This window comes from Helianthus annuus, chromosome 6 (genome assembly GCF_002127325.2).
Source record: "Helianthus annuus cultivar XRQ/B chromosome 6, HanXRQr2.0-SUNRISE, whole genome shotgun sequence".
Classification (NCBI taxonomy): domain Eukaryota; kingdom Viridiplantae; phylum Streptophyta; class Magnoliopsida; order Asterales; family Asteraceae; genus Helianthus; species Helianthus annuus.
The window spans coordinates 23746713-23818801 of NC_035438.2; the positions used below are offsets into that span (position 1 = coordinate 23746713).

The window sequence follows — 72089 nt, forward strand, 5'->3', positions numbered from 1 at the left end:
GGCGACCAAATTTTTACAAGTTAGGATTATTGGAGGAAATTTTTAAAGTTGGAATTATTATTGACCAACAGGTGAAACTTAGGATTATTAAAATCCAATAACCCTTTAAAATTATATTATATATTTATAAATATACCCATTTTTTTCTCAGATTATAAACTCATCTCTCCTTCTCTCTCTCAACCCCAACCCCAACACCATCACCTCCACCACACTATCTTCTTCTCTCTACAACCACCAGTCACCACCCACAACCACCGCTGGTTACCACCACCTCTGCCACCTAGTTGCACCACGGGTTACACTACCACTACCCCGTCACTCTACCACACACCACCACCATGGCCGGCCCTGGGGGTGGGCGGGCAGGACCACCGGCCAGGGCCCGATATTTCGAGGGGCACGTTTTTTTATGAAAAAACCCGATATGTATATGTAAAATATTCTTTTTAATAGGATACACCCATACAAACACCAACATAGGCCCCCTTATAAAACTATTCTTATGGTTTAGATTAGTTATTAACCCCTTTGGCATTAGGTTTAGACCTTTAGTGAGCCCTAAGGGCACATTTTTTCGAGCTCGAACAGGGTACACGAATTCTCAGGGCCGGCCCTGACCACCACCACCCCGTCACTCCACCGACGGTCGTGGTATATGTTTGCAATAGATCCAGTGATTGGAATGACGGTAGTGGTGAGAGATGATGGAGAATCACGTTGATTGGCAGGCTGCATCAAGAAATTTGAAGAATTTTTTGGGAAGGGGATACCCTTACTCCCTCATTCTGTCTCTTTTTCTCTCTTTGCCAAACAAACCTTCCAATCTGATATTGCAGGTGTATATATGTTGAAGATTCAAGGGTTTAATGGTGATCTAATAGTGAATCTTCAGCAGGAGTTTGAGGGGTTGTTGTGGGTGATCATTGAGCAAGGTCCGTCGGCCGTTTAGATTGGAGGCGGCGGCGATGAATCGATGTTGGTGGGTGTGATGGTGGTGTGTCACAGGTTAGGTGGTGGATGGTAGTGTAGTGATTGAGTGTCAGACGGTGGAGTGGTTATGGTGACGATGGTGGATAACGGTGGTGTGTGGTCGGAGATGACGATGGTTTGCGGTGGTTAGTTGTTGGTGGTTGCAGGTTTAGGTGGTGGGTGCAATAGTGGTGTAGGTGACGGTGGTAGAGGTGGGTGGCGGATAGGTAGGTGACGGTGGTGGAGGTGGGTGGCGGATAGGTAGGTGACGGTGGTAGAGGTGGTAACCGGTATTGGTTGTGGTGGGGATGGTTGTCACGGTAAAGACTGTATTATATGAGTTAAATGCCATTTTAGTCATAGAGCTCTATATCTATTTAACAAGATTATTTAACAGTTTATTCATATTGATTATAACTTTTTATTTTTGAACGGTAAATTTGGATCAGTGACGGACCATTAGAGTATCATCGTGCCACTAGTGAAACGATTATTTAACAGTTTATTCATATTGATTATAACTTTTTATTTTTGAACGGTAAATTTGGATCACTGACGGACCATTAGAGTATCATCGTGCCACTAGTGAAACGATTATTTAACAGTTTATTCATATTGATTATAACTTTTTATTTTTGAACGGTAAATTTGGATCACTGACGGACCATTAGAGTATCATCGTGCCACTAGTGAAACCACCCGATCATATCTATCTCCACTAGGCAATAATGTCTATACACCAATTCAGGAGGAAACCCAATAAATTTGAGAAAACCCCTTTTGTGGGAATCAAATTCATGACCTAATGGTTATAAATCTTATCCCACTATTAAAATGCCACTAGGCTATAATGCATGGGCTGATTAACCACTTATCCCACTATTATAAATCTTATCCCACTATTAAAAGTTGACTTCGAAAAAGCCTACGACTCTCTTAATTGGAAATTTTTGTTTCGGATGATGGAGAACATGTCGTTTCCGGAGAAGTGGGTTGATTGGATCAAAGGTTGTCTTACGTCAGGGAGGGGCTCGGTCTTAATTAATGGATCGCCAACCAAGGAGTTTAATTTCAAGCGCGGGCTTAGACAAGGGGATCCCCTATCCCTTTTTCTATTCATCATTGCAATGGAAATCGTCAGTATGATAATGAAAAGAGTGTGCAATTTGGGCTTGTTTCGTGGGTGCAATCTCCCCAACAACGGCCCACATATCTCCCATCTATGTTACGCCGACGACGTTATTTTCATCGGGGAATGGTCGGATCAAAATATACTCGTTTTAAATCGCATTCTGAGGTGGCTTAATTTGGTTTCAGGTCTCAAAATTAACCGCGCTAAAAGCAAATTATATGGGGTTGGAGTCAGTGATAACGAAGTGGCCCGGATGGCGAGTTTGATCAAATGCGAGGTCGGCTCGTTTCCTTTCATATATTTAGGTATCCCTATCGGTGCTAATATGAAAAGGGCGACGTTCTGGAAGCCGATTCTTGATAAATTCACTACCAAACTGTCCAGATGGAAAGCGAAATTTCTCTCCTTTTCCGGTCGTTTGACGTTAGCTAAGTCGGTCCTTGGCAGCCTCCCGACTTATTATTTGTCCCTCTTCGCCGCCCCCAAGTGCATCATCAACAGGCTTGAGAAGATAAGGAGGGATTTTGTGTGGGGTAAGTCCACTTCGGGACACAAGCTTAGATGGCTTCGCTGGAAATTCCTTTTGAAGGCTAAAAAGAAGGGTGGCATGGGTCTGGGGGGAATTTCGGGTTTCAATCTCGCGATGTTGTCCAAGTGGTGGTGGCGCTTCAAAGAAAACCCTCATCAACTATGGGCTGAAGTGGTTCGGGCTATTCACAGCGGACGTTCAGCAGGTTCTGATCCTCCTTTTATTCCGCTGAAAAAAACAGTCCCTGGAATCTGGAAGGATATATCCTCGGTGGAGGCGACTTTAGCCAAAGCTGGGATACCTCTAAAAGAGAAGCTCATAAAAGTGGGTCAGCGGTGGATATGGCATAACGACCCGTTCGGGTCGTTTTCCGTCAAAGCGGTGCGGCAAGAGATTGAAGACGGCTTGCTAGCGGACGAGCCAATCGACGAAGTTTTTAGTTGGAATAGCTGGGCTCCCCCGAAAGCTAATCATCTGCTTTGGAGGGCCTTAATCGATAAAATTGCGGCGAAAAAGGCCTTGGTGCATAGAGGTATTAATTTATCCGATACCCTGTGTCCTAGATGCGGTATTTCGGAAGAAGATACAGATCATATTTTCGTTGGTTGCCTGTGGTCCCAATGTGTTTGGTGGAATATTTTGACATGGGTTCGGATTTCTTTTCCGATGAATATAACTAGCCTGAAAGATTTCGTTGAGTTCGTAAAGCAATGCCCCGGGGGTGCAAGGTGGAAAAAAATCGTGTATATGATCGTTATCGGCACTGTTTGGAGGCTATGGATCGCCAGAAACAACATGGCGTTTGAAGGCAAATTTACCCCGGTCTCGGTGGTCACGGATCTAATTAAAGAAGATACGTTTCTTTGGCTCAAAAATAGATCGAAGCTTCGGCCGTCAAACTGGGAGAGGTGGAGATCTTTTGACACCGTTGACTTGATGTAATCAGTGTTCCGGTTTCGTTTCTGTTTTCGTTTTTGTTTTTTGTATTGTCCGTTTGTTTTCAGCTGCTTGCTGGCTCTTTATATTTATATATAAAGCGATTTTGCCGTTCAAAAAAAAAAGTGGTTAATGTTGGTTTTAACAATAGTGGTGAGTCTAGAACATGTGATTGGTCAGGTTGAGTGACGATATAAATGGGTTTGCGTCAAAATGAAGTTTTGAGCAAATAAGCTTAACTTGAAATTTGTAAACAATAGATATTGTTACATACTAGCATAATTTCATATTTTTGTTTTAATTTTGTAAACAACACATGCTATCACATAACTAGTAGAAAACAAGTTTATTTTTAAATAGTCTCCCAATAATAACACAAAAGGAAAAAAAATAGCAACACATAAAAATTACAAAACAAATGTGAACATACGTATAGATTTAAACTCAACACAATATATTTTTCATACTAGCACATTTCAACTACATAACTAGCACAATTATAAAACACTTTTTTGTAACTTTTTTAAAAGTCACTTTTATAAATAAAAAAAGTATAACAATATTATACTCATATTAAAGATAAAAAAATACTTGATTTTATCGTATCATTTTTTTTAAATAATGAAGTATATAAAAGTTATTTGAGTTTAAAAAAAATATCCATAGATCTTGTTATATAATATATTTATTGTTAATTTCATCTAATCAATCTTAGCCCTTCAACAGAGCCGTCCCTGTAGGCTTCTAAATCTAGGCAACGGCCTAGGGCCTCCAAAAAATAGGGCCTTTAAATATTTTAAAAGTCTTTATATAGCATGTGTATTATGCATTGAACCCAAATAAATAACCGATTTTTAAATAAAAGAGCTTAATTCCAACTCCAACCAATTTGCAATTCGTATTTAATTTAGGTCGCCATCTTTATTTTCACTAACTGTAACATCGCACTTGCCCATTTTGCTCAATTGTGTTGTCGATTGAGGAAAAATTAGAAGTGAAATTAATGGTGTCGCAAGGATAATCTAGGTTGTTTAACGGCTATTTTTTATAGTGATCTCTATATATTGCGATTCACTTAATCACTGTTCTCCCTAAGTTCCTAATTGATACTTTGAATCTTTGACTTTTGATATTGTGCTTGCGACTGAGATTTAGAAGGAAAAAAACAGAACCGATATTTTCTTTATACCCATTCAAAGGGCCTCACCTCTGTAGTTTGGTTAGGGCCTCCAAAAATGTTGGAACGGCTCTGCCCTTCAATCTATCAATAATCAAAATTTGTTCTTAGACCATAGGTCATGGTAAAGGAAGACCCTTGGGAATTATCCGCTATATGGCGGTCCAGTCAGCAATGGGGCATTATGGGGCGTTTTTCTAAAATGGTTGTAGTGGGATGTGGGCATTGTGGGGGCATTATGTTAAAAAGGGTGTAAAGAATTAAATAAAAAAAACCATAAAAAAAGGTATTGGCCAAACAAAAAGGTTACCTGTGATTGGCCAACAAAATCTTCATCCGACGTTTAATTTAGCACGCCCCAACCCAACTTTTGAAGAAAAACGGCCCCGGGGGCGGTGCGCGGGCGTTTTTGAGGCAATTCACGCCAAAATAGTGCCCCACTACGGATGATCTTATTGTTTTTAGATAACATAAGGTTTGTATCGGATCTTAACTCATCTATATTATATCTGGAAATGTATCTGGGTTGGCATCTCTAACTTAGGTTTAGTTTTTCAGTTGGAAATGTATCTAGGTTTTATTTAGAAGCCTAACTACAGCCTACAAAGACAATGCATCATGGTTTAGTTCAAGTTAAAGAAGACTACATCACAGATCAAGTCAAGAAGTTATCATAGAAGATTGTATTCCATAGATTGAAATATATATGTTGAATGAGTTAACTGTCATTTTCGTCCCTGTGGTTTGGTCACTTTGGCCATTTCAGTCCATTTTTCAAAAATGCGCCATTTTCCTCCCCGACGTTCTGGAAAGGTGCCATTTAAGTCCAAAAATCATAACCCAGTTAAGTCGGTTTGTTAATAAGGACTGATTGTGTAAATTTGTAACAATAAAGGACCATTTAAGTAAAATGTATAAATATTAATATAATTATAAAATATAATATATATATATATATATATAATGTATACATATATATATACAGATCAGACGAGAGAGGGAGAGGGTGAACCGGAGCCGGAACCGGAGCTCCAGTGGTCACCACCGCCGCCGCCGGAACCACCACCATCAACGTCATCATCGTCATCAGACGAGAGAGGGAGAAAGTCGGAGAGAGAGAGAGAGATAACGACGAGAGAGAGAGAGAGAAGGAGGCGGGAGAGAGAACCGGCGACGGTGGGGGTGTCGTTTTTCCGGTGAGTTGCAGGCGGCGGCAGTGGTGATGAAGGTCTGATGATGATGAAGATGAAGATCGCGATGATGATGATGAAGGTCGATGATGAAGGTCCGGTGAGTTGCAGGCGGCGGCGGCGGTGGTGAGTATGCAGGTAAGGTGAGAATGCAGGTCTGATGATGATGATGAAGATCGCGATGATGATGATGAAGGTCGATGATGATGATAACAGATGATGACGATGATGACGTTGATGGTGGTGGTTCCGGCGGCGGCGGTGGTGACCACCGGAGCTTCGGTTCCGGCTCCGGTTCACCCTTTCCCTCTCTCGTCTGATCTGTATATATATATATGTATACATTATATATATATATTATATATTTTATAATTATATTAATATTTATACATTTTACTTAAATGGTCCTTTATGTTACAAATTTACACAATCAGTCCTTATTTACAAACCGACTTAACTGGGTTATGATTTTTGGACTGAAATGGCACCTTTCCAGAACATCGGGGAGGAAAATGGCGCATTTTTGAAAAATGGACTGAAATGGCCAAAGTGACCAAACCACAGGGACGAAAATGGCAGTTAACTCATGTTGAATTGAGTGGGGAGCTTATACACACCACACTCTTTTTCCCTTGACTATTTTTTCCCACTAAGTTTTCTTAGTAAGGTTCTTAATGAGACAATATTATTATCATTTTATTTTTCTAGGTCTCGAAATTACCAATTTAATATCATCTTGAAGTATGATGTTACTAGTATATTACGAGGATTAATATGTATGACGGGGAGTGTTATAAAATGGTTTAGTTACATACAATTTACAGATCATTAAGCTCACATTTACTCATTATAATTATTGTTAATAGTTTACTACTACATATTTCTCAATTTTTTTATCACTAGGTTCAATTTCACATCTTCCACTGTGTCAGGACTCATTTGTTTGCTATTCAATTTCGAGTCAGTGTCCTCGTTAACCTCAAATCGCCTTGTGTTCTCTCTTGGATATTGATGGTCAATAACTATATTCGATTTCTACTTGGGCTATGATCGTCATATGTTAAAAATTTTGAAAAAACGAGCTCTTCAGGGATTGAATATGACCATCCAGCTAACATATAGTTTTCAACTCATTCATTTATATTTATTCAGATTAGAGTTGAATCAGATTTGGATTCTGATTCGCAGCGGTGATTTGCCTCCTTAAAAAGCTTTCTTCATCAGTTGCAAATTTTGTGTTTGGATCAGCAGCAAAATTCAAGCATTAGTTGCAAGAAATGTGCATCAGTAACAAAATGTTATTATTAGCTTGAAAATATAAGCACCTCTGCACCAAGTTGTTGAAGATGGGCATGGGACGACAAACAAGCAGGAACAAAATATGTATGAAGATATAAACATGGTTGGTCAATGTTGTACCTTAGAGAAGCCATTGATCAAATGCTCTGTCTGAATATTTCATGACCAGAAAAACCTTAATAAAACAAAATTTAGTTTAAACAAGTACATTGATTAACCACATATTCTCTTAGCAGCATGAACCATCCAGTTATATAGAGACATTCAACAACAAATGAGATCGCTGCGTTCTAGTTTCTCCTCCGTTTATCAGGTGGGGTCCCACCACCCTTCCTTTTCCTGTTACTAGACTTAGGTGACCTTGACCTATACTCATCATCCATCATTCCCACTTCCCCTTCTTCCACAGGCTCAAAATCTTGACTGCGCGACGGCTGCCCCTTAACCGAAGACTGGTATTGACCGTCTTCCAGATCATTATCCATCTGACTTGACGATTTTGACCAATGATGTTTTCTATCTTGTTTGCTTTTCTCTGATTCAGCAGCCAACTCTATACCATCTTCTAATTCTCTCTCAATTAAATCATCTTCATCCATGACATCTGTTTTTCGGGTCACATCACCTACACGGGCCTTCCTTCTTTTCTCAAGGGCCGCTTTAACTTTATCTTTGTCAAGTTTTTTAAAAGCATCTTGAGGTGACTTTCCCTGGTATTTCTCCTTTGCTAATTCTACGGGTTCCCTTCTTTCTCGTGTTTCCTCATAATGTCCTTCAGGTCCGTTACCCTCTTCCGGGCCGTAATGTTGTTGTTGACTTTCATTCACTTCAACGTCTCCTTTTACGTTCTGGCCCGATTGATCAGGAGGAGGCCTTGATGAGGTACCGGGCCTGGAATTACTGTTGTTTGGGCCATCTTCGTCGGCTGTATGAGATCTGGTGGGCCCCTTTTGAGTAGCCCCGCCACCTGTACTGCTGTCGACAACTTCGCTAGTTTGAGAAGGTGCCACTCTGTTTTGCTCGTACAGTTCTAACATTTGATTACTGACCTCTGCAAAATGAAAATATATTTATTACCTAAGAATATGATACAAACAAATCATAGGGAAAAAAAAAAGAGTAAAATGCCATTTTCGTCCCTGAGGTTTGGTTAGTTTTGCGACTTTCGTCTAAAGGTTTGTTTTTTCGCATCTGGGTCTAAAAGGTTTGAAATCTTGCCATTTTTATCCGGCTTGTTAACTCCATCGATTTTTCTCTGTTTAGTTAGGGGTATTTATGTCTTTTTTGCTAACTTAAAGGGCAATTTGGTCTTTTTCACTTTATGTAAAGACCGAATTGTCCTTTAGGTTAACAAAAAGATGGAAACACCGCTGACTTAACGGAGAAAAATGGACAGAGTTGATGAGCCGGATGAAAATGGCAAGATTTCAAACTTTTTGGATCCAGATGCGGAAAAACAAAACCTTTGGACAAAAGTCGCAAAACCGGCCAAACCTCGGAGACAAAAATGGCATTTTACTCGAAAAAAATTAAGACAGACCCTCTAATTGGCGTGGGGTAACATCGAACTCCTGCCACCAAACTTTTTCACCGTCTGACGGCAGTTTAACTTTGAGGAACTTGGCGGCAAGGAAAATAGCACCGGCGGCGATGTGGTGGGGTTTAAATTGCAAGCAGAGAGATGTCCGAAGCCTGCATGCCTCTTTTGCATGTCAAAATGGTACGACAGGCTGGCATTTACATAGAGAAACCACAAATTAAGAAATACAGCAGCGTACCCATCGTTGACAAAATTCCAAGCAACTTGAGCAAGGGCATTTTGAGCAACTTTGAACTTCTTTATTGCTTCTACTAGTGGTTTATATGGATGATGCACGTTAAAGTCAAAACCGAGAGTTGCAAGAACAACTCGCTCCCCGAGTAATATTAATTCCTTTTGTTGTTCATACACCTCCTGCAACACAAAACATATACATATAAATACGTACAAACTTTGAGGACCTAAGTAACAAGTGACTTTTAGTAGAACTGATGATACCTTCTGTTTGATTCTTTGTATAGCATCGGGATCCTTTTTGTTATTAATTTCATAGGAAACAAGGATAACGTCTTTTAAAGGGCGAGGAGTTTCTTCAACCTTGCCTGCAAGAAACATGCAGACAGTTGCAATTGTCTGCAATTCAAACATGTTAAGACTGTTCGTCGATGATTAATATATTATCCCAAAATAGCATGCCATTTGACAATTATATTATCAATTTCAATTTCACAGCAGAGACAATTATATTATATTATATTATATTATATTTATTATTCGAAGGTTATATTCCAGTCTTGTCAATGATTGAATGTTAAACTAACTTTTGGTTAGCATGATTGTTTTCTTTACTTTTAAACACACAAGACAAAACCAACTGCATTCAATAACGTAAATGCAAAAAAATATATATATACAAAGTTAAATGAAGCACAACTCACCCTCCGGTCATTTTTTGCAAGTGACTGACGGAGAAAAAACCGGTGGCAAAAGATTATAGCTGTAGCAATGGTTACCTGGGGCCTGGATAACAAAATTTCCAACAAAAACCATGTATTACATATCAAACCAAAATGTAGACCAACCATTTTCAGTAAAGAAGCACAAGTTTATATAGATTACTAATATAAATTGAACATCAAGAACATTTGCCACCTATATTCTATTCACACACCGGCCTCTTTCACTGCAGTTAGTGACAGAATATCAGGATGCTAAGGCTCTTTAATATATGGTGTTATTGTTAATCTAAGTGTTAACTTAAACTTTCCGGTTTCTCAATAATACTTGCTCTAACGTAAATTATCTGAGTCCATCTTCTACTCCAAGCCTCCCAATTTTTCTTTTTTTTAATCCGCCCTCCCTAGTCCTTATTCCTTAATAAACTCTTATATCAATAATACTTACTTCTAACTAACCTAAATTATCTGACAGCTACAAAGTACAAACTCTTATATCAAACAAGTTAAAAAAATAAAAGGCAATAGGGTCGTAAAAAAGAGTGATAAAAGTATACTATATAACTTGGTTAGTTGGTTCAAAAAAGCGTGAAACAATTCGAGGCGGTTATATCCCAAGAGCCGACGCAGAAAGCACGTGCATCACGACATCACGTACCCAAGGCACGTACAACCAAATAAGTTTTATTTACAGCCGGAAGTTGCGTCTCGTCTCTCTCATTCGGTTATACAAATCATCCTTTTTATCAAGTAAACCTCTTCATAATTTCTTCATTCGGCATCCTTTGGTTGCTTTTATATAGAAGCCTCCTACATACCCTATTTTTTACCGATTTTGACCCAGACGTACATGAGGCGCTGCCTCAAGCCACTAAGAGGTTTTCCAGCTCACCATGTGCCTCAGGCTTGCCTTTTCAAAACCAAGCTATATAAAAGAACTTCAATATGTGTAGGAATCCAATCTTCTTAACAGACACTCTTATCGCTATAGAAAAGTATAAAACAAATGACCAAAGCACAACCAACCATTTATTTTCATTCTTTGGGGTCCATGTGTTAATTGTACACTACGACGAGAAATAAAATGTGCATACATCCCAAAAAAATAGAGAAATGGTATAAACAGATAGAACCACAAATGCCTTTATAAATTATAACCAAAACTACAAAGAAGATGTTCTCTTCACATCACATAATTTTTACCAAATCAACGTTTTATAAAAAAAGAAAACATACGTAGTCCAATCAAATGCAATCTCTAAAGATGATTTAAATCTAGTTGTGTCGCATCAAAAAATTCAATGCTAAAGCTTAAACTTAAACCCTATTGCGTTTTTTATTGGTTAAACACATCATAAAACAGATGATATGCATTGTTATTTTCAGCTACACATCCAAGTTTCATACATATAAGAAAGTAACAAGAATAATAATCATAACTTGAGGGGGGAAACAAGGAATAAAGAAACGTACACTTTGAGCCTCATACCGAGATCTTGCAAAAATGTGCAATAAGATTTGCGTAGATAAGTTTCCTTCTTTAAATCAATGCCATCTGGTCTAGATGGTGAATTTTCTTCAATTTCTTTGCGTGAAAAATACCACCGACCACCATGTTCTTCCAATTTATCATCAGAATGCCTATATGGACCCCCTTCATGCATTCCAAAATGCATTGGATCACTTGACAACAAAGCAGTCATTGGCGGTTTCTGCACTCTACAAAACTTCAAAGAATGAAGATAGAGTTCCCCTACTTCACAAAATGCTTTGAACTAGCATGTACTACCTGCATTGTATGTGTACTAACAAATTTGAGTAGGCAAAAAGAGATACAAAATACATTTTTTTAAATAAAGATTCTCCCAAGTTTAGGGTATAATTTAGCATTAGTGTGGCAATGGACAATGGTGCAAGCAAATACAAATACAGATTACTCTTACGTTGCATATTAGTGTTTAGGGAAAATTTCTATATTTTTAGAATGCTAGATTCATCATCCAAGTTTAGGGTATAATTTAGCATTACTGATATCGGGAAAATCGATAATATATCGATCAATTTGGCTGATAACATCGGTACCGATAGTTGACACCGATATTTTACATGGAATCTGATCACCAATATATCACCAACATATCACAGATATGTCACCTATATTAACTGCATAGCTGTAAGATCAGCCATGAGGAACACCCTGCTTGCAACCTATCTATGCTTGCAAGTTGCAACACAAGAAACAATGCATTTCTGACTCAAAAAGTCAAAAGTAGAATTTATGAAGTCAAGCCTGCTCATGGTCAAGAGGATCTACAGACCACGAATAAAACCAAAAGGCCAATGGACTTTGTAAGCATTGCCACAAGAAAGAAACCACAACTCTTATCTTTGTCTTCTTACCACACACATACATATATATACACATACATAAAGGGAGCTAAGCAGTTAATGCGGAAAAATATCGGTTATCGGTCAAGGACCGATATTTGAGATATCGTTTATCGCGGTGATATATCGGTGAGATATCGGTAACTTCTAATATAGTGCATAAATATATATATACATATAGAACCTATATAAATTTATATATATAATGTTAAGTTTATACTTTTTATGCATAGATTTGTAAGTTTAAGGACTAAATGTAAACTAGTGAAGATAGAGGGGTTAAATATTTATATACACAAACTAACAATATGCTTTTATGTAAAAAAAATACAAGTTTACAGGACTAATTATAAACTATAGAAAGATAGAGGGGTTAAATACTGAAATACTTAAAACTTATTTAACCCTAAAATAACACACGCATCATCATCAGCAGCAGCCGCTACTTCTCCTTCTTCTGTTCTCAGCCGCCACCGGTTTCCAGCAGAAATTCCGGCAGAGGCGTCGGAATTGGCCGCCGGAGGTCGCTATACGGTCGATATGTGGTCGATAAGTGCCAACAGGTATGTTTCTTCTTCTGTTTTCAGCCGCCGGAGGTCGCTATACGGTCGGAATTGGGCCCAGACGAGATATCGGCGAGACAACTGATATGGTTTTCACAAAATATCGGCGATATATCGGTGTTGACCGCCGATATTATCGTTGACCGATATTTGACCGAGATACGAAACCGATATTCTGGGCTAGGTCCGATAACCGATATACCGGTGATATAGCACCGATATATCGGCCGAGTTAACTGCATAGAAAGGGAGTATTGCTACGTGAATTGATATGTGTAAAACTATGTATATTCGTATATTACAAAGTTATTAAAAGCGCTAGGCGCACTCAAGGCGCATAGGCCTCGCCTGGGGCCTAGATGCAAGACGCAAAAAAGCGAGTGCCTGGAAAAAAAGCGCACTTAAATGAAAAAAAATAAGAAAATATATCATGTGTTAGAATAATACTATTCTTCAAATAAAATAAACAAAAGCTATTATATAACGTTTGATATCATCTAATTAGTACCAAAAGTTCTGAAATAGTGAAGATTCAAATGCAATTCCAAAACTTGAAAGTTCTAAAGACTAAAGTTCTAAACTGGATCAAAAATCTGGATAAAAGTTGCTTCAATCGGCATCGTGGAAGCTTATATTGTGAAGAATATCAATATTTTTGCATTAAATTATAAAAGAAAAAGAATATTTTGGTATTTAGTGTGTCTGGAGAGTTGAAGCGGGCGCCTAGGAACTAGAACCGCAATCAATGGGCCTCGCCTGGAAAATGCACCTAGGCTCATGAAGCAAGGGTTTTTAATAACTATGGTATATTATAAGCATATGCATATGTGTAGGTTCACTATAAAGCTCCGATCTACACATATGTAGAAAACTTGTTAGTTGTTACAGCTTACAAGTGACCAAAAGATAAGCGAGTGGATGATATTTATTTAACGAATCGAGAAATCATTTAATATTTTACATTGACACATATTTCATAATAAGTAAATGATTTAGATTGGTTCTCGTGAGTTCTCGCTTTATTACGTAGTTTTGAAGAGAACCATTATATATATGCATCCAAGTCTCTTTTGCAAATCACTAAACAGATGACAACCATTTCATATGCAAAATAACAACAAAATCGTACGACCAGGGAAATCACAAGATAGCCTCTCACTCCCCCTCTTGAAATAATGACTAATCACAACATACAGATTGCATATGATTCATTTTTACTAATAACAAGATAATCAAATTCAGCTTCATAACAAAAGTAAATCGCCTCCAGCATGTACCAATTAATTCAGTTTATGGAAGACTTAAAAAGTGACCTGAATTCAATCCGGGCACCACCAAGAAAGAACCTGACTGACCTTGTGCGCTGCTGGATCACTTACGTTGGACCACCATCTAAACAGGCCTCTCATCACTCATGTGAGATTTATTTCTTTACCTCTCATGTGATGGGCCTGAGGCGATCTAAGGGCCATTGAGGAGTTGCCCAGATTCAACCTCTATGAAAAAACGTTAATCGGGGTGAAGCCCCAAATTCTCTCACAATTATGTTACTTCAAACTACTAATGTAAAGCAGAATAAAAATATATTATATATATAACCATAATCACCTATAATGCAACTCTAAACTTCAACGGTTGAAAACCGATACGTACTTTAACATTTCAAAAAACCAACCTACACTAATGATTATGTCTGATGCTCAATCAGCCTAATCTCTTCCAGATTGACCTCAATAAAGAACTATAGCTATCATCCATTTACAAATAATTCATTCAAACCCTATAATCCCTACTTATTTTCCTATCACTTAACTCAAAATAGCAACCGGGAACCAAACCCTAATTCTCTAATTCGAGTGCAAAATTAACGTTTTCAAGTAAGAAAGAAATTAATCAGCTTCGTAACATAAAATTCATCATATTATGAGTCATGACATTGAAATTAATAATCAAGATCACATAAATTAATCGATTTTCATGTGCCCTAATCGTAACCGTGCTAATTAAGGAAAAGATATTATTTTTACGGCATAATAACAGGGCAGGCAGGAATAATAAAAGCAAAAGGGAAGAGATAAAGCGAGTATGAAGACATATTACCGGCGTTTAGTAGAGGAACTCCGAGCAAGATTGCGGTGTTGATTAGCGTTTAACGTTGTTGTTTGCGTTCGTATGTTCTAGAGACGATGAGAGAGAGTGAAATCGTGTTTTCAAGTAAGACTTACTTGGAGATTTCTTTTTTATTTTTTGTTTTTACAAAGAAACAAAAGAACATTGTGGATGGATGTAGGTCGGTGCTAATGATATTTTTGGTTTCTTATGTGATTTTATGCTTTTATTATAAAGTTAAATGTGATTTTAGTCTCTGTTTGGGTCATTTTAACAGTTTAGTTCATATGTTTTATTTTTTTATCTGTAGATCTAAAAAGGTTTCACCGTTGTCATTTTAATCCACTAAGTTAACTTCATTCATTTTTTATATTAGTAAGAAGAGCAATTCAATCATTTTTTATAGCTGAATTGCCCTTCTAATTAACAGAATTATATATAAAATGACTGAATTGTCCTTCTCGTTAATAGAAAAATGAATAAAGTTAACCCAGTGGACTAAAATGACAACGGTGAACCTTTTTGGACCCATAGGTGAAAAATGAAAAATTTGGACTAAACTGCCAAAAGGACCCAAACCACATGGACTAAAATGACATTTAACTCTTTATTATATTATAACGGGTTAGGTTGGTATCGGGTTAAATATGTCTAGCTAGATGAAAGATACTTGTTTATTTTCTTATGAGTTAAATGTCATTTTAATCTATGTGGTTTGGGCTATTTTGACAGCTTGGTCTAAATATTTCATTTTTCGTCTATAGATTCAAAAAGGTTTTACCGTTGTCATTTAGTCCACTGGATTAACTTCATCCATTTTTTCTGTTAACGAGAATGCCAATTTATATGACCGAATTACCCTTCTAGTTAATAGAATTACATATGAAATGATCGAATTACCCTTCTCGTTAACAGAAAAATGGTTGAAGTTGACCCAGTGGATTAAAATGGCAACGGTGAAACATTTTTAGACCCACATACGAAAAATGAAACATTTAGACTAAACCGACAAAATGGTCCAAACCACAGGGACTAATGTCACACCCCGATATTTCCACATATTACCAGTGGGTCCGGTGGGGAGTATCGTGACGTAGTTGATATCATCATGGTCAAACATACACAGAATAGCACAGCGGAAGTCTTGGAATATAAAATATTATTACAAACTCAAATGTCTGAAAATATCAAAGTATTTATTATAGACGAGCCTGTAATATCAAATCCACAGGTGGATCTTTACATAATGCATAAAATGAAGTTTAGCAGACTTTATGACATCTTTAAGGATTTGCAAAATCCTCTTTTTCGACACCGAGCAACTCCCAGCCTATTACGAGTAGTACCTGCCACTTAGTCTTTTGAAAATACGTCAGTTTTCACTGGTAAATACAATTAACTGACTCTTTTGAAAAGAGTTTATGAAAATTGATTTAAGTGCACATGGCACAAACCATTTATAACTTGGGACAATTATTTAAGATAATCTTGTATACAGATTTACATGTTTGTCATACTATTGGGGACGGTTTGGAAGCCGGTCATGATTAACCGACTCACCACTTATAGAACCCACAAAGGAGTTATTCCCAACGTGTGGGTTAATTAGCATTTGCATCTGTCAGGTGTATGCCTACACCCCGTGCATATGTCGTGGCTATTTTCAAATGAAATGAGCCGAGGATATCCAGGACACGGTCGTATTAACCCCCAATGTTTATGTTATCAAACAAGATAGATTAAAACGGGTTATGTAAATTTATTAATCACAATCCGATTAAATGATTTCATACCCGACCAAGCGGTATTATTATAATACCGCATCCCAAACCCGTATAAGGGAAAATAAGTTAAGAGTATTTGCCTGAGCTAATACTTGATTCACAACAAAATAACTCAGTCGTATCCAATCTATCTAAATGCAGGTAGCTTTTACCGGGTGGCTCTAGTCTGGAGTGATGGTAATATATAACCAATTCGGAATGCTAACGGTCTTATTTAAGTCGTAGACTTAGACCGGCTAGCTTAAAGTATCTAAAGCGATATGATACGCTAGATTAAGCGATGACCGGAATAGAATGTAATTTAGACCCAACAAGTACGAAGACTTGTATAATATGGGTAAACTAAACACATTTTGGAATTTGAAGATTTAATGATAAGGTTAAACCCGTTTCGGTTTTTTTTTATGTAAACTAGTTACATAAATCGATCCGAACACATAATTGCATAACAGGTAACCAAATGAATTATATACAGGTCACAAATGTTATTATGCTTAGGATATGTTAATACATCAGTAGGATGTTAACATATATGCCCAAAAAGTATTTAAAACCAATTTAAGTCCCGTAGGGGCATTTTGGTCATTTTAATGATTATAAAAGAGATTTTATAATAAACTGAGGTTCTGGTCTTTGGTAACCAGTAAAAATATTTATTTTATCACATTACATCAGTAAGATATCATACATATGTGAGGTTTACCATTTATGGCCAAACTATGCCCCGAAAGGGTAATTTGGTCATTTCACATATGCTTTTAAGGACATTTTTGGAAGTCTGAGTTCATGACTTATACTTACTGTAATAATATTAAAATTTATTTAAAAATTCAGTAGGTAACAAGTCTTAGGTGTTAAATATGGTTTTAAACCATACTATGCACCTAATTAGCGTAAAAGTCGCTAATTGACGATAATTAAGATGTTTATGTAAAATCTGAGATTTTGATCAGTTTTAAATGCTCAAAATAATTTATCTAATGTATGAAATCAGTAGGAAAAGGTTTGGCATTCAAATCATTTGTTAATCTCATTTTATGCATGAAAAGGGTATTATCGTCATTTACCGAATTACACAAGAACTTTATGATTTAATCATATTATAATCTGACCAAAAATCCTAAAAATCCTTAAAAATAATATCTTAACAGTAGGTAATGAGTTTTGGTTCAAAATCCAAGTTTAAACATGCCTTATGCAAGATATCGCAATTTAATTAATAAAAAGCTTCTATTTACGATATCGAGCAGAACTTCTGTTTGAGACCAAGAACTGATGTCAAATTTTCGGGACAAGCTTATATATCAGTAGCAAAGATTTTTGTCCTCTCACATTTCTAATAATCTTAATTATATGTCAAAAGGGCAATTATGGCATTTATAAGCATAATAACAAACAAGAGCATATAATTCAAACTACTAAGGACCAAGCAATATAACTCCAGGGGGTTGTACTACTATATAATGTGGTCCTAATGGAAGCTTAAAACTTGGAAGAATTAAGCTCAATCGGTTCAGAACTAAAAGTCAAAGCAAAAGTCAAGCTTTTGCGACTTTCGGTTATGAACCGACCTTAGACTGATAATTGTTGGGTTAGACATGTTTAAGCATGTTCTAATATTAATTACCAAGTTATTAGAAGGCTAAAATATAATTTATAATCTTTGTTTTATTAGTTTAAATCATTAGTAAAGTTTCTGTCCAGTTTGACTTTTTGACTTATTAGTTTGACCCGACAATTAACTACTCAAAAGAAATAATTAGGAGGTGCCCTTTTAAGAGTTAACCACCTACCTTAATATGGTCACATAACCACTTTTATTTCGGTCAGTGGCTAGACCATTTGTGATTAAACCGAAAGTCAAAGTCTATTTACGATATCTTTGACTTTTCGGTTTTTAAGCTAATAAACTGAACTAAGCAAGGACTAAAACACTTACATAAGGTCCTAGCTATCTTTTCTACACTTCTTGATCCTCTTCTAAGGCTGGCTATCTCCAGAAGTGAGTATTAGAGTTGTTGCAACCAAATAAGCACTTGAACAATTAGACTTAGGAGTCTTTGTATACTTGGATAGCATGCAAGGAGATCCAAGGAGGTGTTTTTGGAAGCTTTAAGATCACCCCAGGTGTCCTAGTAGTATTACAAGTCTGTTAAACAGCCCCTAGTATCGATTGGAAAGAGTTAAAGTCGGTTTGGAGCTGAAACTTGCAGTTGGCATGATTTTTTTGCGCTGGGCACTTTTACGCGGGCCGCGTAAGACTCAGAAGGAGTCTACGCGGGCCACGACGACCTTCTGTTCAGGTGAAACATGTTTTAACTTTGACAGTTTCAGTCTCTGGTTCTTATAAACTTTATACACCTTCATTTTTGGCATATAAGGCCCTTGTAGTTAGTTTGTAGTGGTTCAAGGGAGTATAACCAAACTCCGTTAGGCCCGGTTTCGTTAAAAGATCTCCATAAACACAAGTTTCTTATTATTGGCACTTTTAACCCAAAGTCTTGAAAACTTGCTTAACGATCTCGAAACCACGTGAAATTTATATCACTTATTCTTGAGAGCATATTTGAATATTTCGAAGCCTCGGGTTCGTTAAAAGGTCACTCAGAGGTAAGAATTAACATGTTGACACGTTTAACCCTTGTAGTTTATAATCTTTCGATTATTTTCATAAACAACTTCTTATATCCAATTAATCACTCGTTTAAGAATATATTCTTTGTGTGTGGTCATTCAGAGACACAAGTTTGGCATGTTGACACTTTTAGTCCCTTCGCATACATATTTTCACCGTTTCTCAACTTTAGTCCTTCAAACTCAATCTTTCACACGTTTAGAGTTTAGGACACGTGTCTTTACATAATTGGAGGGGTGAGGGTTTCATTTCCCTTATAGGAGACAAGGTTGAAGAAGGTACACCGGAGAAAGGTGATGAAGTTGTGATTTTTTATTTTATTTATCTTTAGATAAAGGGTAAATGGTATCTTCATTCCAATTTAACAAATATTTTAACATAAGATAATGGAAAACAAATGTGCTACAAATCGGCAAATAATAAGGACTAGACTTGTAATTTCGCGAAAACTAGGGCCAAAGATTTGATACGACTTTAGCAAATGATCATTTATATAACTACTAGGTTAGTAACCCGTGTATTACACGGACGGATTGAACAATAAAAATGAAAAAAAAATCATAAAGTTGTAACATAGGTTGAATGTTTAAAACTTGGTATAATTTGTAATTTTTTAATATGTTTTTTTTTCTTTTTTTTTTTGGCAAAGGTCATATAAGAGTGGGCTATTGATTAAGATTTTGAAACATAAAGCACAAAACTTGCAAAGTTTTGCGCTAAAGAACATCGTCTGTAAAATTGTGTAAATATAAAGGACAAAACTTGTAATTTACTCTTTTTTTTTTCTAATGACAATTAAAGACAAATTTTAATGGTCTAAAAAATTGAATGACTATATAAATGAACGTAAACGAACAAACTTAATAAAACTTAAACTAACAAACATTAGTGAACATAAAATATGAACTTAAATATACCAACATAAACGATTTAAATGAACGAACATTCACAAGCATAAACAACCGTATAAAATCGATGACATCAGCTCATACATTCTACATGACACCCGTATGACCATACAAGTCGTATGACATAGCTCAACATAGTGTGTTAGTGGTGTTGTTCTAGTTGTCGTTTATAATAACTAAAGGATGAAATACGAATTAATTAATAATAAAATAAGAAATATACTCACCAACACATTTCACCACAACCCATATAGACATGACGGGTAGTCCAGTTTGGGTATGTTTTTTACGTTCCACTTTACAACCCGGGCAGTTCTCAAAAGCAATTCGTTTACTTGAATTTGGGAATAAAGAATTGGAGAAGGCTTCGAGCTTCATTCAATAATAGAGCCAATAATATAGCAAGAGTAAACTACAACAAAGTACACGAATATTGTTACATTTTTTTTAATACAACTTATATCCTTATTTAGAGACCATTAGAAATCGGAAATAAAAAAGAAACATGGTCATTATCCAACATAAATACATAATTCGTTGTAATGAATGATTAGATGAACACACAACATTTAGGTGTTGAAACTTGAAAAAAAAATGAAGGGCTGGGGGAGAACACAATAAAATCAATTTCAAACTGAATCTATGCTATTAATCCGGATGATTCTTCTATGAAGATGAAAGTGATTTTGATTATGCATGAACGTGAAAATAGCAACTTAATAGGAGTGATAGGATATAATTTAGTTATTTATTTAGCTTATATAATTGTTTGAAATTTTAAATAACTCTATAAACTCTAAAATTCATTCCCTCCAAAAAGCTAGAAAGTTAAGGGTGCCATGTGGCAACCTAAAATCCTCATTTATTAGATAGGATAGATTCATGTGGAAAGCAACACACAGATTTTTTAACTATAAAAATAATTCGAGTAATTTATTTACATTGTTGTTTTGTTTTCTACATCGGCAATGCACCCTAATCCCCATCGATATTCAATTTATCTTAACATTTCTTCTTATTGGTTTATATACTCATCATCATCCCACCAGTGATCGATAACAGGATGGTATGAAGAAATCAAAGAAATTGGATTTGTTAGTTCTTCATAGACTTCTCTCTTTAGCCTTTAGTATATGTTCATAAATGGGTGTGCACCTCAACTCAGGCCGGCCTCCCACTCTCTTGTCCTATGCAACATTTATTAGCTTAACTGCTTAGGTGGATCATGCAACAAGACTCTCTCAACCCTCCTTTTCATCACACGTCTGTATGAGAGCCTCTCGCCTTTTGAGATCTGGTTACGGTCTTGCTTTGCTAATTGCCAAAGGCTCTTAAAGCAGGTAGAATGACTCAGTAACGTTGCACTCCATCAACTGATTTAGCAACAACAGCAGTAGTGGCTTGGCTTTTCGGACTAAATGAAAAATCTTGTGGTAGAACTAGAAACAAACAAATAGAATCAATTCAAAAGGGACTAAAGCTAACAAGCAATAACCAAGTTATAATTTAAAAAAAAAAAGGTTAAGTAATAGGCATCAATTCAAAAGGGACTGAAGCTAACATGAAATAACCAAGTTATAATTTAAAAAAATTAGTTTAAGTAATAGGCATATTACCAATGTAATTCTTCAAATAAACTAATGTATATGTAATGTATCTTTTAAATTTATTCATTAATTTTAACACATTTTGCTATATTAAAGTCTTTAGAGATGTCTAAAATGTGTGGGATAAAATTTGATCAAGTGGCACTTCAAATGTGCAAAATACACTATTTGATAATTTATTATATTATATATGACGGTATAAATTTGTAGATGAAACAATAAAAAAACTTATAAGTTAATACTAGATAGCCTCTATAGCATTCACATAAGCAAAATCATCATCTACATAGCTTTCACATATGTATAATATGTGTATCCTTAATTTCACAAATATAGGAATATATGTGCATTCCAAAAAGTTCGAAATATTTAAACACCAAAATCGAGTTAGGAACTTTGCGTGTCAAAAATTAGGCTATGAACCTTTTCATGCATAATGAAATCGTATATCAATTTTTTATTTGGACAACTTCTCAATTCATGTATGTCATCCTTACGCAAGGGTTATGGTAATCTTCTTTATATTGTTCTAGTTTTATCTGATGTCTCCGAAGGGACATATCACTTATTTATAGCACTGACAAAAAAAAAGAGCTAATTGTTTGTCATATTTGCAATATTAAGCATATTTGTTGTTATATTCAGGTTCTTAAACTTATCTAAAATACGAGGAACAAAATTTGATGAAGCGGCACTCTAAACGTATAAATCGATTACTTTTTTTTTTTGTCAAAATTTGATGAAGCGGCAATGCGGCATATTACCAAATGGTCTCAATAACATCCACATGGACCACATAAGCAAATATACTATTTTAGCATCATAGCATTCACATAGCTAAAATACGTCTTAGTAACTGATATTGCACAAACATATGAATATATGTACTTTAAAAAAGTTCGAAGTTTATATACCAAAATGGGGTTAGGAACTTTTTCAAGTATAATGAAAACAAAACGTATATCAGTTGATTATATATAAATAAAACCAAACAAACTAACTATATTACGTTAGGACAAGGCATACTTCTATTTTGTAAAATTTGTGTATCGTTAATCCAGTATAAACCTTAATTTTGATTCATATAAAAGACTATGAAAAAACCTTAAATTTCGTTTATGGCAAGGGGTTAAATGCATAAGTATAACATACACAACTTGAAAACATAACGAAATATTGCAATTTTATCATAATACAGAATTAGAACATCATTCTGATGACTTCCACCGGAAAGTAGTGATATATCCAGTCATATTAAAAAGAACAAAGATCGACAGCAATATATAAACCATCGAGCAACCCCAGCAAGAGACGAGTGTTTCCGTCATGTTCATAGCAACAACTAGACAGGCCCGATTAAACCTCAAACATCTAAAAGATGAACTGCTGACTGGACCCATAAATTGATCTGGTTCAACTTTGAAACCCCCGGGCTCCTCGAGCTTGCTCTACAAGTACTTGACCATACCTCGACCCTCCACACTGAGCTTAGTGGCTTGAAGCTGCTTCTTTTTAGGTGCCTTTAATTGTTGCAACCTCTTGTTCATCTGTCATCACATGAGAATTTAACCCATTTCATCATGCTTATGCCTTTCCATCTATTCATTGCAATTGGTAATGATGTGAAGAAAAAAAGCGCATACCTTGAGCCGACGCTGATCATGCACAACTTGTTTGGCTCGGGCTCTAATTTCATCTGGGTCGATTTTCGATTGGGGGCGCACCACAAAATCTAGCGGCATTGCTTCAGGCCTTGATGTTAGTCTAGAAGATGAGCTTCCAGACTTTGGTTCCCTGCAGCAACCTCCAAATCAACAAACAGAAAACAAGTGCGTACATGAAGTGATTGTTATATATCCAGCAATGGAGTTAACTTACTGAGAGTTATCAGCCAAATCCAGGTCATCATCTCTAGACTGCATCCCTGAAGCTCTATGCATAGGTCTGTAACAAGAAAATAAACTTAATGTTCATTGTTACAGTATTTTATGCAATTGAATGTAAAATCGGAATGTACTTTTTCATTGATGGCCGACGAATGGGGGCTCTTTCATCCTCATAGTTCCGCATGTCCTCAAATCGCGTGCTCTTGTTAAATATTGGTCGACTCTGCATTGCATGTGAAATGTTAATGTCAATCAAGGTATACAAGGGCATGCCATAAGTAACAAATTACAATGTATCATCTGAAGTGCAATCGGTTGCTAGAGGCCATACAGAAATATTGAACATTGAACTTACCCATTTGTCAACCAAATCTTTAGCAAGCTTTCTATTGGATGTGGTCTCTTCATCAGACTTTGACAAGAACATAATGACCTGATAAAAGACGATGATAACCAAGTATCGTTAGTCCTGCTACCAAAAGAAAAGGGATAGTTCGTTCAAACAAGTTAGAAAAAGGACTAACCTTTCCTAGTCCACTCTTCTTCAATTGTTCTCTCCTATCATATTGATCTAAATCAATTGGGAACTGCAAGAGGAAAACAGCAAATAAATAATTATACAAACACAAAAGCATATAATGTAACCCTCATGTTTTATACCTCGGTTAGGATCTTTAAAATTGCTGCTCGAATGTTTATATTGGGCAAGCTTCCATCAGGAAGAGGCTCAAGCCAATTTTTCAAAAGTGTTAGAACTCCATGATCCAGGAACTCTAGCTGAAGTTGTTTCCTGCATCGAGATATTTGAAGACAGACGAAATAAGGTAATATGTTATATGAAGCAGATGTGGGACTTTTTCATATATCCTTACTTGGATAATACTTCAGTTAAAAGAGGCAGCTTCCTGAGTTTATTAATAGCTGGTAGTGATTTTCTATTTAGCTCTGCATCTTCTTCTGCTACAACTTCAAGTTCAGCCATGACGTTTTCAACAAGTAGTGCAATCTCTGCAGCACTTTTCTCAGATTTCTTCTTTTTCTTACCCATCTTGAAAAGGTCCTTTATTTCATCATCTTCTTCACCCTCCTCAGCCTGCGTCGTAAAAACATTTACAGTAAAAAAAAATAGTAACAAACATGCAACTCAGAATCCTCAAATAACATTCAAAAGTGCAGATACATATGTGGAATTTTTTTTTACCTGAGGAGCATGACTGGGTGAATAACCACCATGGTCACTTCCATAACGATCTGATGGATCAACGCCTGTATCATCTATGAAGTTGTCATCATCTACCATCCTAGGACCCTCTTTGTCATCCTGCACCAGTCAAGCAAAGTCCCATAAAAAATCACAATTTTATCCACAACAACTTTTCATCCTTCAGTTCTTAACAACAGTAAACAACATGCCTACACCATGTAAAATCCGTAAGAACTAAGATACAAACATTCAAACATTCTTGTCGGTTTCACAAACGTTTAACAAAAAACTATACCACATGGTCAATCAAAGCCTTCCATATCATAACCAGCTGAAAACTAAGCGATCGTAAAAAATGCAACCAGGATATAAAAGTCTATATTTCTAAAAAGCCAGCATTCAATACAAACCCTCTCCTAAATTCCTAATACAAGAAAGATCCTCTCCTGCCACATTCACTAACTCACATAAGAACAAACACATTCTTAAAACCATTTCAATGTTCAAATATCGCTCGATGCAGACATAATATCACAAGTTACCATGAGCAGAGAGATTAACCTAATGATCAAACAATACTTGTTAGATTATTATTTATCTCATAATAGCAAACTTCACAATATCATAACTTATAAAAAGAACATCCCAAACTAACTTAAAACCAAAATATACCTCCGAATCGCCACCAGCAATCGTATCCCACATCTCCTTCACCTCAGCATCATGTCCACCGGACCGCCCACTCCGTTTCCCATTCCCCTTAGACGACTTACTCCCCCCTTTATCCCCCCTTCCCTTATCCGAAAACTTCGAACTACTAAACTTCTTCTCCCTCTTCTTCCCACTCCCACTCCCACCATCACCAAAACTCTTCTTCCTCTTCCCACCACCACCATCCTCATCATCATCCCTAACAACAAACGCCGCCACGTCATCCTCCACGTCATCATCCATCCCAAAATCCGGCACCGTCTCCTCCGCCGTACTCTTCTTTATCAACCTTTTCCGCTTCGTCTTCGAATCCGACTCGTTGAACACCGGCGTACTTTGCCAATCATCCACGTCATCATCGAGAAATTGTTCATGTTGATTGTTGTTGTTGTTGTTGTTATCGTCGTGATCGGATTGAAATCCGTCGTCGTAATCCATCAACGGCTCTCCGTCTTCATCTCGATACCTGAAATATTAACAAACAGGATGCAAACGGAATAGAATTAGGGTTAGGGGATTGCGAAATAAGAAACCCTAACTGAATTTAAAAATAAGAAACCCTAGATTGTTATAGAGGATTGGAACTTACGGATCGTTTTCGTAACCCATCGTGTGAGGGGAGTTTTGAGATTGTGGATGAAGGTGTTCGATTTATAGAGTGACTTGGAATGGATTGAATCGAGAGTTGAGTAGTGAATGAATTGGGGAAAGGGGTGAAGATGAGAATTGGAGGACGATTACATCATGCAATGGTGGAAAGGGGTTTTTGTGGGTAAATTAGAAACATGAGGGACTGTTATTGACTTGTGAGCCTAAACATGAGGCCCTGTAAAGTAGTTAGGCTATTTAGGCTATAGGGTGTGGTCATGACCCCTATGACCATCATGACCCTCCATGTTAGTGCCATGTAACCTACCTCTAATCCACCATCCAACGCCACTATCCTAAGGGTGTGGTCATGACCAAATATCTATTTTTGTTTATCTTTGTCTAAAGAGAAAAAAGGAAATGATTTGTTAAAAAATGGAAAGGAGTACCATAGTTGCCATGGTTTAATCCATGCAAACCATGGTGGATCAATCAAGGGGTGGTGTGGCCTTCTATTCATGTTCCTAAGTGGTAAATCATGTCCCAACCATGACCCCCACACCCTATAGCCTTAGAGCATTCACATTCCAAGAAATCATATTATGTGTGTAGTGTTTTTAAATTATGAAGAGTATAAAAAATGGTTGTGAGTGGAGGAGAGAGAAAATATTACTTTTCATCTATATATTTGAGAGAACACTGTTCCCCCCTATAATTTTTTAATATATTTTGAAATTGGTTGTGAGTGAAGGAGAGAGAAAAAGTAATAATAAAGGTATAAAAAAATATTATTTAATTGAAAAGGAGAGAGAAAATGTAGTGTTTTTTAGTGTAATTTAGGGTGAAAATATAGTGAGATGGATGTGAATGCTCTAAGTATGTTTTACGGGTGTTTACGGTCCGGTTTTGACGTTTTATACTTTTACTTCAAACCGTGAGCCGAACCGTTGATAACGGTTGAAGATTATCCAAAATCCAAACCAAACCGTTCAAATTTGAAACCGAATCATTTAATTTCTTGATTTGGGCTTTTGTTGGGCCTTTTATATAAAATACAAAAATATAAAATAAAAAGTAATTATAATACACTTAAAAATGTTTTTTTTCTAAAACGCAATGGACTGAAAATACATTAAAATGTGTTTTACTTAAAACGCAATGGACTAAAAACACTTCAAAAATGTGTTTTTCTAAAACGTAATGGCCAGAAAACAGATAAAACCGTCTTATTTCTAAAACGCGATGGCTTAAAAACGGAAAAGAAAGTGTTCTCTCTAAAACGCAATGGCCAGAAAACACTTAAAAATGTGTTTTACCTAAAACGCAATGACTAAAAACACTTCAAAAACTGTTTGAACCAGGAAGTAGGAGATAAAAAATTGTCTATGAAAATGAGGCACTTTCCAGAAAATTAAAATTTCTGATGCAGTTTTATTAAAACAATTTAATCAAAAACTGTCTAAAAACACAAAGAAATGTCTTATTGCTAAAACGCAATAGCCTAAAAACACAAAAGGAAATGTTCTTTCTAAAACGCAATGGACTGAAAACACATAAAAATATGTTTTACCTAAAACGCAATGGACTAAAAACACTTCAAAATGTGTTTTTCTAAAACGCACTGGAACAAAAAACACTTAAAATGTCTTTTTTTCTAAAACGCAATAGCTCAAAAACACAAAAGAAGGTGTTCTTTCTAAAACGCAATGGACTAAAACACTTCAAAATGTGTTTTTCTAAAACGCATTGACAAGAAAACACATAAAAATGTCTTATTTCTAAAACGCAATGGCCTAAAACACAAAAGAAAGTGTTCTTTGTAAAACGCAATGGACTGAAAACACATAAAAATGTGTCTTACCTAAAACGTAATGTACTAAAAACACTTCAAAATGTGTTTTTCTAAAACGCAATGGACCAAAAAAACACATAAAAATGTTTTTTTTTTTTTCTAAAACGCAATGGCCTAAAAACACAAAAGAAAGTGTTATCTCTAAAATGCATCGACCCCAGCAAGGGGCTCTGCCCCTTGGACCCCGTCAGGGGATGCCGCCCCTTGGACCCTGCTCCCAGGGCGCTGCCCCCGGACCCCCACCAAGATCGTAAAACGCAATGACTCAATTCAAAAACCCAGATCGTAAAAATGCAATTCAAAAATTTCTTACATGGATCGAAGCCGGTTTCTTCAATGATTGACGAAATTTGAATGATAGAAACACTTATGAGTGATCGAATCGAACGGATCGAGTGATTCGCTTCAAAATCACGGGAAAAAATGAGATATTGTATGAAGTTAAACTGGGGTTTCTTCAAAAAAGTTGAAGAACACGTTGATTGGGTGTTTGAATCATTGATTGGTGACGAAAATCGCAATATAATTTAGTGATTGTTGAGATAGAAAGTGAAGAAAATGTTGAAGATGGTAGGTTTTGAAGTTACTGGGAATAAGAAGGAATAAGATTAGATACGATTGACTAAAATACCCTTGCTCTTTATTTTAAATTTTCCCACATATCATAATTCTATTGCTTCCTATCCTTCCTAGCAAAAATAATCTTACTATTTGATCCTCACCCTACATAAACAAGTTACAAGTTGTCAAAATTTGAAACAAGTTCATTAAATACAAGTGGTTTAAATTTGAATGTAGTAACACAATTTGAGTGCTGAACGTACAAAACAAAAAAAAAAGTCCAGAAATAAAATCCTCGTTAGCAGGAGATGCATTGTCCAGATTGTTTTAAAAGAATAGTCCACTACGCAGTCAAATAAATTGAAATTGTTACTAGTAGTACTAGTATATATGTGTGTCCCAATTTTTAAAGAATCATTAGGTATTCAGATATTCAATTATACGAATCATCTGCTCACACATTTCCATCCATCTAAAGAGAAAGTTTCAACTACTTGGTTGAAGCCATAGGGTGTTTTCTTTTCGTCTCCAAGTTCATCTTATTAGGTAAAACCATGCCCGTCTACATATTAATCATGGGTAATTATCGACAGGGGCGGATTTAGCATGGTTCCATGGGTTCCCAGGAACCCATGCGATTCGAAGAAAATGGAAAAAATTAGTGTAAACCTTGTATGATTTGGGAAAAAAATAATTAAAATTAGTGAAAAACTACCAAAAGGAACCCAGTGAAATCCGATCCTGGATCCGCCACTGATTATCGAGTACAAGTGTGTCTGTCTACACTTTATTTGATTTTTTGGAAAATCCCATTCATGTCCTTTTTAACCTTTTGTATTTGGTTTAGTTCTATCAGAAGTTGATGTAGTTAACATCGTTTGTTTATCTATGTGTCACTTTGGGAAAGAAAAGATACGAAACATGTAGACTTAATGACTTATCCATACGAAGTTATATGTGTGCAAAATAGATATGCATAACTGCATATGTGAAAAAAAAAAATGCTAGACAACCGAATGAATTTATATAGTGGTTCCATGTTCCAAACCGTAAAACCGCCAAACAACCGTATAAATCTCAAACATACCAAAACGACCAACTAACTTCGTTTTGGGTGGTTCTGTCAATTTTAAGGTTTATGAACATCCCTAACACAAACTGGATTATCCAAAATCCATTGAGTGGCAATTGTACATTAACAGTTTTAACACGCCATGATTCTTTGTCTTGCTCGTTGAAATTACTGTTCAATGGATTCTTGTGTTATCAAGTATCTGCACAAAAGAGAATGATGAGTTCAATTTTAAAACCTTACACTTGCTGTATAGTATACTCAAAGAAACTAGCTAAACAAAAAACACCACCCGAGTCCAAAACTTGCTTTAAACATTAAGTGGTAAATTTAGGTAAAGAAACATATAGGCAAACTTCAGAAAATATGTAACCTTTTAGTGCTGCTCAAAACGGGTTGGGTTTGCTCGGGCCAGCGTCGGATTTATAACCGGTCAGTGTGCACTACTGTTTGGACTTTGGACGACTTTTAATCTAGTACTTTTGATATTGCGGTTCATGTGATCGTGCACTACTGTTTGGACGACTTTTAAACCATTTGAGCTGCCTGACCCATTTAATTTTTGGTTGAGAGTTATCATTTTGGATAAAACACGATACACAGAGAACTGACTCTCAAAATCAGTGAGCATAATATAAGGTTTAGGCTAACATATGATCTAACAAGATTAGAAAAGTGTACCTAGGTTTAAGCTAACAGACGACAAGTAGAATCAAAACATATTTTTGATCCATATGATGCATGAAATGTATGCAAACTCAGTACTTCAGTAGCCTTAAACGGGAAATTTACCTTGGTAACAGAGATCTGTGCGTATAAAAGTTATCATTTGTGACCAACCGAAGACTATTTCTTCCCATTAGTAGTGATGAGATGTGTAGGAAGTGAGGCAGGATCTAATTCCCAATAATCTCCTGAAAGATTTGGGACCTCATCTCCAGAAAGCTTCCTTGCTGGAATCTGATGAGAAAATAACCGAGCTTCGTGTTTTTCAAGCCATTTGATGGCATGACAACCGATTTCTTGTCTCCTAAAAGTTGTTTTGAACCCCTTCACCTTCTCAAGGTGCGCCATGCTTAATCCATGAACCTCACTATAACTTGTTAAAAACACAACAATATCATATCGTCTTTTGTCACGAGCTAAATGACTTTCTCTTTCACCATAAAGAGCCCACACTGAACCCTTTCTGGGGTAAATCCTATAAACTTCTCTCGCTGCTCTTTCACAGTTGACAATATGTGAAAATACATTAAGAGATGCAACTGAAGTTTTGTTGGAAACTTTAAACCTCCCACAAGATATATGAAATCGTGTACTTTCTAAACTAATGAACATGTCATCACCATTGATTTGCGGGTCCAACCAAAACATGTTGACCTCAAACGGATGTGTTGACACCACTTCATCAATCAAACCATAATGCCTTGGCATCTGGTCGTCATCGTCATATAGAGCCCATATTTGTCCTTTCTTGAAACTCTTTTCCACTCTTCCTTCATCAAAATCGTAAAAATCTGAGTCTTCCACTGTCATTATATCAGGATCTTGGTTCTTTCGTTCTTCATTTGTCTTGTTCTTTGAATGACTACTCATTGATCCACTTCTTTGTGCCTTATCTTTCTCGTTTACTTTCAATTTGTTCACATTTATTTTCACTAATTTCTGCATTTCAGCTAGTGTCATCTCTTCTTCTTCTTCTTCATCATCGTCATCATTCAAGTGTTTCTGCATTTCAGCCAATGTCATCTTTTCATCTTCATCTTCATCATCATCATCATCACCGTCATTATCATTATCATCATCGTCATCATCATTCACTAGTTTTTGCATTTCAGCTAACGTCATCATTTCTTCATCATCATCATCATCATCCATTATCTTTCCATTCTCCTTCAACTTCCCATTGTCTCTAACCTTACTCCCGTTCCCCACCGCATTATTCCCAACTCTCAAACGCTTATCACCGTCTTCCTTTCTCAACCTCTCACTCTTTCTCATAGTCACATAATTCGCTGGTCATGGCATGATTTTCGTTTTGGTTCGTCCGATCCAATTCGCGGTACGAACAGGATCCGGGTTCGCAAGGGATCGCGTTTCCGAATGGCAACAATTCAAATGTAATAGAGGTGGCTAATCGAAGCTTACCTGCTTGCTTGCTTGCTTGCTTGCTGGCTGATTGAACCTTCCCTTCCCTCCCTGCTGAATCGTAAAATGAATGAAAGAATATCTCTCAGTCGGCTGTTTGTTTTTTAGGTTTGGAAGATAGACAAGAGGACGACGGCGGCTGCTTTACTTTAGTTTAGTTTAGTTTAGGGTTGTTTTAATTTTTAGAGTAAATTAAAAGTTTTCTATTTTATGTTTGTCCCAAATTTCAGACACTATCCTTTACCTTTAAAATTGACGAGTTTTGTTCTTAACGTTTCAAAATCCTGCACGTTATGTCCTTTAGACCAAACCCAGTTAGATTTTTTGATTAAGTATGGTCATGTGCCTTGCACATGAGGACATTCTTGTCATTTTATATCTTCAGGGACTATTGTGTAAAAGAAGTTATATTAAGAGACTATTGTGTAAACAATATAAGATATAAACTCTCTCTTTCTTCTCTCACTGAAACTTTCCCTCTCTCTTTCTTTACCACCGCCACAATCAGTCCCTCTCTATCTCTCTTCATCATTCAGTTACATTCATCCAACGACATTCTTTCATTTCTTTACCAATCTGGCTGGATTCAACAACCAACGCAACTGATTCAACATCTTCGTTTTCATCCGACTCGGTCACCATGAAGGAATCCCCAAAATTGTTATTCAACGACGCAACCAGTCACACCGTTAACCAAGATTCGAACTACTACACCTACTTCTTCAACCCCAAGAACTCGTGAGGAGAACATTCTGGTGACCAACTGATGATTTTGTGTCTACAGATAAGAGTATTTGATCCCTTTTGCCCTAATCGGAGTGTTTATGAAGGCCCTTGATTCTACTACCATGGACACTGGTATGAACCCCCTAATTTGTGTTTTCTGTTGTTTGACTTGATTGATTCTGTGAATTTTCAATTAGAGATTGGATTGGGTCGGTGAAGAGGGTTACCAATGAAACCAATGTGGTGGTGGAGTTGAATCTGGATGGTGTTGGTTCACCCTCTGTTTTCGCCAACATCCAATCGTTGTTGCTGTTGTTGATATTGCAACTGAAGTGCCAAAAAATGGTCAACATCTTGACCGGGAAACCGTTGCAACTGTAATCAGCTACACCACCGACCGGGTCCATATGTTACTGTTGAATGCCGCTAGTGTAGGGTATTTTCGATGGCTAGTCTTTTCAGCGTTTAGGTTGATTTGGGTGAGAATTGGGGAAGACAGTGATGTAGAGGGAAGGGTAACAGGGTTGACAAATTGTTTTATTTTAATATTTTTAATTTTTGTACACATCAATGGTTAGACATATGTTATTTGCACAATAGCCACTGGATAATGAAATGACAAGACTACCCTCATGCGCAAGGCACATGACCATACTTAACCAAAAAATCTAACTGGGTTTGGCCTAAAGGACATAACGTGCAGGATTTTAAAATATTAAGGACAAAACTCGTCGATTTTAAAGGTAAAGGATAGCGCCTGAAATTTGGGACAAACATAAAGGACAAAACTTGTAATTTACTCTAATTTTTATTTTAACTGGTGTGATGCCCGGCGCTTCGCGGCGGGCATTCGGTTGCTAGAAGTTTGATTTGGGACGGTATTTCAATTGAAAGAGAAAACCAGAAAAATCGTGATAAACCAATAATTATCAAAAACAGTAAAACAATTATGATTTTATATATCTAAAAATTAATTTTTACGATGTTCCTTTTTTTTTTTAATTTTACCATACTCCTATGTAACTAAATCTTGGTTTATATAATTTGCAAAATATATGTAATAACACTTAACTATAATAATAACATGATCTTGTAAGGTTAAAATGGTAAAAGGCAAAACAAAAAAGAACATAGGCTACATTTGTAAATATCAACAAACACTCGACACAAATTCCCTATACAACGCATATGATGATATTCTCGTAAATAATCTGAAAATGGAAAATAGTCAAAGAAAGTTGACCGAGCACTATTCATCCGAATGTGATGAATTAATATATATATATATATATATATATATATGAATTTTATTTCTATTTTTATTTTAAATATATATCAGAGTAAATTACAAAAAACGTCCTTTAGGCCTACCTCAGTTAATTTTTGTGATTAAATCTGACCAAATAGACCTCACATGAGGGTATTTTTATGTTTAAATTTGAACAAATGAACCCCACATGTAGGGCTGTCCAAAAAACTCGCGCCTCGGAGCTCGCTCGGATTTAGCTCGGAAAAAGCTAGCTCGATATGGCTTGGTGAGAAAGTGAACCTAGCTTGGCTCGGCTCGTGATAAGCCAAATTGGCTCGGTTTGGTTCACTTGGTAGCTCGACTCGGCTTAGCTCGAACTATTTTACTTATAATATATTTTATTTTTATATACACTGTTATTGGCCAATAATAATCCCAACTCATTTAATCACCAATAATAATCCAAACTAATCACTTTTGTTTGTAAAATACTCCCAGTTAAAAAAAAACACTAACTAGGTTAAAAAATTGCTGATGTGGCATCTGATGTGGCCCTTTTAGCTGATGTGTCATATGACGTGGTATTTGATGTGGCATTTTTTGATGACGTGGCAGCTAATGTGCAGTATACGTGGCATTTTTCGAAGATGTGGCAACTGATGTGGCAGGTGATGTGGCAAGCCACATCATCAATTTTTTAACCTAGTTAGGGTTATTTTAACTGGGATTATTTTACAAACAAAAGTGAATAGTTCGGATTATTATTGGTGATTAAATGAGTTGGAATTATTATTGGCCAATAACAGTGAGTTTGAATTATTTAAATCCAATTTGCCTATAATATATTACAAAAAATGATTGTTATTTACATGTATTTAGGCTTGTAGTTTTATATCTATGACATATTTAAAGGTTGATTTTCGTGTTCATGAACAAATATTGTATTTACTTTAAATATAAAACTTATTTTGCGTTGTTGAACGTGATTTTGGCTTATAATGTATTAGGTTGAACTTATTTTGAATATGTTCTTTTGAAGTATTGAATAATATTTTAGAATACTGAAATTTGAGAGCTATGTAATAATTTTTATTTTTAAATCGAGCCAAACCAAGCCGAGCCAGCTCGGTTTAAAACCATGCCGAGCCCGAGCTTAGATTTTCAGCTTGGTTTTAAATCCGAGCCGAGCCAACTCGGTCTATAATCGAGTCGAGCCCGAGCTTACCCTAGCTCGGCTCGGCTCGGCTCATGAACAGTCCTACCCACATGAAAGTAAAATTACTAAAATACCTCATGTGGGGTCCATTTGGTAAGATTTAAGCACAAAAAAATAAACTTAGTTAGGGCTAAAGGATATAACTTGCAAAGGTTTCCAAACATCGAGTACGTTTTATGTAATTATTGAAGATAAAGGACACAGTTTGCAATTAGTGGCATACATAAATGATGATTTTGTAATTTACTCTATACATTATTATTAGCCAATGAATGGTAAAAGAAATTTAATCTATTTTTACCTAGCATAGTTAAATTATTTTGAGTTTTTTTTTATTTACTCTATCTTTGTTGTTAACATGATTTTTATTTTGAGTGAATTTCAAGGATTGTTCTTTATCTTTATACCCATTTTCATGCGTTGTCTTTTATGTTTAAAATTGACGATTTTTGTCCTTTGTGTTTTCATATCATACACCTTTTGTCCTTTAGGCCTAACCCAGTTAGTTTTTTCAATTAAATTTGGTCATGTGCTTTGCACATGAGGGCATTTTTGTCAATTCAAAGGTTGCAGAAGCTTTGAGCTGTAAATCTGTCGTTGAACTTACCTTTGAATTGACAAAAATGCCCTCATGTGCAAAGCATATGACCAAATTTAACTGAAAAAACTAACTGGGTTAGGCCTAAAGGACAAAACGTATATGATATGAAAACATAAAGGACAAAACTCGTCAACTTTCAATATAAAGGACAACACCTGAAAATGGGTATAAAGATAAAGGACAATCCTTGACGTGGTTTTCATGCCACATGTCTTCTTCTTTTTCTAGATCAAACACATTTCTCTATCATCTTTCTCATTAGTTCCAGAATATTATTTTATCAAAGAAAAACCACCACCTGCACAACTACTGTTGCATTTTGCAAAACATAGCTTCCGTAAGCCACTTCCTTCTTCATAGGAAGTTCTTATTTCCGTAAAGAGTTGTATTTTCTTTTTATTACTAGAGCGTAACCTACTCATAATTTATCTACAAAAGTTTTAATTTTTTTGAAGTATGAACCCTTAGAGAAGCTAAAGACAAGCTGGAGAAGCGTGGTGAAGAGCTAACATGGAGATTAGACTTTTAAAAAACATTTAATGGTACATCTTTTATATGTTCAATAGAGATGAACATGTTAATAGTAATAAAAAAAGTTGTTTGATCTAATTAGGAATGTGATAAAGTGTTACTTGATTTTTCAAAATAAAAGTTAATAAGAGATTTGACCAGTTGAATGGGACGAGTTTTCGACCAAGGTTGTGAGTCGCAACCACCTGCTTCCGACTCGGAATCTCTCGGTTTCGATACAAAACTAAACACCATAGGACTCGAGACCAGCCGCTTGCGAGTCGAGACCACCTCGGTTCCGACTGGGGACGTGACCTGAAACCTTGAGGTTTCAACTAATGAACCTGTCACTCGAGATCCTCGGTTTCGACTCGAGATCTTGTGTTTCGACTGATGTTTCACTCGAAACCAACTTTAACATCCACTTGGGCCATACGCTGATCATTGGCCCATCAGCAGAACTTGGGCCGTACACTGTTTACTGATTTTACACATTGGGCTTTTGTTGAAAAGTCTAAGCCTGGCCCACATACTTTATGTGCTATGTGACTAGCCTAACTTGCATGCTATATATGTTATCTGATGAATACATTAGATGTAACTTGATTGTCATACATGGTTTATTCTTGCATACAAACCTAACTGTTACTGATAACCATAAGAGGGCGTGGTTGACCAACCTCGAATAAGTAATAAACTTACTGAGCAAATCTAAGGTGAGTTCACTGCTCTTTCACAAGCATGCGTCTAGTGGGGACAAACAAACAAACTTACATCCCTGTAGGGGATACTTGACACACTTTTATCCCTAGAGGGAATACGTTATAACTGTTGATGTTGGATAATACACTCAAAACTATCACCTTAAGTCCCATCTTACTACCGAACTAGTTTCTTGGAGGGCAACGGGGTTATTAGTTGATAGCGCTATTAGGTTTGGCACCCTTACGACGTATCTGGACAGGACAGGCGTGAACTAATGACCTTAACCACTCGACCAATGTTGATAGGCATTGGGGAAGGGCAAACAACAGTCGTTTTGCGGTATCGAGTTATTATCAACATGCTTTGAAACTAAACACTTGGCAACTAAACGTTTTACAAAACTGTGAACTCGCTAGCTTTATGTTAATACACTTTTTCTGCATGCTTGTAGGTTGATAGGTATTTGATGTGGGACTTGCAGTATGGGGAGCTGGAGTGGTCATGGGTCGTGACTAGTGTAAAGACAAGGAGTATTGATTGTTTTCACATACTTTGGATTTGAGTTACTAAAACAACGAATTATGCTTCCGCTGAAGTTAAACATGTTTTGAACAAATGTTTTGATTTTTCTAATTACATTGAATGTGAATTTTTATTTATTGTATTATGTTAGTTCAATGTGATTAGTGGCTGGATCCTGGTACGTCACACGCCTTGCGGTGAAGAAGATTGTTGAGTTGGAAGAATCACATGCTAATACCTAGAGGGACTTCACGAGGTCATTGAAAGATAGCTAAAGGGCCTTAATACACACACACACACACACACATATAAACTGGTGGGTGGTGTACGGACAATGGTGGTGGCGGTTAGGGATGAGCTTTTTTTTTTCCCAAATACTCGTACTTGTACCCGTACCGTACCTGTACCCGTACCAATTTTAGGTATTTGGTACATATATCAGTACTCAGTTTTATATAGACCTTTAAAAGTTTTTTTATATTATGTTTTATCTCGTGTTATAGTATTTATAGTACTTGTATTGATTTTACCTATACGGTACCCGTATTATATTGGTACTCGTACCAATTCTACTTATTTGGCACCCGTACTATATTGGTACTCATGTCAATTTTACCTATTTAGTACCCCGTACAAGTGCTTAAAAATTATATAAAAACAAAATGGTACCAAAGCGGGTACTGTATCGAAAATACTCGTACCTGTACGGTACCTATGTATTTGGTACGATATTTGGTACCCAGTTTTGTTCAAATTTGATATCAGTATTTTCAGTACCTGTACCGGTATGGGTACGATACCAATCCCATCCCTAGTGGCGGTGGTGGTGGGAGGTGGACGTGGATGATGGGTGGTGGTGTTGGACGGGGGTGGTGGACGGTGGTGATGGTGATGTTGATGGACAGTGGTGGTGTTTAATCCTCTACAAACCTTAGAAGATCTTAAAAGTGGTTGGTCTAAGTATGCACCAACAAGAGCTCGCGAAAATGTTTTCTAATGAAAAATTTTTGAAAAAACAAACAGTCTGCAGATCGCAATGTCTGTGTGGAATATACAGAAGAGCCTATGCAAATATTTTTTAGAAAAACAAACACCATCTTAAAATAAGATGTAGATAAAAACTAATGTTTATCTAAGAACACACTAAGATTGAAAAACCCGATTAATGTACAGGAAAACAAAGACTCAACCGAAAATATAACTCAAGACAAATGTTTGACTCTCTATTATTAACTTTATGATTAAGAAAGAAATTGTATCTTTAAGATTTAAAAGTTAGCATTTATGAGAGATACATAGTGTTTTGACATGTATAAGGTTAACACTACGCATGGGATAACAAGAATTCGTGCGTTAATCGTAATAAATATGTTTAGAATACTTATGTATTATTGAAAAAGTATGTTTATAAGTTACAGTAACTTTCGGGTCATTAAAACTACAAGAATCGGCAAGTAGATCAACTTACGCGATTTCAACACGTAGCGCGTGTGCGCGACATTTAATTCCATATCAGCAAAATACTAATATTTTGAGCATAAAAATAATTATTTTGATTTATAAACTAATTTGTATTGAAATTTATGCGAGAAAGTGAGAATTCTGACGCAAGAACAAGCTGGAACGGAGTTGTGTCCAGACAATGGTGGGCTGAAGAAGGATGAGCTTGACTGATGGGCTTCAAAGTTCAAACCCACTCCACCAAAACTTAGGTATATAAACCCTTATATACCTCAACATCCTTCATTATTCACAAACATTTTATCTCTCTGCCTCATTTCTCTCTAACCTCTCTCTACATTCTCTCTCTATAACACAAGATCCGTCGACCAGAATGCAGCCACCACACGGCGGAGCCATGGCGGCAGCGGCAGCCGACCACGACGGCACATGCTGGCGGCGGTTTTCCGGCGAACCTTTCGGCGACCGTTTTCTGGCCAAAGGTACACTTTGTCTGCTAATTTCGACGTTCCGAACACTATGGTGAGGTCCATTTTCTCTAATTCAGAGCGGTTTGTGCCGTAGAGAAACTTTGAAGATAATCCGGCCAATTTCTATCAAGTTTGTTTTCAAGTTTTCTCTTCATGTATGTCAAGATCTTGCTTTGAAGGATGTTGGTATTGCTTATCCAAACTATGTTAAGATCTTGGTTTTAAGAACCTCCAACTTATTTATAGTTAACTTCAACATGTACATCATACCATATTATATGGTAAATCGTACCGAAGCGATCCGAAATGAGTCTACCCCCGATCGTACCGAATTTTAGAGACCTAGCGAATTGCGACCCCGTTTCACGTTCCCGTACCGGAGCGTACCACAAACCATGTGACTATGCTCTTTCTAACTCGCTCAGACCTCTTCATAATATCTCCAACACTACTCATTTTCCTCTTCAAATCGCTCCGACTCAAAATCTCATCATCATCATCATCCACCGCATCCGTAACCACCTTCTCACCGCTATCCGCCTCCACCGCCTCAAAACTCTTCTTACAATTCGGACACATCAGACTATGCCCCAAATACCTCCTCTCAAACTCATGCAACAACCTACAACACGTACACGCGGTCCAAAACGTCTCCATCGCCACCACACCACCATAATTCCCCACCACTGTAGCCGCAACCGCCTCACACTGCATATCAATCCTAAGCCTCATATCATACTCCTTCCTCCTAATCTTATCAGACAGAACACTGAACGCATCGTTCACAAGCTTAAAAGCGTCTTCTAACGCAACACACGTGCTTGTTGAATTTTTGTCAGGGTGCAAAATTAGGGCTAGCTTTTTATACTGTTTTTTAATTGAATTAATATGAGAGAAAGGTTCTAGATCAAGGATTTTGTACCAATGAGGCGTTGTGGTAGCTCCGATGGTGTTATCGACGGCGGTTGTGAGTATTTTGAAGGCGGTGAGAAGGTCGGAGAGGCCGTGGAGGGTGGGGCAGAGACGGTGGGCGCGTTTGGCGTATTTAAGAGCGGATTTGAGGTCGGAGAAGCTGTATGTTTGTTCGGCTAGGGTTTTGAGGCGGGGAGATTCCGATTTGCTGATGCTTTCTTCTACGAATTCGTTAACGGCGTCGGTGGTGGTGGCTGCGGCGACGGTGGTGGTCATTTTTGCCGGTTAATGTTAAGTCGGTGGGGTACAGGTTTTGTTACGTCGGTTAACTTGTTTCAGTTTTAGAGTAAAATGCAAATTTTATAAAATTTATAAGGGGAATTGGATGTAATAATTCTAACTCGTCATTGACCATTGCGAGTTTTATCTTTGAATATTTCTCATGCTAGTCTCACATTTGAATATTCTCCATGCTAGTTCCACCTTTTACTTATTTTTCCTCAATCGGTCTTGAGTTAACGCTAAGTTTTCTACTGAATTACAAGCTCTGACGTTTTAGGGCTTTTGATCAGAATGAGGATACGAGTCGAATGATGTAAAACTTACCTTGAAATTGTGCTCCAAACGACTTGATTTTTGTTAATATGTTATTTTGTGATATTGATTGGAAATTTGTTGGTGATTTGTTCTAGTAGTCTAGTATCTTTACATTTGTTGCTCAATAGATGTTATGTGCTGCTTTTCTTTGTTATCCGACTATCAGCTGTTTTTAAGGTAAATATTTATGTACAACTTCTTTTAATGTTTCTACACTTTAACCCTCTTCATACTTGTTAGACCATCCATATTCATAACCCAACTCAACCTAACCTTTAATAAAAAACTAATTTCTTTTTCTTCCATTTACACAACCCAACCTTTCATACCCATTAACAACCTAAGATAAACCAACTTTTTTAAATAAATATTTATTTTATAGAGTTAATTACACAAATGGGTCCTGTGGTTTATACATAATTTCGCCTTAGGGTACTAACTTATTTTTTTAACAGGTTTAGGCTATATGGTTTCAATTTTGTAACACCTTTGGGTACTAACACCAAAATTAGTTAATTAATGACTAAAATACCCTTGCATTTTTTTAAGTTTAACAATGTAACACATTTGGGTACTAACACCTAATTTTATTTAAGTTTAAACAATTTTACAAAATCTATTTATTTTTTTATTTTGATTATTTTATTATATCTCTTAATTAACATAAACTCTATTTATTTATTTATTTTATTTTCATATTTTTATTAAATTTCTTATTTAACATAAAATCTACTTGTTACACCAGTATTTTTTTAAATAGATTTTTTAAATAAAATCTACTAGCTATATAGTTTTATGTAAATTAAATTTTCATTTTCAATTTTGGATTGAAATGATTGATAATAATAAATATCTTTCATGTAAAAAAAATTAAGCCTTTTTTTAACTCGTTTTTTTGTTCATTTACATTTTACGATTTTAGAAAGATATTTAATTTACATAAAACTATATAACTAGTTATTTTAGATAAAACTATATAGCTATGTATTTTAGATAAAACTACAAAAATTTAAGCCTTTTTTTAACTCGTTTTTTTTTTGTAAAGTAGATTTTTAATTTACATAAAACTATATAGCTAGTAGATTTTACTGGTGTAACTAGTAGATTGTATGTAAATTAAATATTTTCTAAAATAGTAAAATGTAAATGAACAAAAAACGAGTTAAAAATGGCTTAATTTTTTTTACATGAAAGATATTTATTATTATCAATCTTTTCAATCCAAAACTGAAAATTAAAATTTAATTTACATAAAACTATATAGCTAGTAGATTTTGTTTAAAAAATCTATTTAAAAAAATACTGGTGTAACAAGTAGATTTTATGTTAAATAAGAAATTTAATAAAAATATGAAAATAAAAAAAAATAAATAGAGTTTATGTTAATTAAGAGATATAATAAAATAATGAAAATAAGAAAATAAATAGATTTTGTATAATTGATTTAAACTTAAATAAAATTGGGTGTTAGTACCCAAATGTGTTACATTGATAAACTTAAAAAAAATGCAAGGGTATTTTAGTCATTAAATAACTAATTTTGGTGTTAGGACCCAAAGGTGTTACAAAATTAAAACCATAGAACCTAAACCTGTTAAAAAAATAAGTTAGTACCCAAAGGCGAAATTATGTATAAACCACAGGACTCATTTGTGTAATTAACTCTATTTTATATTAAAAATGTGTTTTTTAACAAATCTGTTTTTAATAAAATTTAGAGTTAATTGCCATTTTAGTCCCTGTGTTTTGGGCCATTTTGCCAGTTTAGTTCAAAGGTTTCATTTTTAACATCTGGATCAAAAAGGTTTCATCGTTGCCATTTTGGTCCAACTGACTTAACTCCATCCATATCTGTTAAAGCTGCCAAGGGCATTTTTGTTAGATATGGATGGAGTTAAGTCAGTTGAACCAAAATAAAATGACAAAAATGCCATTGGCAGCTTTAACAGATATGGATGGAGTTAAGTCAGTTGGACCAAAATGGCAACGATGAAACCTTTTTGGATACAGATGTTAAAAATGAAACCTTTGGACTAAACTGGCAAAATGGCCTAAACCACAGGGACTAAAATGGCAATTTACTCTAAAATTTATATAGGGATGTTCACAAAATTATTTTAAGAAATATTGTGTATTTAGTTTTTCTTATAAGATTAATTATAAAAAAATATTTAAGTAATTAAATTGATGGGGGAATTAGTAGTTAATAAAAAAAGGTGCACCAATCATGTTTGGACAAGTGGATATGGTTTTGGGTCATGACCTAGGTTGCTCCAACAACCTGGTCGTTGGTTTCATTTTCTTTTTTCTTTTTTTAACTTTAGTAGAACCAATAATACTTTAACAAGTGGCAACCTAACTACACAAAGATCACTAATGGGTACAGTCTTAAGAACTAATACACATTGAAGATTATACAAAAAGGTAATAAAAAAATAAGATTCGCGTTCATCCTTAAGAGCCATACCATTATTGTCTCAGAAAGAGAGATGGTTCAAGGAAGTCTTTCAAAGAGATTCTTTTAAACTTGTGTTTCATTTTAATACCGTTGGGTGTAAGAAACAACTTAATTTGACTCAATATTTATAGTATCAAGGCTAAATTGCACTTTCCGTCTTTTATGTTTCAATATTTCATCAGGCGGTGTCCTTTAACTATAAAAATTACACTCTTTGTCTGTCCTTTACGTTTAAACATATTAACATGCGGTGTCCTTTCTTCCAAACCCAGTTAACTTTTCTAGTTAAATCCCCTCAAATGAGGGTAGTGTTGTCTTTTAACCATGTATTTCTGCAATAAAATGTGTCCCCTCTCCCCTTTTTCATAAAATTAGGGTTTCAAAATAATTGTGGCGACCAAACACATACACAGAATGAACACCACCTGCGATCCTGTGTAGATTGCAGTGTCTCCAAGCAACCTTACCCTTTCTTCAATTTGAGCCCTAACCCCAATCTTAATTTCTGATTCCTTTCCCGGTGATATTCCACCAAACACGCCGGTTCCGGCAGCAGCACTATGACAGACTCCGCCACAACGCTCCACACTTTTCCAATAAAAAATCACAAATCCGCTGAATCAACTTCACAATCCTTATTCGATAAACTGACCGACGAGCTCTTAACCGAAACCCTAATTCGCCTCCCTATTAAACCACTCACTCTCTGTAACCCTGTAAGTCCATCTCAACCCGCTTCCGCACCTTAATTTCCACTTCATATTTCAACACCTCCTACATTAACCATCATTATTCCAACAATTCATTTGCTCTCTATTACCAATCCAAACCTACGTTCCATAAATCATTCGCCCCTCCCTAATGTTCATCGATATAGTTTCATGCGATTATGATGTTAAGATGATACAAATGCAGCAATGCTGATGTGGGTCTCCCAAGTAAAACACTTGAAGTACGTTTTGTGTATTCTAGAAGGACCAAAGGTGCAAATTATACAAGTGGCACAAGTGGCTGATGCATGTGCAGGGGAGGTTATATATCGGAGAGAATAATAGTGATAAGGGCAGTTTTGAGTTTGTTAAGTTGTTAGACTCCTTTCTTGGAGAGAGGGAAAGCTCCCTGGAATTCCATTTCTCTACATTCCACCATTGTTGTTCTTTTTCATCTTCAATTTCCAAGTTATTAATAGAATTCTCTCCTATTTCCTTCCTACAATTATTGGATAATTATTGTTTACCTATCATAAGACTAGTTTTAAGATTGGAGTGATGAAGTGTAAATTTTTGACACAGTTATCTATGACGTTGAAGTTGGAAATATTCTGTTCGGTGGACTGAAGAGTACTTTATGTCGAGTTCTGGTGCGGATCGTGAGCTGTTTTATGGGTGGAATTATCGGTGCCTAGTGCTGTGGTGTGTGACAGGTTGCTTTACTAGGATACGCTTTCGAGTTTTGGGATTTTTACTTATGATACGTGTTAGGGCTGGATTTTTATTATAGGTGATCCTTACACGTGATCCTAACCAGTGATCCTTGTTTCTTTGGCAGACAGCGATCCTCAGGAGGACTTCAGGATCAGGATCATGGGACATTATAGGATCCTCATACTAACGATCATCTTCGCTTAATGCAATGTTATTTTTGCAGGAATATCTAGCAGGATATGCTCTAGGCATCATGATCCAGGGACGCGTCTTCACAATTATGGCAAGAGCTTAATTGAAGAAAGACGTTGCACAGGATATGGAAACATGGCTTGATTCATGGGCAGCAATTTAGGCTAGATTGTCTTTATTTCTAAAGGGGTAATGAGCTGATAATTAGTCATTTTACCTAAAATAAGTCACCTACACTTGTATAAATACCCCTCTTCCTCATTCGGAAGAACACACACGACAGACGACACAACTCTCAAACACTTAGACACTCAGTGATCCTTGTACTCAGCTCATTACTATCCGAAGTTGTAACTACGTTTTTATTATATTGAAGTTGGTGATCGGTAATTGCCATCACCCGAGGTTTTTTATGCCGGAGATCATACATTGATCAAGGGCTTTTTCCTCGTATAAATCATTGTGTCTTTGCATCTTTTATCACAGAAGTGATCCTTTACTTTCATAATTAACCAAGCATCATACCCCGTTTACATAAAGTTTGGTTACATTATCCTTGTGTGATTTTTGACCAAAACAGTTTGGCGCCCACCGTGGGGCAATTGGTGCTTCATCCATAAGAAAAATCGTTTGTTCGAAATCATTTGAAAGAGTTACATGGCTTCATCATTGAAGAACACGTCCACGGCGATGTCTGCAGTCACCTCATCAGCAATCACCTTGCCTCCTCCACCGGCAGGATCTCAGAAAAATACTGAGAAGAGATCAACTCCCACTTTCTCTAAACCTCTATCTTCTTCTGCTATGAATTCTTCTATTCCCAGTACTAGTGATGTATTTGCTTTAATTTTGCAGATGAAGGATCGTATGCAGCGGCAAGATGAAACTAACGAAAGGATCCTCAGGGAAATTGGAGATCTCAAAAGACAAAAGAAAGCGGCAGAGGATCATTCTCCACTGATGCCCAAATCCTTGAGTTTTGATACTCCAATGATCACTTCCCAGCCATCAGGGATCCCGGACGTGCAAATCATAGGGGAGTCAAGAGGATCACATCTCAACTCGGCAGCAATGACTCAGACGTCAGGCTCACATTTTCAGCCTGTAGGATCCTATCCTCAGTACATGGGATCCTTCAGGAATTTGGGAGCCTATCCGGAGACACAGCAGTTTCAAGGATCCTACTTTATTCCAGGATCATTCCAGGGCCAAGGATCCTCCTTTGTTCCAGGATCATCCCAGGTTCAAGGATCCTCCTTTGTTCCAGGATCATCCCAGGTTCAAGGATCCTCCTTCGTTCCAGGATCATCCCAGACACCAGGATCCTTCCAGATACCAGGATCCCTAAAAAATCTGCAAACAGGAAGTCTAGATGTCCATCAAGGAGACTTCATTCCAATGCAGACCATTGCTTCCACTGGTCCCTCCGTTGTTCCAGAACCCCAGCAATATGGATTCCCTAACTTGAACCCAATGGGAGGTAACACTTTAAACAATTATCCTACCACTAACCATGGATTCATGCAGGATACAGGTACCAATCATGCTATGGCCAGGGAGTTGCAGAAGCTAAAAGATATGATCTCAAGTGTTCCAGGGGTAGTCAAGCCTATCCCAGAGATTGCGGATGGAAGCCACAAGGTATCCCGTTTTGCACCACCAATTTGTGATGCAGAGGTACCCAAAAGGTTCCATATTCCTACCATGAAGTTGTATGATGGCACAACGGATCCAGAGGAGCATATAGCACAATACAGGGAGAGGATGGAGATCAATCCTATCCCAGAAAAATTGAAGGAAGCATGCCTATGTAAAGGATTTGGATCCACTCTTACTGGATCAGCTCTTAAGTGGCTGCTAAGTCTTCCCCCTTACTCTATTACTTCATTTGCCAATTTAGTTAATTTATTCAATAACCAATTCTCTTGTAGCAGAAAATTTGAAAAATTAACTAGTGATTTGTACAGGATAACTCAAAATCATAATGAATCATTAAGGGATTATATAACTAAATTTAGTAAAGAATCCTTGGACATTCCCAACTTGGATATGGCTACGGCTGTTGAAGCCTTCAAAATGGGACTGCTTAAGGATTCATTATTCTATGATGATCTTGTTATGACACCATGCAGGAATTTAGATGAAGTAAGAACTCGAGCACTCAGGTTTATCCGGCTAGAGGATGACAAGAGGATCCAGGAGAGACAAGTAGGATCCTCAAAACAAGATAAGCAAGGATCCTCCTTCAAGAGCAACAAGTTCAAATCCTACCATAGAAATGAGAACAAGAATGTGCATGCTGTTGACCAAGAAGAGGATGATGAAGGATATCCTCCAATCTCAGAATACTGTTTTTCCGTTGATAATCATGAACTAATCCTTGCAATGCAGAATTTAGGTGAAAAAGCTAGGTGGCCCAGGAAGAATGATAAACCATCCGGGACTAAAGACAAGTCAAAATGGTGTGCATACCATGAGGATTTCGGGCATCTAACTGAAGATTGCATAGCCTTAAGAAAAGAAATCGGATACCTGCTAAGCAAGGGGCATCTAAAAGAGTTATTGGGGAGAAAAAAGCAAAGGACCCAGGATCCTGAAAGGATCCCCGAAAAAGCTCCAGCACCTCCGGCAAATGCACAAGTGATCAACTTTATATCCGGAGGATCAGACATCTGTGGTACATCCTTCTCGGCGGCCAAAAGACATGCAAAAGAATCAAAAATGGATAATGGAGAAAGGCCTATTAGAACATCAAGTGTCTCAGAAGGGAAGATGATAACATTTGACGAGGATGATCGCATCAACATTCAGGATCCTCACCATGATAGTTTAGTTATCACTCTCTTTATCTCTAACCATTTTGTCCGCAGGATCCTTATTGATGGAGGGAGCTCAGTGAACATTATCCAGCTTGATGTCCTGAAGAAGATGGGAATCCCAGAATCAGACATCACACCAAGATCCTCCGTGCTTGTAGGATTCAGTGGGGAGACGAAGAAAACTCTGGGGGACATCAAACTCCCAATCTACGTGGAAGGATTACATAATTACCAAAAATTTTGTGTTATTGACTGTTTATCTTGTTGCAACGTTATCCTTGGCAGGCCTTGGATACATGATATGAAAGCAGTCCCATCTACCTACCATCAATGTGTGAAGCTCCCTAGCCCATGGGGAATAATCAAGATCGATAGTGACCAGCAGGAGGCTAAGGATTGTTATACCTCATCTATGAAGCCAACCTCGAAGCCAAGGGAGCAATAGCAATTACAGTATCCTCCAAGGAATGTCTTGGAGGCAAGGGAACAAGATGTAGATGAAATCCTCTTGGATCCTAGTGATCCTGAATCAAAAATCTATATCGGATCAGGGATCCTTGGCAAGATGAAAGAAGACATGATATCCTTCCTCAAAAGAAGAAAATCTACCTTTGCTTGGAAACATGAAGATATGACAGGTATATCTAAGGATATTATTACTCACAAACTTGGCATTGACAGGTCTATCAAACCAATCCATCAAAAAAGGAGGAAGTTTGCACCAGAAAGGAATGCCATTATCCAAGAAGAAGTAGAGAGACTACTTCGAGCAGGTATGATCAGAGAGGTAAAGTATCCAAAATGGTTAGCCAATGTGGTTGTTGTCCAAAAGAAAAACGGAAAGTGGAGGGTATGTGTCGACTTCACTGATCTGAACAAGGCATGTCCCAAGGATCCTTTCCCATTACCCCACATTGACTCCATGGTGGATGCAACAGCGGGGCATGAACTGTTGACCTTTATGGATGCATCATCTGGGTTCCAACAAATCCAGATGGAACCATCTGACCAAGAGGATACAGCCTTTATGACCCCAACCGGTTTATATTGTTATATCGCCATGCCTTTTGGACTAAGAAATGCAGGTGCAACATATCAAAGGTTGGTAAATATGATGTTCAAAGATCAAATTGGAAAAACTATGGAGGTGTACATAGATGATATGGTGGTCAAGTCAAAGAAAGCTGAGGATCACCTAAGGGACTTAGAAGAAGCATTCGATATCCTTGATAATTACAACATGAAACTTAATCCTTCAAAATGCCATTTTGGTGTTAAGGCAGGAAAGTTCTTAGGATACATGGTAACCCAGAGGGGCATTGAAGCAAGCCCGGAACAAATCAAAGCATTAATAAATATCAAATCTCCTGCCAATGCCAAGGATGTTCAAAGACTGACAGGCAGGATAGCAGCTTTGAACAGGTTCATATCGAAATCCTCAGAGAAATGCAAAGAATTTTACGATATCCTAAGGAAGAATAAGAAGTTCGAATGGACTGAGAAGCATGAGAATGCTTTACAAGCCCTAAAAGAGTATATGTCCTCAGCACCAGCATTAGCAAAACCGGAAAAAGGAGATGTGTTATCCTTATATCTGGCGGTATCCTCAACCGCTGTAAGTGCTGTCCTTGTTAAGGATCACGAAGGTACACAATATCCTATCTACTATGTAAGTAAAAGTCTACTTGATGCCGAATCCAGGTACTCACACCTCGAAAAACTTATCCTTGCATTAATCATGGCATCGACTAAGTTAAGACATTATTTTGAAACCCATACTATTGTTGTTAGAACTAATTTTCCAATTAAGAATGTCCTCAGGAAACCAGATATGTCAGGGAGAATGGCTAAGTGGGCAGTAAAGCTTAGTGCCCATGATATAAGATACGAACCAAGAACAGCTATTAAATCTCAAGCACTAGCTGACTTTGTGGCTGATTTCAGTAGTGATCTACAAAAAGAAGCAGAATTGGAGGTCCAGCAGCTGGATGAGACCAAGGATCCTTGGATACTACACACTGACGGATCCTCAAATATCAAAGGCACAGGGCTAGGGATCCTACTAAAATCGCCACAGGGGGACATACTACCCCACTCCATAGCCTGTGAGTTCCAAGCAACTAACAATGAGGCTGAATATGAAGCCTTAATTGCTGGCTTACAAATTGCTAAGGATATGGGGGTAAAGTATCTTAAAGTATATGTAGACTCATTATTGATCACTAATCACTTTAACGGATCCTATGCTGTTAAAGGTGAAAAACTAACCAAATATTTAGAGATAGTCAAAGAATTGGCACTCTCTTTTGTTTCTTTCAGCTTGACACAGGTACCAAGGGAGGAGAACACAGGGGCTGATGCATTGGCCAACCTAGGATCATCCTTGAAGATTCCAGAAGATATAAGTATCCCTATCATCCATATCCTGGCTCCTGCTATTGAAAATCAGGTGGCCATGGAAATAGAAGAGGATACTGCAATGATCCCTAGTGAAGAAGCCCAATCTTATTCAGGATCATGGATCTCACCAATCATGAGATACTTGCAACATGGGGAGATTCCGACGGGAGAAAATCCTAGAGCTTTCAGGATTAAGGTATCTCAATTTACAACTTTGAATAATGTATTATATAAGCGATCTCTTGCAGGACCATATTTGAGATGTATCGAGGATCCTGAAATCGAGGAAGTGTTGAAAGATTTCCATGAAGGAGATTGCGGAAACCACACTGGGGGCAGGGCATTATTCTCAAGGATCCTTAGAACAGGATACTACTGGCCAACCATGAAAAGGGATGCTGTAGAGTATGCTAAGAAATGTGATCCTTGCCAAAGGCATAGCAATATCCTCCATCAGCCAGCTGAACTTTTACACCCAATACCATCCTCTTGGCCATTCATGAGATGGGGAATGGATATAGTTGGCAAGCTCCCTAAAGCACCTGGTGGAAAAGTATTTATGCTTGCCATGACTGACGATTTTTCCAAGTGGATAGAAGCTGAAGCCTTCGCTCAAGTCAGAGAAAAGGAAGTCATATCCTTCATTAAAAGAAACATTATAACTAGATTTGGCATTCCCTCTGAAATTGTATGTGATAATGGCTCCCAATTCATTGGAAGCAGAACCACTAACTTTTGTGACAGTTGGGGAATCAAGATGATAACATCAACACCAGTTCATCCACAAGCCAATGGTCAAGCAGAATCATCCAACAAGATCATCATCAACAATCTGAAGAAGAAGCTAGGATCCAAGAAGGGGAAATGGGCAGAGGAGTTACCTTATGTGCTATGGGCTGATAGAACAACTCCCAAGAGTGCCACTGGTCAAACACCTTTCTCTTTAGTATTTGGGGCAGAAGCAGTGATCCCAACAGAGATGGTGATCCCAACTGCTAGAACAATTGCTCGTGATCCTGAAGAAAATGCTGCAATCCTAGCTCAGGATTTGGATACTATTGAGGAAATCAGGGATCTAGCTAGAATAAGGATGGCAAGCTACCAACAAAGAATGGCTGGTACCTACAACAAAAATGTCAGGATAAGGAAGTTCCAAGTCGGGGATATGGTGTTGAGAAAAGCATTTCAAAATACTATCAATCCTGCTGACGGGAAGCTAGCACCAAAATGGGAAGGTCCCTACTTGATTGAAGCTGAAGCAGGAAAGGGGGCATACAGGTTGCTAACCATGGAAGGAAACTTGTTACCAAGAGCCTGGAATGCTGTTCACTTAAAGAAATATTTCATGTGAACATGATCCTTCATGCATGTGATCCTTACATTGAAGTATCCTTGAAGGATCCCGGAGATATCAGTGATCCTTACTCTGGTAATATGCTTATCCTAAAACTATTGCATCTTCTTACTTTTTACCTAAGGATAAGGATCATGTATCCTTCATCCTCTACTCACAAACCATTTGAGTTATGATAGTTCAGGTATCTTCAGCAAATCGTCAAAGATCTCCAAAAGCACCACAGATCCTTGGGTCCAACCCCAGTTATCCTTGGGATTATCCCCAGTTTCCGCCAGCAGCGCACGATGATCCTGGTATAGTTCACGTCTTTGGGACCAGTACCCACTTTCGGGGCTGACAACCTCATCGTACTGGCTATATTTAGGATCCTCCGTATAATGGTAGACGTACCATACATCCGTTCCTAAGGTTTCTAACGTTTTCACGTTAGCCAAGGTTTTGACATTTTCATGTCACTAAGTTTGGATAGTCGCCAGTAAGGGCCATACTCCAGTTTACATACGATCCTTTGGGCTTGTCCCCAGTGATCCTCCGGGATCATCCCCAGTTATCCTTTGGGCTTGTCCCCAGTGATCCTCCGGGATCATTCTCGGTTATCCTTTGGGCATGTCCCCAGTTGCTAATTTATCTCTTACATTGGCTTAGTCCCAAGATATGTTCCATCTTTCAGGTTCTCGAAGTTAAACAAATAAGGATCCTTAATCCTTATCATCCATTAAAGTTTTACTTGTGGTTATCCCGATTGAAGGTTAGGATCCTAACTTGGATCCTCAGGTATGATCCTTGACTATTTTGATTATACTCATTATCCTAACCGACCCTTATACTTTGACAACCAAACCTATGATCCTTAAAATAAACTACCTTGAAAATTTTCGATTATAGGATATTTGATCCAGGATCATATCCTATATTTCTTGAACATGGTTTGCTTAACTATTGTTACAAATGTATTTCTAAAACAATTGGAAACTAAAAAGATAAATAAAGGATAACAACACAGGATAAGCCAGAAAGATTAAGGTTATATTATTAGCAAAAGGATCTTTAACCCTTGCAAAAAGTTGTCAAAATTGCCAACCCACATTTCTACCAGCAAAACGTGGCCCGTCCACATGGGTTGGCAAAGGGTGTCCATTGTCTATGTGGTCTTAGCATTGTGCAGGAAAGTAAGAGCGGCAGGATCACAAAGGCTTCATCCCCCAAACAGAGGATCCCTCCACCTTTTTGTAATCCTACCTATTGTTCAAAGGATCCAGGATCCTTTACCCTAAAAACTATTGTTCGAAGATTACAGACCATAATTGTTCACAAACACCACTACCACAAAAAACCACTACCAATCCTAAAAAATTGGGCTCCGGCCTAGTCTCGAAATATCCATCATCGCCCAATCATGCAGCCTACACCTTCGCTGCTTCGTCACCACCAGCATTGCCACCTTGATCCTTCTCAGCATCACCGCCTTCCAGCATGGGGATCTCCTCAGCCTCATCCTCGTCTTCCAGGTCCGCCAGCCTTGCCTTCCAACCTTCAACGTCCCACGAGCTTTTGTCAAAGGTAGGATCCTGAGCCTCCTCAGCCATCTGAAGTTGTATCTTGTACATAGCAATTGCCGCGGAGACCTTGGCGTCTTGGGTGATCTCCTGCTTCTCGTTATCCATATCGATCAACCTCTGAGCAGCCTCATCCTTCATGACCCGGAGTTCCTTCTCAAGATCTGCTATCTTGAGATCCTTAAGCACGCCCATTTGTTGAAGGTCGGCAATCTGGCTCTCTTGATCCTCAACATGGCCAAGATAGGTCTCGATCTCGGCAAGTTTCTGCAAAGAGGGAAGTAAGGTAAGTTCAGAACCGGATGATCCTCAAAGAAACAGGATATTCGAAACGGATAACCAACAGGGGCAGTGATCCTTACCTCATTCACGTAGTCAAGGAATTGCTGACGGAGGAGGGGAAATCCTTGGAGATCTTCAGAGGTTTTCCTCTTTTTTCCCTTGCCCCGGATAGGTGCCTTGGGGGCTGAAGCCGAAGGACTGGCAGCAGGAGCCTTCTTCTTTGAAGATGTGACATTGGCAAGATCACTTATCCCAAATTTGGAGGCAGATTTGACAGACCTGGCAGACTTTCCAGCACCTACACAATAAAAAAAACAAGATAAGTTGCTTTATTACTCAAACAATCCTACATTTAATTTATTTTCTATAAGGATACTTACTTGACATAGTGGCAGATGCAGAGGATACTTCTTGAGAATCTTGGACGGTGACTTGGAAACTTCTGATTTCAGGATTAAGCTTTTTAAAAGCTAGGACTCTCTCTTTTGCAGCAGGGCTTAATTTCAGACGAGCAATGGATATAGCTGCACAAAAGATAAAAAGAGATATTAGTGATCCTCATTATATGAGACAGGGCTGATAGTGATCCTTCGATGATCCTCTATCCTACCATGAGTGGCCCATTCCTTGGGCAGATCCTTCCCATCCGGGATGGAATCCCTCTTAACAAAGAAAAACCGACGTTTCCAGTTTGTATCATTCTTGGTAACTTTGAAGATTGGGTGATCCTCCCCAGCTTTCCGTTTCAACAAATACCGGTGAGAACCGAAGGTGGTGAGATCGTAAAACTCAGCTAACTCCGCCATCCCCAGATCAATCCCTTCCTGCTCGATGATCCTCTCGAAGGTATACAAGACCCTCCAGATCATCGGCATAGCTTGGATATAAGATATGCCGGTCAGAGAAAAGAAAGATTGGGTGAAGGCCGGAAAAGGATAAGAATATCCTATGGTAAATGGAGTAGCAGGAAAAGCCACCCAGGTATTCGAAACAAAGTCACTCAAAGCTGTAGGAACGAAAGATTCGAAGACAGTATTCGCTGGAAAGCAGTGACGAATTCTGTCTACATGAGCGTCAGTAAAGCAACATCGCTCCGTAGGGGAATCCTTGATAATCCCCTGGCTTTTTAGGGGACTATCCTTCTTGGAATCCTTGTGTGGAGAGTTCCGGAGCAACATGTTTGTGACGGAACAGAAACAGAGCTAAGAGAAGGAAGAAAGGAAAGAGAGAAGAAGAGGATACCTGATCAGTCTTCGGTAGCGATTATAAAGGGAAGATATCTCGAATTTAAATGCAGAGTGATCCTAACCCTATCTCCTATTTATAATCATGATTTGCAGGGATTGTCACATCTATGACGTAATGATCACAACGGCTAGTCCATGTGTAACGGCTAGTTATTCGGAGTCGCCCGTTGGAGATAAGAACAAAACAAAATATAACTCGTCTATTTACAATTAACTCCTTATATTTTGGGGGCAATTGTTAGGGCTGGATTTTTATTATAGGTGATCCTTACACGTGATCCTAACCAGTGATCCTTGTTTCTTTGGCAGACAGCGATCCTCAGGAGGACTTCAGGATCAGGATCATGGGACATTATAGGATCCTCATACTAACGATCATCTTCGCTTAATGCAATGTTATTTTTGCAGGAATATCTAGCAGGATATGCTCTAGGCATCATGATCCAGGGACGCGTCTTCACAATTATGGCAAGAGCTTAATTGAAGAAAGACGTTGCACAGGATATGGAAACATGGCTTGATTCATGGGCAGCAATTTAGGCTAGATTGTCTTTATTTCTAAAGGGGTAATGAGCTGATAATTAGTCATTTTACCTAAAATAAGTCACCTACACTTGTATAAATACCCCTCTTCCTCATTCGGAAGAACACACACGACAGACGACACAACTCTCAAACACTTAGACACTCAGTGATCCTTGTACTCAGCTCATTACTATCCGAAGTTGTAACTACGTTTTTATTATATTGAAGTTGGTGATCGGTAATTGCCATCACCCGAGGTTTTTTATGCCGGAGATCATACATTGATCAAGGGCTTTTTCCTCGTATAAATCATTGTGTCTTTGCATCTTTTATCACAGAAGTGATCCTTTACTTTCATAATTAACCAAGCATCATACCCCGTTTACATAAAGTTTGGTTACATTATCCTTGTGTGATTTTTGACCAAAACAATACGTATGATGGTGAGTGTAGAACCATTGAAAAGGGGGAGATTTTATTGCAGAAATATTTGATTAAAAGACAATACTGCCATCACGTGAGGGGATTTAACTAGAAAAGTTAACTGGGTTTAGAGGAAAGGACACCGCTTGTTGATATGCTTAAATGTAAAGACAAAGAGTGTAGTTTTTATAGTTAAAGGACACCCACTGGTGAAACATTGAAACATAAAGGACGAAAAGTGTAATTTAGCCTAGTATCAATGAAAACACTTGTCTACATTTGCTTCCATGTTTATATTCAGTACTAGTGCTAATACCCGCGAATTTCGCGGTGTTAATAAATGATACGTCTTTTTTTTAGGAAAAAAAGTTAGTTTAAACTGATCATAAAAGAAACTGTATGCATAGACATATTATACAAATCTGAATTGAACTTTAAAAAACAATGAAAGCATCGTACGATAGATCAAAATTAACAAAACGATAAGTAAACAAAGAAAATATGTTTTTTTGGAGTGACATATAAATTAAAAAGCCTATTACTCTAACATTTCTGCTTGCTGGAGCTTCGTAACCAATAACTTCGATGTCGTTCTTGACCAATTGAAAAAACAATCATCACCTAATGAAATACGTTCGGCTTCAATGATATCATGCCATCCAACAACAGCATACCTATTGTAAGAAAAATATATGAAGAAACTTTTGTTAGTAATATATGGAAATATGTTTAAAAATAAGGAAAAATAAATTAATAAATAACATGAGTAATGCATTCACAAGCCTTGTTTGACCATCAATATTCCGCGTACAAAGACTCTTAACCCAAGTATTTCCTTCAACAACTTTAATCTTTATTTCAGAAAACTCATCTATACCACCTAAGTCAGTAATTAATTCCGGAAGGATCTACATTTGATAACAACAATAAAATTTGTAAAGTTTATGAAATAGAAACAATAATTGAAGATAATAAATTAAAGATATAGATGGATAGTATAATACCAATTCAGGTGTTACTGTCATTGCAAAAAAAAAATGATAGTTAGGATCGTCACTTAGTTGTAGATAACCTTCGACATTGCTAATATGTTCGTATTCTTGTTGAATCAAACGAGCGTTGTTTAACAAAAGTTTCCGACCATGTTTATTGAATATAATGATATTAAAATGTGTCGAATCCTTTAATTCAAAAGATAGATATCACCATGATTTAACCGAAGATCTTCTATATCACCATGATTTAAACCAAAATCCATAGTGGTATGATGGATTTTGGTGGAAATGTTATTACTGCTTGTGATGTTTTGGTTTGTTGGTTAGTAGTTTATTGTTAAAGACAATTATCACTATATGATAGTGATGGATACCATTATTTTGGATATAAGTTTTAGTGGTATGTTTTGATAAGTGATTATTGATGTTCATAGATAGTTTTAACTTAAGATTTAGTTGTTTGTATGTTATTTATATTATTGTATAAGTTTGAAGTGACATTAGTTAAACTTTTAATGCATCTTGAAACTAACAAATAAACAATACAAATGAATATCATAAGACAAAAAATAAAACACTCAATGTTCGGAAACTAAAAGTAAAATAAGTAGCATATAAATTTGTAAATATCTCTTTGTATACAACATTAGTAGTTTTATTCGTAATCTTCCCGTCAACATCTAAAACTAAAAGTTTTAAGCCGTCCATGCTTTTGACTCTAGACAGTGCCACGTAGAGTTGTCCATGAGTAAAAACAGGCTGCCTTAGAAACAAACCAACTTTCGATAGCGACTGCCCCTGGCTTTTGTTTATTGTCATGGCAAAACAAACTGAAACTGGAAACTGTCTTCTTTGTAGCTTAAATGGTATTCGTTTGTCTGATGGTGACAAATTAATGCGTGGAATAAAAGTTCTAGTTCCAACATTACTTCTAGAAATGACCTTTGCTTCAATAACCCGATCACCAAGTGTAACGACTTGTAATCTTGTACCATTGCATAGACCATTTTTTCTGATCTAGGTGTCGTAAAAGCATTATTGGAATACCAACTTTTAAAACTAATCTGTGATTCGGCATACCTGAAAATTTTAGACCATTTAGAATGTCAGGGGGTAAACATTGTGTCACATATGGTCATTTACATCCTCGGATTGGCAAATCGAATCAGAGCTTAGATACTCCTTTTGTTCACCAGGAAACTGTGCCAATAAAAGATCATTTATTTCGTGAACAATCTCGTTCTTCGGCGCGAGTATAGCTCTTTCTAGAAAGTAGTTAGGATCTTTGAAATGTTCAAGTATCGAAGGATACACAAATTTGATTAAACTACCAACTGGATCAATGGAACCAGTAATCAAGAGTTCTTCAGGAATGTCAATAACAACCTCACCATCATTTCGACCACCAACTTTGCCCTCACCAATATCCAAAAGCCAATTTGCAAATTCTTTTTTTTTTCAATATCAGCATTATCCATACCAACAGTTAATCTCATATTCTTTGTTAGCTTTAGTAATTTGCAATTGCTCCAAATATATGATGAACTCAAAGAAGCGTTAACAATGTCTTGTCTAGAACCATTAGGAACAACTGGAAGAATCTGCCTAAAGTCACCGCCAAAAACAATTACCTTTCCTCCGAATGGCAAAGATACGTTCTCTGAAGAAGCAGGCATGAGTATGTCTTTTAAGGTTCTATCCAAAGCTTCAAATGCATGTTTGTGAATCATTGGAGCTTCATCCCAAATAATAAGCTGAGTTTTTTTTAAAAGATGAGAAATTTCGGTACCAGGTTTCATGCGGCAAACAGAATCCTCATTTAAATTCAAAGGAATGGCAAATCTAGAATGTGCTATTCTACCTCCTGATAGTAGCAAAGACGCAATACCACTTGACGCAACATTTAATACAATTTCACCTTTACTTCGGATGGACGATGATAATGTCTTCCATAGATAAGTCTTACCAGTCCCACCATATCCATAAAGGAAAAACACCCCCCTTTATTTATTCTAACAACATCCGTAATTACATCAAAAACATGTCGTTGTTCGTCAGTTAAAGCTGCCAACATACAACGTAACTCATCTTCCAGAGTAACATTGTCGTAAGATAGCTCTTCATGAATCAAACGATTATTAGCTGAAGAAATAGATTCGCCATCTGGATACGGCATTGTTGCAAAGTTTCTCAGCGAAGAGTTGTTACGAAGTAAGAATTTCTCAATTTCTAACAACGCAAAATTCTTAATCTGAGCGTCAGAGTAATTTAAATCTGTCAGAAAACCAAATAAAAAATAGGCCCATAAGATGTAAGAATTTCTAAATAAACAACATAAAATTTGTTTAAAAATATACTTATTGCTAAATAACAGGTGTGTCAAACAATTTAAACAAATAAACATAATCTAAAAAACTATTTCTTTAAAGAAATTGTTTTTTTTATGGTATAATAGAAAACATACCTTCAATGTCTAACTCTTTTTCTTGTCTGTATACAATGTCGTCTGATAAATATTTCCATGTCTGGTCCCATACAAAATCAGGTTTAGACAAACTACCAGACATCAACATTGTTCCAAATAAAGTTCGTAGATAAGAAGCGGTGCCATAAACGTTTGCTTCTTTAATCGCTTCAACATACTCGTTGTCATCATCCAAAAGCCCATAAGCATAGCATGCATCTCTAAACGTAGGATATAATCGACCGTTTACAGTCCGAATATCTTCAAATGATTTTGGTCCCTTTACTTTGTTCAACAATATTCTTAGATAATAAGCTTCACCAGCTGAAGGGAAGACAGAATGAATCCTACCGATTGAAGAATATCTTTTCCTTATTTCCCAACTTCGAGAACTCATTTAAAAAAAACTTTGATGGAAATTCAATATAAGTAAGTTGACGTGCCCGAGGTAATCGTTCGTTACACTTCATCCAAGATAAGAAGATAGTTGAAGCAACAGATGGTTTGCTAAGAACATTGTCAATGTCATCATCTGCACCATAAACTACGTTTTGTTGACCATGAAGATGAAAAGGCAGACGCATTACTGAATGATATCGATAATGAATGTCATATGAAAAAATTTTCCATGCAGATTCGCATGTAGAGATGTATCGGCAATCATAATATTTTTCTATTTCATCCACAACAGGTTCCTGGTCATCATTATTGTTACTTTCTACCACTCTAAGAGTAGTTTTATCTGGACCTTTATTAATGTATTTGAACAAATACTTGATAGAACCAATTTGGTTGCACCATTCAACGTTCATATGAGCCTGGTATCGTTTTAAGAGCAATTTACTATATGGAACAACAAATCGGTTATCAACCTTGACACACGATTTTTCAACATATACGCCATAATCTCTTCTACGATAAACTGGAAATCCTTTTTTGTCCAAACAGGTGTTTTCGGCGAACTTCTTGGGAATTTTTTTTGAATATTTATGGTCCATAAGGAGAATTCATGTTCAGAACACAACACGGTCCATGAATCATGTAGTCAGCCACCGGTTTATACAACTCAGGATCTTCATCTTTATCAGGAATCTCGACAGAAATGATTGGATCAAGTTGGTCAACGGACGCTATCTTAGGTGTTGTTTGTTTTTTCTGCGGGAAAATGTCTGCAGTCTGCGGACCACATCTGTAGGCATCTGCAGGAGAAGAGGTGGACCAAATGTCTGCGGTCTGCAAGGAGAAGAGGGTTTGTTTTTTTATATATAAAAAGATCTTCACACACCCTACACACACAAACACACACACAGATCTGCTCTCTCTCTCTGCCTTCCTCACCACCACCAAGCACCACCGCCTTACACAACCACCGTCGTCACCACTACACCACCGCCCTTCACCGTCTCTCTCTCTCCTCCCTCGATCTCTCTCTCTGTCTTCACCACCACCGCAAACCCTAGCCTTGAACTCTTTCTCTCTCTCTCTACAATCTGTCATCACCACCGCCATCTCCTTCTCCGGCCAACATTTTCCTGCAGATGATGACGATGATGGTGTTTTGATAACAGATCGATTTGGGGGTTTTGATAACAGATCGATTTGGGGATTTGGGGGTTTTGTTTGCCATCGGTGGAGGTGGTGGCGGAGTGGAGGTGGTGGCGGAGCAGGGGTGTCGGAGGTGGAGGTGGTGGCAGGGATGTGGTGGTGGAGGTGGTGGCAGGGAAGAAGAGGTCTGCGTGGTGAAGAGGTTCCAAGAAGATATGGTTCATTGTCTGCGTGGTGAAGAGGTCTCGCAGACCTTTTTTAATGAAAGGTCTGCGAGAAAACAAACAAGCTGCAACATCCAAACGTCTGCCCGCCTCTGCCCGACGCAGACATAAGTGGCCAGAAGTGCTTCTGGCCAAAAAACAAACACCACCTTACTATCAGGATGCATGAATACACAAATATGCGCATGTGGGAGTCCACGTTTTTGAAATTCAACGGTATAGACAACTACAAAACATGATTTGATAATGGATAAACATTATAAATATAAACATAAGTAAATCTTATATAAAAGATTAATAATAATAATAATAATAATAATAATAATAATAATAATAATAATAATAATAATAATAATAATAATAATACCACAACTTACTGAATAAAAGTAAAAAAAAAGCTGTATACTTCATAATTAAAAAGAAGCGTACCAGAGTTGACTCTACCAAGTAAGTTGTTATATTTAAGGTCCTTAGTTATGGAATCAAGCTTGATCTTGAAAATTCGACACAAAATGTATGGTCTATTTTCAGGTCGTATGGTCATATCTTTTAAAAAGGAGTAAATTACAAGTTTTGTCTTTTATGTTTACATCAAATTTCAGGCGCTGTCCTTTAAACCAAAACTTGACAGGCGGTATCCTTTATGTTTTCAAAATCTTGCACGTTATGTCCTTTGACCCTAACTCAGTTATATTTTTTGGTTAAATCTGATCATATGCATTGCACATGAGGGCATTCTTGTCTTTTAATCTCTCTAGGGGCTATTGTGTAAAACATCTTATGTTTATTAACTAGTTTGTAAAAAATTAAAAAGATTTATAAGTAGAAAAAATTTGCCCCTTCTCTCTCTCTCTCTTCTCTCTCACACCACAAATTAAGATCCTGTACAATATAACAAAAATCAAAATATGAAAACATACTAAGGTACTTTGATTCGCAAACACTTACAGAATAATGGAAGAATGAGTTCAGATGTCAATCGATGAGTGAGTACAAAATGGGTTGGATCCAGAAAGAGTGAGGTTTTTGTGATGAACGAGTACAGTATGAGTTCGGTCGATCGATGAGTATGAATGAAGTGAGAGTTTTGATCGGATAGATTGAGAGGATGGAGAAGATAATTATTGAATAAATTATGGAAGAAAGCCGGATGCGGTTGCCGGAGATGGTGAAGAACGGTAGTTACCGAATTTTGGTTGAATCAAGAAAGGGGAGAATAGCGATTAGTCTGGTTGGTGGTGGGATGGTGAACACCATCGGAACCCTAGGTTGGGTCGCCGGAGCTATTACAACTCCCAGCACTCATCCTATCCTCACTCAACTCCACCTTCTCCGCCTTATACACCTTCGATAGACATATCATCCGCAACATCGTCGTTCTTATCCGGATACCGATGAATCGGCGTGATTAAAACAGAGTCCTCTGTTTGAGCAGTGGTGGTTGTGGTACTGTTGGTCCTCCTTTTGCCCTTTCCAGACGCCCTTTCATCAGCTTGTGGTGTAATTGATGAGATGTTTTTAAGCTTCATCGCTGGAGGTTGTTATAGATCTTCCAATTCGTCTTCTGAGGATATGATTTTGGTAAAATTAGGGGAAGAGTCAACCTAAGGTGTGAAACGGAGATAGCTGCACAACAAGAAAACAAAATAATGTCAGTGATCCTTATGCTAAAGGATAAGATCTACGGTGATCCTTCCCAGGATCCTCTATCCTACCATGGGTAGTCCACTTCTTTGGTAAATCCTTCCCATCAGGGATGGTATCCCTTCTCACAAAAAAGAACCTCCGCTTCCAGTTAGTATCATTCTTGGTAGCCTTGAAGATTGGATGTTCCTCCCCAGGTCTACGTTTGAACAAATAGCGATGGGAACCAAAGGTGGTGAGCTCATACAAATCTCCCAACTCAGCCATGCCTAAATCTATCCCCTCTTGCTCGATGATCCTCTCAAGGGTGTATAAAACCCTCCAGATCATCGGCATGGCCTGGATGTAAGGTATACCGGTTAGGGAAAAAAAGGATTGGGTAAAAGCTGGAAAGGGATACGTGTAACCTATGGCAAACGGGGTCACAGGGAAGGCAACCCATGAATCGGAGGTGTAATCGCTCAGGGCAGAAGGGTCATAGGGTTTGAACACAGTGTTTGCAGGAAAACAACACCGAATCCTGTCAATTTGAGGATCAGTGAAAATACAGCGTTCTTTAGCAGAGTCTATGATGATCCCTTGACTCTTGAAGGGGCTTTCCTTCTGAAGATCCTTGGCAGGGGAATTTCGGAGCAACATTTTTGAAAGGAATAGATAAGAGAAGAAAAACAGAGCAAGCAAAAAGATGAAGGGGAGAGTACCTGTTTGATCTTCCGAACGCGGTTATAAAGGGAGAAGTTCTTGATTTTAAATACAAACAATCCTATCCCTATCTCTATTTATAATCATGATTTGTGCAGGGCTGTCACCTCCATGACGTCAGGATTGCAACGGATAGTTCGTTTACAACGGCTATATATCCGTTAAGTTAGTTACGGATAAGATCAGCAAAATATAACTCGTCAACGTTACACAATTACTCCTTATATTTTGGGGGCAATTGTTAGGGCTGGATTTTTAATGACCTGTGATCCTTACATGATATCCTAACAGTGATCCTTACTTCTGCGGCAGATAGTGATCCTCAGAAGAGCTTCAGGATCAGGATCATGGATCATCCTAAGGATCCTCATACTAACGACCGTTCTCTTTAATTTCATGTTGTTTGACAGGAGCTACAAGTTGGACCTGGTCTTGGCAACGTTATTAAGGAATCTTTGACGCTAATTTCGCACATGCATAACCGGAAATGGACGTTGTAGAAAATATGGAAGCTTGGCACAAATTACGGACAGTTTGTTAGGCTAAATTTACTTCTATTTTTAAAAGGGGTAACGAGCTAGTAGTTAGGAGACTTGCCTAATTTGGACTACACACGCTTATATAACTGCACTCTCGAGCATTTGACAAAGGACGACACATTTCTTACACACTCTAGCATATTACACCCTAGTGATCCTTGTACCTAGCTCGTTACTATCCGAAGTTGTAAACATCAATTATCTAATTTGAACTTGGTGATCGGTAGTTTCCATCACCCGAGGTTTTTTATGCCGGAGATCATTCATTGATCAAGGGCTTTTTCCTCGTACAAATCCTTGTGTCACTTGTGCAATTTACATTTAAGCGATCTTTATCATTGTTCATCATTTCAAGCATCATTCCCCATAACAGAAAGTTTGGTTGCATTATCTTTGTGTGATTTTTGACCAAAACAGCAGATATGTCACTTCCGTGACGTCACAGTGCAACGGCTAGTTAGCATTTAACGGCTATAATGCCGTTGAGTTTGTTACAGATAAGATCGAGAAAATATAATCCGCTACTTTTACATTTCACTCCTTATATTTTGGGGGCAATTGTTAGGGGAGTATTTTCTATCAGTTAGTGATCCTTACTTGTTATCCTAATAGTGATCCTTATTTCTGTGACAGGCAATGATCCTTAGAGGAGCTTCAGGGAGCAAGATCATGGATCACCTAAGGATCATGGATCACCTAAAGGATCCTCATACTAACGATTGTTTCTTCGTATTTTGTATTATTTTGCAGGAGTGTTAAGCTTGACCTGGTCCTGGTAACTGTTAGGGCTGGATTTTTATGACCTATGATCCTTACATGTTATCCTAACAAGTGATCCTTGTTTCCTTGACAGATAGTGATCCTCAGAGGAGCTTCAGGATCAGGATCACGGATCATCCTAAGGATCCTCATACTAACGATTGTTCTCTTTGGATTTAATGTTATCTTGCAGGAATTACAAGTGGGATCTGGTCTTTGCAACGTAAACAAGGAACCTGTCACGCTAATCTCGCACACGTATTACCAGAAATAGACGTTGTAGAGGATATGGAAACTCGGCATGATTTAAGGGCGATAATTTAGGCTAGATTTACTTTTATTTCTAAAGGGGTAATGAGCTGATTATTAGTCTTTTTACCTAAAATAGGTCACCTACACTTGTATATATACCACTCTTCCTCATTCGGAAGAACACACGACATAACACAACACAATTCTCACACGCTTAGACACACATTACGATAGTGATCCTTGTACTCAGCTCATTATCATCCGAAGTTGTAACCATATTTTGATATATTGAAGTTTGGTGATCGGTAGTTGCCATCACCCGAGGTTTTTTATGCCGGAGATCATACATTGATCAAGGGCTTTTTCCTCGTATAAATCATTGTGTCTTTGCATATTTCACACTGAAGTGATCCTTTACTTTTTCTATAAACCAAGCATCATACCCCATTTACATAAAGTTTGGTTGCATTATCCTTGTGTGATTTTTGACCAAAACAGTTTGGCGCCCACCGTGGGGCAATTGGTGCTTCAATTCTGAGAAATTTTGTTCATTTCATTCATTTCGGTTCATTACCTTCAACCAGATGGCTTCTCAGGGAAAACTTCTCCAAGTTCTATGTCGGCCGTCACTTTTTCACAGGGCATTCCGCCTTTGCATCATCTCCCCCTTGCATTCCAGAAGAATGCTGAGAATTCTCCGAAAAAGACAACCCCCATTTTCACAAAACCAACTGTTGTTTCTTCCTCTACAGTTACTAACAGTGATTTTTATACTTTGATTGTGCAGATGAAGGATCACATGCAGCAGCTCAAAACTGATGGCAGGATCCTTCGCGAAATTGATAAAATCAGCAGAGGATTACTCCTCTTTGATGTCGAGGTCGCTGAATTTCGACACTCCGGTGATAACTTCCCAACACTTTGCAGCTCCAGATGTCCAATACCAGGGTGCATCAATAGGAATGCGTTCTGGATCATCGGTAATGTCTCAGGCTCGAGGATCCTCTTTCCAGCCTTCAGGATCCTCATTTCAGCATCAGGGATTCTTCACCAGTTTAGGAGAATGCATGGGGACGCAGCCAATTCAAGGATCCTATCAGGTTCAAGGATCCTCCCAGGTTCAAGGTTCCTCCTTCCAGGTTCAAGGATCCTCTCAGGTTCAAGGATCCTCTCAGGTTCAGGGATCCTCCTCCCAGGTTCAAGGATCCTCTCAGGTTCAAGGTTCCTCCTCCCAGGTTCAAGGATCTTCATCTCAGGTTTCTGGATCCATGGATTATCCTCCAAGACCTACATTCACAGCACTTCAAGGATCCAACATCTTCCAGGATCAAGGATACTTAAGGAGTGTGCAACCCAGAAGTTCAGATGTTTATCTAGGAGACTTCATACCAATGCAGACCATTGCTTCCTCTGGTCCCTCGGTTATGCCAGAATCCCGCCAACATGGATTCACATCTGGAATTCCAAACTTGAATCATTCAGGAGAGATACCGAAGAGGTTTCAGACACCAAATCTGGTTGCTTGTGCAAGGGCTTTGGATCCACACTTACCAGATCAACATTAAAATGGCTACTAAGTCTTCCTCCTTACTCTATTACTTCATTTGCTAATCTAGTTACTTTGTTTAATAGCCAATTTTCATGTAGTAGAAAATTTGAACGATTAACTAGTGATCTATATAGGGTAACACAAGGTCAAAATGAATCACTTAGAGATTATATCACTAAGTTTCGTAAAGAATCCTTAGATATCCCTAACTTGGATATAGCTACGGCTCTAGAAGCCTTTAAAGTGGGTTTGCTTAGGGATTCAATTTTCTATGATGATCTTGTCATGACCCCTTGCAGGAACTTAGATGAGGAAAGGAACAGGGCCCTTAGGTTCATCCGTTTAGAGGATGACAAAAGGATCCACGAGAGATTGTCAGGATCCCCAAAGCAAGACAAATAAGGATCCTATCTCAAGGATAACTGATCCAAGCAATACTCCAAACATGACAACCAGAATGTGCATGCTGTGGAACAAGAGGAAGATGATCAGGATTATCCTCCTATTTCTGAATATTGTTTTTCCGCTGATAATAATGAACTAATCCTTTCTATGCAGAGTTTAGGTGACAAGGTTAGGTGGCCAAGGAAAAATGACAAACCACCTACCACCAAAGACAAATTGAAATGGTGTGCTTACCATGGGGATTCTGGTCATCTCACAGATGAGTGCATAGCATTAAGGAAGGAGATAGGTTATCTTTTGAGCAAAGGATACTTGAAGGAATTGCTCGGAAGGAAAAAATAAAGGATCAAGTATCCTGAGAAAGTTCCTGAAAAAGCTCCTCCTCCACCATCCGATGCTCAAATCATCCATTTCATCTCCGGAGGTTCTCAACAGCTAAGAGACGTGCAAAGGAAACAAAGATGGAGAATGGGGGCAAACCTGTTCGGACCTCCATCCTTACCCAGCAGAAAATGATATCATATGATGAGGATAACTGTGCGGACATTCAGGATCCTCATCACGACGGCCATGGATACACGATATGAAGGCAGTCCCCTCAACATATCATCAATGTGTCAAGCTCCCAACTCTATGGGATGTGGTGAAGATAGAAAGTGGTCAGCAGGAGGCAAAGAACTGTTACACTTCTTCATTGAAGCCAGCCTCCAAGGAGCAAGACGTCAAGGATATTCTGTTGAACCCAGAGGATCCTGAATCCAAAATTTTTATAGGATCCGGGATCCTAGACAGTATTGAGCAGGATGTAGTATCCTTCTTGGAAAGAAGAAAATCTACCTTCGCTTGGAAACATGAAGATATGACAGGAGAAAGTTTGCACTTGAAAGGAATGTCATTATCCAAGAAGAGGTAGACAAATTGCTCAAGGCAAGTTTGAGTGGACTGATAAGCATGAAGCTGCACTTAAGTGTGATCCTTATACTTAGCTATTTCAGCTAAAGTAGTAAGTGTGATCCTAGTTAAGGATCATGAAGGCTCTCAACATCCGGTATACTATGTAAGTAAAATTCTACTTGATGCTGAGGCCGGGTATTCTCATTTAGAGAAATTAATTCTTGATTTAATTATGGCTTTTGCTAAACATAGACATTATTTCGAAACTCACACTATTATTGTGAAAACTAACCTTCCTATCAAGAATGTTCCTAGGAAAACTGAAATGGCAGGTAGAATGGCAAAGAGGATAGTCAAACATTGAGTATGAACCCAGGACTACCATCAAGTCCCAAGCCTTAGCTGACTTTGTGGCTGATTCCAGTAGTGATCTACAAAGGAAAGCTGAATTAGAAGTTCAACAACTTGAGAAGACCAAGGATCCCTAGACACTCCTCACGGATGGAGCTTCAGATGTTAAAAGAACTAGACAAAGCACACTACTAAAATCGCCACAGGGGGACATTATACCCCAAGCCATTGCATGTGAATTCCAAACCACTAATCATGAGTCAGGAAACTGGCAGATTCTTTTGCTTTTTTCAGTCTATCACAGGTACCCAGGGAAGAAAATGTAGAAGCTGACGCTTTAACTAACCTTGGATCACTCCTAAAGATGCCAGAAGATGTGAAAAATACTCATCATCCATGTTTTAACTCCTGCAATTGAGGATTACGTAGCCATGGAGATAGTGGAGGATTCTGCAATCATACCTGGTGATCCTGCACAGTCGAATTCAGGATCCTGGATCCTTCCAATCCTAAGATATATACAACATGGAGAGATCCCTACAGGACAAAATCCTAAAGCTTTCAAAGTCAAGGAGACTGTGGAAACCACACTGGGGGCAGAGTACTATTCTCAAGGATCCTTAGAACAAGATACTAGTGGCCTATCATGAAGTTGTATGCTGTGGAATACACAAAGAAATGTGATGCTAGTCAAAGACACAGTAATATTCTACACCAACCAACATAACATCTGCATCCTAAGAAGAAGCTTTTGCTCAAAGTCAGAAAAAAGGAAATGGCCAGTTATGGCTGGAGCATACAACAAGAATTACAGGATTAGAAGATTTCAAGTTGGTGATTTTGTGCTAAGAGAAGCATTCCAGAACACTACAAATTCTTCTGATGGCAAGCTAGAACCAAAGTGGGAAGACCCCTATCTAATTGAAGCTGAATCAGGAAAGGGGGCATATCATTCGTTAACAATGGATGGTGATCTCCTACCAAGAGCTTGGAATGCTGTTCATTTCAAAAAAAAAAATACTTTAAGTAAGAAGGATCAGGGATCCTCAGCGATACCGGTATTCTGATCCAGGATCCTCAAAGGATATATGATTCTACATTTGGTAACACATTACTTTCATTTTCATTTTCATTCATTTTGTACTTATTACTTATCATAAGTTAAAGATGTTAATCAGTTAACATCTATTTTCACAAAGTTTAAGCTTTTGCAGACTTGTTATCATTTTACAGAAGATCAAAGTGGTTGGCCAACCCTCCAAAGTTTTGGGCTTGTCCCCAGTTTGGGCTTGTCCCCAGTTTCGCCTGTAGCGCACGATGATCCTGGTATAGTTCACGTCTTTGGGACCAGTACCCACTTTCGGGGCTGACAACCTCATCGTACTGGCTATACCTAGGATCCTACGTATAATGGTAGACGTACCATACATCCGTTCCGAAGGTTTCTAACGTTTTCACGTTAGCTAAGGTTTTGGCATTTTCATGTCACTAAGATTGGATAGTCGCCAGTAAGGGCCATACTCCAGTTTACATACGATTTCTAACGTTTTAACGTTAGCTAAGGTTTTGGCATTTTCATGTCACTAAGATTGGATAGTCGCCAGTAAGGGCCATACTCCAGTTTACATACGATTTCTAACGTTTTAACGTTAGCTAAGGTTTTGGCATTTTCATGTCACTAAGATTGGATAGTCGCCAGTAAGGGCCATACTCCAGTTTACATACGATCCTTGGGCTTGTCCCCAGTCATCCTTTGGGCTTGTCCCCAGTTATCCTTCGGGCTTGTCCCCAGTGATCCTATGGGCTCATCCCCAGTTATCCTTTGGGCTTGTCCCCAGTTACTAACTTATCTTTTATATTGGCTTAGTCCCAAGTTATATTCCATATTTTCAGGTTTTCGAAGTTAAACAATTAAGGATCCTTAATCCCTATTATTCATTAAAGTTTTTACTTATGGTTATCCTGATTAAAGGTTAGGATCCTAACTTGGATCCTCAGGTATGATCCTTAACTATTTTTAATTTCATTATTCATTTGAATAACCCTTAGACCTTGACAACTGAACCTATGATCCTTAAAATAAACTACCTTGAAAATTTTCGATTATAGGATATTTGATCCAGGATCATATCCTAAACTTCTTAAACATAATTTGCTTAACTTTTTACATTTCTAAACAAGCGGAAAATAAGAGGATAAGCAAAGGATAACAACACGAGATAAGCCAGAAAGATTAGAGTTATATTATTAACAAGAGGATCTTAAACCCTCTCAAAAAGTTGTCAAAATTGCCAACCCACATTTCTACCAGCAAAACGTGGCCCGTCCACATGGGTTGGCAAAGGGTGTCCATTGTCTATACGGTCTTAGCAGGTGCAGGAAATTAAAAGGCGGCAGGATCACAAAGGCTTCATCCCCCAAACAGAGGATCCCTCCACCTTTTGCGATCCTACCTATTGTCCAAAGGATCCAGGATCCTTAACCCTAAAAACTATTGTTCAAAGATTACAGACCATCAATTGTTTCAAATACCACAACCACAAACCATTACCAAACTCAAAAAATTGGGCTCCGGCCTAGTCACAAAATATCCATCATTGCCCAATCCTGCAGCTCAAACCTTCGCTGCTTCATCACCACCGGCTCCACTAGCTTCTCCACCCTGATCCTTGCCAGCATCACCACACTCCAGCATTGGGATATCCTCAGCATCATCGTCATCCTCCAACTCTGCTAGCCTTGCCTTCCAACCTTCCACGTCCCATGTGCCTTTGTCAAAGGAAGGATCCTGAGCCTCCGCAGCCATCTACAGCTGGATCTTATACATAGTTATCGCAGCAGAGACCTTAGCATCCTGGGTGATGTCACGCTTCTCGTAATCGAAGTTGATCACCATTTTGGCAGCTTCATCCTTGGTAGCCCGAAGCCCCTTCTCAAGATCAGCAATCTTGAGATCCTTCAGCACACCCATCTGATTGGAGGTCAGCGATTTGGCGGTCTTGATCCTCAACGTGGCCAATATAAGTTTCTATTTCAGCAAATTTCTGCAAAAAGGGAAAAGGGTAAGCCCAGGACCAGGTGATCCTCAAACAAGCAGGATATTCAAGCAGGATATTCAAACAGGATATACAAGCAGGGGCAATGATCCTTACCTCATTGACGTAATCAAGAAACTGTTGGCGGAGCAGGGGAAATCCTTGGAGACCCTCAGCATCAGAGGTTTTCCTCTTCTTTCCTCCCTTTCCTCTCACAGGTGCCTTGGGGACAGAGGTACTCGGGCTGGCAGGATTCCAGCGCCTATACAACCAAAATAAGATAAGTATTCTAACTGAATTTGAAATCCTACACAGAATTACTTTTTAAATTAGGATACTTACTTGACATTGTGACAGAGGCAGAGGATACTTCTTGAGAATCCTGGGTGGCAGCCTGGAAAGTTCTTATCTCCGGGTCAGGCTTCTTGAAGGCCAAGAGTCTCTCTTTTGCAGCAGGAGTCAACTTCAGATGTGAAACGGAGATAGCTGCACGACAAGAAAACAACAGAATATCAGTGATCCTTCTATCAAGGAATATGTTCTATGGTGATCCTTCCAGGATCCTCTATCTTACCATGGGTAGCCCACTCCTTGGGCAAATCCTTCCCGTTAGGGATGGTATCTCTTCTAACAAAAAAGAATCGCCGCTTCCAATTAGTATCATTCTTGGTAACCTTGAAGATTGGATGCTCCTCCCCGGGTCTACGTTTGAACAGATAACGATGGGCACCAAAGGTGGTCAGATCGTATAGCTCACCCAACTCGGCCATACCTAAGTCAATCCCCTCTTGCTCGATGATCCTTTCAAGGGTAAACAAAACCCTCCAGATCATCGGCATGGCCTGGACGTAAGATATGCCGGTCAAGGAGAAGAATGCTTGAGTAAAGGCTGGAAAGGGATATGTATAACCTATGGAAAACGGGATCACAGGAAAGGCAACCCATGAATCGGAGGTGTGGTCACTCAGGGCAGAGGGATCATAAGCTTTGAACACCGTATTTGCAGGAAAACAGCACCGAATCCTATCAATCTAAGGATCAGCAAAGATACAGCGTTCTTTAGCAGAGTTTGTGATGATCCCTTGGCTCTTAAAGGGGCTTTCTTTCTGTTGATCCTTGGCAGAAGAATTCCGGAGCAACATACTGAACGAGATATGAAAAACAGAACAAGAGAGAAGAAGATGAAAAGGAGAATACCTGGTTGATTTTCTGAATACGGTTATCAAGGGAGTTGCTTTGAATTTAAATACATTCGATCCTATCCCTATTTCTATTTATAATGATGATTTGTGCAGGGCTGTCACTTCCATGACGTCAGATCACAACGGATAG

At 37.7% G+C, this 72089-nt stretch overlaps 5 protein-coding genes and 1 non-coding gene across 6 annotated transcripts; all 6 read right to left on the bottom strand.

The window, feature by feature from the left end:
- Window positions 1-7336: 7336 nt before the first annotated feature.
- LOC110864995 (cyclin-T1-3) lies at window positions 7337-14970 on the bottom strand. Its single transcript, XM_022114169.2, has 7 exons — window positions 14783-14970; window positions 11205-11520; window positions 9714-9795; window positions 9274-9408; window positions 9014-9189; window positions 8776-8927; window positions 7337-8286 (listed from the first exon to the last, which is right to left on the bottom strand). The coding sequence occupies exons 2-7, from the start codon at window positions 11432-11434 to the stop codon at window positions 7526-7528; spliced, it is 1536 nt and encodes a 511-aa protein (XP_021969861.1). The 5' UTR covers window positions 11435-11520; window positions 14783-14970; the 3' UTR covers window positions 7337-7525.
- Window positions 14971-22180: 7210 nt separating this feature from the next.
- Window positions 22181-22283, bottom strand: LOC118480010. Its single transcript, XR_004861651.1, has one exon. It is a non-coding gene; the product is annotated as a U6 spliceosomal RNA (small nuclear RNA).
- A 576-nt stretch (window positions 22284-22859) lies between these two features.
- LOC110864996 (protein IWS1 homolog 1) lies at window positions 22860-26296 on the bottom strand. The gene is made up of 11 exons (XM_022114172.1): window positions 26116-26296; window positions 25488-25992; window positions 24813-24932; window positions 24484-24704; window positions 24272-24401; window positions 24136-24198; window positions 23967-24044; window positions 23743-23834; window positions 23604-23669; window positions 23369-23519; window positions 22860-23272 (listed from the first exon to the last, which is right to left on the bottom strand). The coding sequence occupies exons 1-11, from the start codon at window positions 26133-26135 to the stop codon at window positions 23174-23176; spliced, it is 1545 nt and encodes a 514-aa protein (XP_021969864.1). The 5' UTR covers window positions 26136-26296; the 3' UTR covers window positions 22860-23173.
- A 3233-nt stretch (window positions 26297-29529) lies between these two features.
- LOC110864997 (ribosomal RNA processing protein 36 homolog) lies at window positions 29530-31907 on the bottom strand. The gene is made up of 2 exons (XM_022114173.2): window positions 30392-31907; window positions 29530-29801 (listed from the first exon to the last, which is right to left on the bottom strand). Exon 1 carries the CDS (start codon window positions 31598-31600, stop codon window positions 30446-30448), a length of 1155 nt encoding a protein of 384 aa, XP_021969865.2. The 5' UTR covers window positions 31601-31907; the 3' UTR covers window positions 29530-29801; window positions 30392-30445.
- A 7265-nt stretch (window positions 31908-39172) lies between these two features.
- Window positions 39173-40481, bottom strand: LOC118479729 (J protein JJJ2-like). Its single transcript, XM_035974448.1, has one exon. The coding sequence runs from the start codon at window positions 40393-40395 to the stop codon at window positions 39571-39573; it is 825 nt and encodes a 274-aa protein (XP_035830341.1). The 5' UTR covers window positions 40396-40481; the 3' UTR covers window positions 39173-39570.
- A 15456-nt stretch (window positions 40482-55937) lies between these two features.
- Window positions 55938-62156, bottom strand: LOC110944524. Its single transcript, XM_022186183.2, has 10 exons — window positions 61973-62156; window positions 60221-60390; window positions 59322-59676; window positions 58859-59182; window positions 58427-58668; window positions 57941-58340; window positions 57575-57842; window positions 57387-57474; window positions 56162-56307; window positions 55938-56073 (listed from the first exon to the last, which is right to left on the bottom strand). Exons 1-10 carry the CDS (start codon window positions 62154-62156, stop codon window positions 55938-55940), a joined length of 2313 nt encoding a protein of 770 aa, XP_022041875.2.
- Window positions 62157-72089: the final 9933 nt, after the last annotated feature.

What these genes read in the sequence shown, in the direction of transcription:
- LOC110864995 (XM_022114169.2), bottom strand. Translation starts at nt 11,434, where the DNA reads ATGACTGCTTTGTTGTCAAGTGATCCAATGCATTTTGGAATGCATGAA. An exon ending in CTCGGTATGAGGCTCAAAGT is followed by an intron (nt 9,796 to 11,204) that starts GTACGTTTCTTT and finishes TTTGTTATCCAG; the next exon opens with GCCCCAGGTAACCATTGCTA. An exon ending in TACAAAGAATCAAACAGAAG is followed by an intron (nt 9,190 to 9,273) that starts GTATCATCAGTT and finishes TTTGTGTTGCAG; the next exon opens with GAGGTGTATGAACAACAAAA.
- LOC110864996 (XM_022114172.1), bottom strand. Translation starts at nt 26,135, where the DNA reads ATGGGTTACGAAAACGATCC. An exon ending in TTAACTGAAGTATTATCCAA is followed by an intron (nt 24,402 to 24,483) that starts GTAAGGATATAT and finishes ATCTCGATGCAG; the next exon opens with GAAACAACTTCAGCTAGAGT. An exon ending in AGAAGAGTGGACTAGGAAAG is followed by an intron (nt 24,045 to 24,135) that starts GTTAGTCCTTTT and finishes GTCTTTTATCAG; the next exon opens with GTCATTATGTTCTTGTCAAA.
- LOC110864997 (XM_022114173.2), bottom strand. Translation starts at nt 31,600, where the DNA reads ATGAGAAAGAGTGAGAGGTTGAGAAAGGAAGACGGTGATAAGCGTTTG.
- LOC118479729 (XM_035974448.1), bottom strand. Translation starts at nt 40,395, where the DNA reads ATGACCACCACCGTCGCCGCAGCCACCACCACCGACGCCGTTAACGAA.
- LOC110944524 (XM_022186183.2), bottom strand. Translation starts at nt 62,156, where the DNA reads ATGAAGCTTAAAAACATCTCATCAATTACACCACAAGCTGATGAAAGG. An exon ending in GGATGATATGTCTATCGAAG is followed by an intron (nt 60,391 to 61,972) that starts GTGTATAAGGCG and finishes CATCATCTGCAG; the next exon opens with GAAAATGTTGGCCGGAGAAG. An exon ending in AACAACGACATGTTTTTGAT is followed by an intron (nt 58,341 to 58,426) that starts GTAATTACGGAT and finishes TATCTATGGAAG; the next exon opens with ACATTATCATCGTCCATCCG.